Source organism: Pristis pectinata, chromosome 4 (assembly GCF_009764475.1).
Source record: "Pristis pectinata isolate sPriPec2 chromosome 4, sPriPec2.1.pri, whole genome shotgun sequence".
NCBI lineage: Eukaryota > Metazoa > Chordata > Chondrichthyes > Rhinopristiformes > Pristidae > Pristis > Pristis pectinata.
Genome location: NC_067408.1, coordinates 21,514,606 through 21,586,694, shown reverse-complemented (window position 1 = coordinate 21,586,694; position 72,089 = coordinate 21,514,606). Strand labels below are relative to the sequence as shown.

General features: G+C 38.6%; 1 protein-coding gene across 1 annotated transcript; it reads left to right on the top strand.

Annotated features, from left to right (window-relative positions):
* Positions 1-29,716: 29,716 nt before the first annotated feature.
* LOC127569344 (gamma-aminobutyric acid receptor subunit alpha-1-like) lies at positions 29,717-66,518 on the top strand. The gene is made up of 10 exons (XM_052013899.1): positions 29,717-30,038; positions 31,193-31,295; positions 34,556-34,659; positions 35,871-35,938; positions 36,570-36,790; positions 45,869-45,951; positions 50,018-50,161; positions 54,625-54,777; positions 57,733-57,935; positions 60,477-66,518. The coding sequence occupies exons 2-10, from the start codon at positions 31,216-31,218 to the stop codon at positions 60,786-60,788; spliced, it is 1,368 nt and encodes a 455-aa protein (XP_051869859.1). The 5' UTR covers positions 29,717-30,038; positions 31,193-31,215; the 3' UTR covers positions 60,789-66,518.
* The last annotated feature ends 5,571 nt before the right edge of the window (positions 66,519-72,089 follow it).

Here is a 72,089-nt window from a genome sequence, read left to right as displayed (position 1 = left end):
AGGCATGTGTTGTGAATTTATTTCAAAATCAAGCAACTATTATCAATAGTGACTTGTGCAAACATTTTAACTTTTCATTCTGTATGTTCCATCAATTTTTGCTCTTAGATAGTTTTGTTGAAATAATGATTTCTAACATAATTAGGGGAACTCACAAGAATAATTTATTGAGCTCACCAGAGTGAAGAAAGATAATTATCAGACACAGTTTAATAACATGATTACTGAAACTCCCTGTGGGGATCAGTGAGTCCATCCTGCCAATTCCCTCAAATAATGGGTGTTCTTGTACATGAGCAAATGAAAGTGCAGCAAGGAATTAGGAAGGCAAGAGGTATGTTGGTCTTTATTGCAAGAGGATTTGAACACAAGAGCAGAGATATCGGAATCAGAATCAGGTTTATTATCACTGACATATGTCGTGAAATTTGTTGTTTTGCAGCAGCAGTATAGTGCAAAGACATAAAGACATAAAAATTACCGTATGTTACAGAACTAAATAAATAGTGCGAAAGAGGAATAATGAGGTAGTGTTCATGGGTTCATGGACTGTTCAGAAATGTGATAGCAGAGAGGAAGAAGCTGTTCCTGAATTTTATGGGGGAATATTTTGCAGGTCCTGATTTTCCTACCTAAGGAAGGAAATACTTACAATAGAGGAAATGCCGCAAAGGTTCACCATTCTAATTCCTGGGATTCCTTTTTTTTGTATAAGGAGAGATTAAGTAAACTAGCCTTACACTCTCTTGAATTCAGAAGATTGCAAGCTGATCTCATTGAAGCATATAAAATTCTTACCATGTTTCCCGGGGTAACTGCAGAATTAATGTGTCTCCTGGCAGGAGTGATGGTGTCAAAATAAGGGATTGGCCAATCAGGACAGGGAGCAAAAGAAATTCTTCATCCACAGGTTTGTGAGTCTTAGAATTTTCAACCCAAGAAAACATTGGAGGTTTCAGTTGCTGAGTATATTCAAGATAAAGATCCATGGATTTTTTAGATATTCAGGGAATCAAGGGATATGAGATTAGTTCAGAAAAATGGTGCTGAGGTATCCAGTTCATCACAGGCTCATCCATCCAGTCCATCTTCACAGTGCATAACATCAGGAAGGCTAACAGTATTGTGAAGGATGCCTACCACCCTCTTCTTGGAGAAAATACAGGAGCTTTAAAGCCCAGGCAACCAGATTTAAGAACAGCTTCTTCCCCACTGCTATCAGACTTCTGAACAAATCACCTCTTTCACATCCCCTTCCTGGTGGTGCTGGCACATTCTTGAACCCTTAATTCTATCTCTTCTGTTATTATCAGTTCAGCATTTCTTTTTGCACTATCTCAGTTTGCACTACTATACTTTGTACCATTCTGTTGTGTTTGTGCTTGTTGCTTTATTATTGTTGTATTTATTACTGCCATGTATAGTTTTTACTTTTTACTCTGTAAGCTTCATGTGAGGAAGGAATTTTATTGAACCTAGTGTATATGACAATAAACTAAACTAATCTGAAAAGGCCAGCCTTGATCTTATCGATTGGTGGAGCAGGCACAAGGGTTGAATGGTTGATTGATTTTATTCTCATGTTCGTTAGTTCTCCCTTCCTTTGATTTCTCTACTCTACTTTCACTTCTTTTAATCAGAAGGAATCAAACAAGAGTATGCTTGGAGTATTACTATCCTCACCAAATCAGGCACTCGTTCTCACCACATCCCTCATTCTGCACTTTGCCTGCAATACCTGATCACCCTGAAGGATAAACTCCTTGGGCTAAATTGATGGACTCTGATAATGGGTACCAGGATCACCATGCATTATTAAACCAGACTCATTCACTGCATGTTGACAACACGCTAATTTTGAACACTTGTCTCATTATAATGATTTCAGTGCCCAGCCAGCATCAACTGAATGGTGGTATACATCAGCAGGGGTCACAATTTTCTGGTTACCACCTAAAGCTGGCCTGCATCACTTAAAGTGAAGTTAAATCATTAACCTCGAACTTTGTTCAGTTCACTACATTTCCACATTTCACCAATCAACAATCTTTAACATCAGGATTCAAACCCCACAACATGTACTTAACCTCACCTTCACCACATTAATACTGCTGTAAACTTCAACGTCGCATGTCACAGCTTGTATGCAATACCAACTATTTACTTTTGAAAGCCATATGAATGAGATAAATTGCACACTACTTACTGACCTCTCTCATGTGAGAAGGTGGCAGAAATTGAAGACAGCAATGACTACCTGTAGGAGATGTACACACTCAAATTCTAACATCCATGAAGGAATGTTTTGTGGCCAGAGGTAGGTGAAAATATTGTATCACTAAACTCAATTAATGCTCAATCCTCAGTTTCTTCTGCCTTATTAAAAAAATGGGGAAAATCACAATATCACTGTTGTGCCATTCTCCTGCTTGGATGCTCAAGAAGGAAAACCTGGCCAAGCAGTGAAGGGACTGCAAGAGGCCAGTGAGGAATCTATTAACTGTTCAGCTTAACTGAACAGGGAAATTGCTGGAATCTATACTCAAGGCTGTAATACTAGAACACCTTGAAAAGAACAATAGGATTAGGCAGAATCAACATGGATTTACGAAGGGAAAATCATGTTTGACTAATCTGCTGGAGTTCTTTGAGGATATGACAAATAGATAACTCGCAAAGGCAGAGATAATCTGAGATAGCCAGCACAAATTTGTCAAGAGCAGATCTTGTTTGATCAATCTGATTGAATTTTTTGAGTATTGTGTGGATGAAGGCAGTGTAGTAGATGTGGTTTACATGGACTTTAGGAAGGCCTTTAACAAGGTCCCTCATGCAGACAGGTCCAAAAGGTTAGGGCCTATGGGATCCAGGGCAAGTTGGCAAATTGGATCCAAAATTTGCTTGGCATAAGAGACAAAAGGTGATGGGAGACTGTTGTTTTTGTGATTAGATGCCTGTGACTATTGGTGTTCCACAAGGATCTCTGATAGGATCCTTGCTGTTTGTAAAATACAGTACATGAATAATTTACACATGGATGTATGAGGCATGATCAGTATCAGCTGGAGTTGTTGACAGTGCGTAGAGTCGACTTCAGCTACATGGTAATATTGATGTGTTGGTAAAATGGGCTGAGAAATAGCAGATGAAGTTTAATCCTGATCAATGTGAGGTGATGCATTTTGTGAGTACTAAAGAATCTGAGACATACACCGTGAAATCTAAGGTCCCAGGAAGTATTGAGGAACAGAGGCATAAAAGGCTACAGGTCAAGTGCTGGAAGATGGTCGGTGTGGATGTGGTGGACTGAATGGCCTATTTCCATGCTGTATGAGCCTGTGACTCTACGACTCTAGTATAAGAAGAAACCAGCCGATATGGTATATTTGGGAGGTATTTGATAAGGTAATATGCAGAAGTTTTGTCAATAAGGTTAGAGCACACAGAATTGGGGGGTGGGGGGGAAATAAACTGAAATGGATTGAAAATTGGTTACTACAAAATAAAATGTGGGAATAAATGGTTCATTCTTCAGTTTGACAGACTGTGGCTAATATAGTAGAGCAGGAATCACTGCTTGGGCTCCAGCCATTTATAATCTTCATCAGCAATTTGGCTTAGGTGACCAAATGTCATATTTCTAAGTTTGCTGATGATACTAAACTAATTAGGATTGTAAGTAGCGAGGAGTATGTCATCCGATTTTAAGAGGCTATGGACAAGTTGAGTCAGTGGGCGGGAACATGATAGGTGGAACATGATGTAGAAAATCTGATGTCATCCCCTTTGGTTTACAAAATAGAAGAGACTACTTTTGAAATGGTGAGAGATGAGGTAGTGTTGATATTCAAAGGGACATATATATCCTTGCCCCGGTAGTGTAGTGGTTAGCGTAACGCTTTACAGCACCAGCGACCCATGTTCAATTCCGGCCACTGTCTGTAAGGAGTTTGTACGTTTTCCCTGTGTCTGCATGGGTTTCCTCTGGGTGATCTGGTTTCCTCCCACATTCCAAAGACCTACATGTTAGGAAGTTTTGGGCATGTTATGTTGGCACTGGAAGCGTGGCAACATATGTGGGCTGCCCGCAGAACATTCTATGTAAAAAGATGCATTTCACTGTGTGTTTCAATGTAAATGTGACTAATAAAGGTATCTATCTGAAGGCTAACATGCAGATCCAGCAAGAAGTTAGGAAGGCAAACTGTATGTTAATATTAGTTAAAAACATAATTTGAGTACTTGAGTAAATAAGTTTTACTGCATTTGTATAGGGTTTGATGAAAATGTGGAAGGAAATGGACAGTCAATGTTTTAGGTCGAGACCTTTCATTTGGACTTGAGTCCATTTATTTTCCATTTATGTCCTTTCCCCTCCACAGATGCTGCGTGACCTATTGAGTTCCTCCAGTATCTTGTTTGGTTGCTCCAGATTCCAGCATCTACAGTCTCTTGTGTCTCCAGGCTGAGGAGTCTGGAACCAGTCTCAGAATAAGGGCTGGGACGTTTAGGTTGTGAAGCCTCATAGAGGGTTGTGAAGCCTCAGTTATTGAATTCACTCAACACAAAGACTGATAGATTTCTGGATATTAAATGAATCAAGGGATACATGGATAGTGCAGGAAAATGGCTCTTAGGTGAAAGATCAGCGACAATCTTGATGAATAAGGGGGCAAGTTGAGGAGCGGCATGGCCTACACTTGCTCTGATATCCTATGTTCTTATACTCCAATTCAATTCAATTTTCACTCAATTTCATGTTCACAATGAGAAACTCAGATATTGACACTGCACTTAGTTTAGAGGATAGATCAGAGTCAGGATCTGCTCTTGATTAGACACTTGGCACAAGTGGCCTGCAGCTAGGGAAGGTGGTAAAGTTAATGCTACAGAGGACACAGAGGGGGCTGACACAGTGTTAAGCCTGATGGATTGGAATGGCTGCCAGAAAACTTGTATTCAATGTAAAAGGACATGCAGAAGTCCAATGCCATTTTAACAATGGGCTTTGTGCAGGTTGGCACTGCCTGCTCCTCTATCAGTGGGCTGTGTGGAGTTGCAGAAAACATTCTTCTGCAAGAAACAAGGGAACGTGTTAGGTAGGCAGGCAGGCACAGTAGTGTAGCGGTTAGCATAATGCTATTACAGTGCCAATGACCCGGGTTCAATTCCAGCTGCTGTCTGTAAGGAGTTTGTACGTTCGCCCTGTGTCTGCGTGGCTTTCCTCCGGGTGCTCTGGTTTCCTCCCACATTCCAAAAAGCCGTATGGGTTAGGAAATTGTGGGCATGCTATGTTGGCGCTGGAAGTGTGGTGACACTTGCGGGCTGCCCCAGAACACTCCACGCAAGAAAAGATGCATGTGCACAGTAGTGTAGCGGTTAGGCATGGTAGTGTAGCAGTTAGTGTAATGCTATTACAGAGCCAGTGACCCCGGTTCAATTCCGCCTGCTGTCTGTAAGGAGTTTATACATTCTCCCCATGCCTGCATGAGTTTCCTCCAGGTGCTCCGGTTTCCTCCCACACTCCAAAGATGAATGTGTTAGGAAGTTGTGGGCATGCTATGTTGGCGCCGGAAGCGTGGTGACACTTGTGGGCTGCCCCCAGAACACTCTATGTAAAAAGATGCATTTCACTGTGTGTTTCGATGTACATGTGACCAATAAAGATATCTTAATCTTGATCTCAGTTGCAGTCTTTTAAGCCATTTTAAGGGATGTGCATGCCCTTGTACAATACTTATTATGTGACACATCAGGTGTGAAGGATAGGGAAGTGAAGGTTACAAATCTGAATATAAGGAGGAGGACGAGGTGTAGTGAAATATGATGCAGTGATTGTAGAATTACAGAAAATGAAAGAGGGAAATAATGCAAATAATGATGTTGGAAGTGGTGGAAGTGTGAGCAGAGATTAAGCATTGCTTTGGTACTGGAGAAAAGTCCTGGAACCAAAGCCCTCTGTTATTGATCTTCTTTGCAATGATTTTCCATTTTACCTGGAGGGATTGCATTTTCTGTTAGCTCTTTGCACCAGGATCACTAAGGCAACATTACTTGCTGCAGCCATTTCCATGTACAGAATTGTTTCCTGGTCATCTTTCTTTAAAGTTGATGCTAGCTGCTTTGAAGTGGCATCAGAGATACCATACGTTAACCCCCAAACAAGCATGCCAGTGAATAGTATGTGTTGGGCAGGCTGCAAGCCTGAGCTATTTTAATGGCAGAATGAATTGGCATTAAAATGCCTGGGACATCACCAATAAATGTATGCATTATTCATCTCACCCTGTATGTCAGTTTTTCAACATTATTGAATGTTTAGGTCATTATCTTCTATTCCCATTTAAATGGTTCTTGCATAAATGGAATCAAATTATTTCTTGTTTTCTATTTCAGCCTACATTGATTTTTCTTCTTAGATTATCTATAATTTGAGTATCTTTAAAGAAAAAAAGGGGTTTGTTTTTTCATTTAGTTTTATATTAACAAATTTATCAGTTAATTAGCATTTCTTCATTTTCCACAGCTGAGTTCTCCATTCTCTAATTCTCCTCGGATTTGTTACGATCAGAGGTATTGCACTTTAGCAATCTTTAATTTACCTCAAAGTAATAGCAAGTGCAAGGACTGCAGTAAACAAGACTCAAGACTCAGAACAAGATATTCAGCTGAATTTCTCCTACTGTCACATAATTATAGCTAGTAGGCACAGTGAAAGGGTCTCTGATGCTGTTGATTCTCTTAAAATCCAAAAGAAGCGGTTGTACTGAATAAATGTTTTGTTACTACAAATAAAGAACTGAAATATTTATGGCGATGTTGCATTATATGCTTGAGGGTGAAATTGGATCATAGCAACCTGTTGGCATATGCAATCTGCTCTCTGGAATGGGTCAACTGAAGGGACATACTGCATCTCACACTAATGTGTTAAGTTAATATCAGTTGCACTCAATATCACCTCAGACAACCTACTGGAGAAGCAGATTTGCATTTTGGTCCCTTACATAACTAGTAGGAACTGGCAGGGAAGAGGGTTGAGACAATCAGGAAGAGAAGCAATCATGAAGAATTGGAGAGAGGTAATTGTGAGCTCATCTACTGGTTCCAGTTTCTGGTTACTATAAGTGATAAACAAATAAAACTGCAGATGTTGGAATCTGAAACAATAACAGAAATGCTGGAAGAACACAGCCAGTCAAGCAGCATCTGTTGAAAGAGAAGCCAATTAATCTTTTGGGTCGAAGACCCTTCATCAGAACTGGGGAAGAGAGGAAGCAAGTTAGTGTAAGTAACAGAGAAAGTGGGGCAGGGCAATGGATGGAACAAAGGGAAAGTCTGTAATAGGGTGAAATGATGGACAGCCATTAAATAGATGGTTAGGTTCCTTTGCCTCTGTTATTTGTTGCTAATGTTGTGGAGTATGGGGGATGTTGTATTGTGTGGCCTACTATATTATATTACCATATTACTAAAGAGGAAATGCTGGCGATCTTAGGGCATATTAAGGTGGACAAATCCCTGGTTCCTGACCAAGTGTATCCCAGGACATGATGGGAAGCTAGGGAAGAAATTGAAGGGGCTTGGCAGAGACATTTATATTTTCCTTAGGCATGGGTGACATACCAGGAGGGTGGCTAATGCTGTGCCTTTATTCAAGAAAGGTTGCAAGGACAAGCCAGGGAACTACAGGCCAGTGAGCCTGAAATCACAGATGGGAAAGTTACTGGAGGGGATTCTAAGGAACAGGATCTACCAGCATTTGGAAAGGCAAAGACTGATTAGGGATAATTGGCATGGCTCTGTGTGTGGGAAATTGTGTCTCATGAATTTTATTGAGTTTTATGAAGAGGCGATCAAGAGGATTGATGAGGGCAGGGCAGGGCAGTAGATGTGGTCGACGTGTACTTTAATAGGGTTTTTGACAAGGTCCTGCATGGTAGGCTGGTCTGGAATGTTAGATCACATGGAATCCAGGATGGGCTAGTAGTTAGATACAAAATTGGCTTGGTGGTGGTGGAAGGTTGTTTTTCAGATTGGAGCCTGTGACCAGTGGTGTGCCATAAGCATTAGCACTGGGTCCTCTGTTGTTTGTCATCTATGAACCATAAAACCATAAGACATAGGAGCAGAATTAGGCCATTTGGCCCATCGAGCCTGCTCCACCATTCGGTCATAGCTGATTTATTATTCTCTCTCAACCCCATTCTCCTGCCTTCTCCCTGTAACCTCTGACGCCCTTACTAATCAAGAACCTATCAACCTCCACTTTAAATATATTCAATGACTTGGCCTCCACAGCTGTCTGTGGTAATGAATTCCATAGGTTCACCACCCTCTGGCTAAAGAAATTCCTCCTCATCTCTGTTCTAAATGGACATCCTTTTATTCTGAGGCTGTGCCCTCTGGTCCTAGACTCTCCCACTGCTGGAAACATCCTCTCCATGTCCACTCTATCCAGGCCTTTCAATATTCGGTAGGTTTCAATGAGATCCCGTCTCATCCGTCTAGACTCCAGCGAATACATACCCAGATCCATCAAATGCTTCTCATATGTTAACCCTTTCATCCCTGGGATCATTCTTGTAAACCTCCTCTGGACCTTCTCCAATGCTAGCACATCCTTCCATAGATGTAGGGCCCAAAACTGCTCACAGTACTCTAAATGTGGTCTGACCAATGCCTTATAAAACCTCAGCATTACATCCTTGCTTTTATATTCTAGTCCTCTCAAAATGAATGCTAACATTGCATTTGTCTTCCTTACTACCGACTCAATCTGCAAGTTAACCTTTAGGGAATCCTACACTAGGACTCCCAAGTCCCTTTGCACCTCTGATTTCTGAATTCTTTCCCCATTTAGGAAATAGTCTATGCCTTTATTCCTTCTACCAAAGTGCATGCCCATACACTTCCCTACACTGTATTCCATCTGCCACTTCTTTGCCCATTCTCCCAACCTGTCCAAGTCCTTCTGCAGACTACCTGCTTCCTCAACACTACCTGTCCCTCCACCTATCTTTGTATCATCTGCAAACCTGGCCACAAAGCCATCAATTCCGTCATCCAGATCATTAACGTAGAATTTGAAAAGTCGCGGACCCAAAAATTGCCCCTGTGGAACACCAACACTCATCGGCAGCCAACCAGAAAAGGCCCCCTTTATTCCCAGTCTGTGCCTTCTGCCTGTCAGCCAATCTTCTATTCATGAGAGTTACAGCTGCAGATAAACCAATGCCAAGGCACAGTTCTGCTAAGTTGGGGTGACGGAATTAGGAGGACTTAGGTGGTTGGAAACTCCAAGATGAGTCAAATCAATAGGAAGGTATGAACAGTTTGATTGTGTTTTGGAAGTCATCAGGGAGATGTGATAGAGTTGCTGGCACAGGGGGCTGAAAGATAAACAAGCAGTGCAATAAATCAGTGAGAGAGTGGATGGGTTAAAAAATGTGGTTGTGAGATGAAGCTAACTGTTGCCGGTGTACAAATGGAATATGTAATGTTTTAGGACAATATTCTGCGGGGAGCATGTGGAAAGGAAACAGAGCAGCTTGAAAAGATTATTGATGGATGATAGAGGTAGTGGTGTGAGAATGGAAACTGAAGGTACTGCAGGTCATTGCTTTGACATAAGAATGGAACCAGGTGAAGCTTTGGAGAATGATTGCGTGTCAACTGCATCAATGACTGCTGATAAATCCAGAAGCATGAAAGGAAATCACTTATTGTGGTCATAGACAAAATGGATGCCATTCATGAGGCTGACTAGTCAAAAACAGACAGTTGATTGAAGAGAGTCAAAGATGGATATGTGAGAAAGAAGAGCATGAATCTGGGAGGTGAAAACTCCTGCAGGAATTCAGCGTGGAGTAATTTTGCACAGATGAAGGATCAAGGGTAGAATTTTTGAAGAGAGGGGCAAGGACTGCACATTTTAAAGAGATGAGGACAATACTCGGAGAGAGTAAATCTTGAAAATTATCAGTTAATTCATAACTGTATTGTGGAGCATAATATAAACCAGCTTGGACTTGGGGCACCAAAGGAACGTCCTTATTATGGCAGCCAACTGATTAACATAGTACATATATTGTTGCTGAGTAAGCCAGTTAATCCAGCTTCTTAAGGTATTAGTAATTACACCATCCTTAAAGTAATAGTTACACATAATAACTCATGTAAACGGGCCATAAACCAATGTACATACACCACACTACTACTCCTTTAAAGGAAATGAAGGGACAAACAACCCTGTAATGAAAGATGATCCTATTCAGACCAAGAAACTGCACGTGCTAATGGTTTATCACATTTCAGTTGTGAACTTACAGTATAAATCTAACTAAAATGAAGAATTTATATGACTTTGAAGGATTTTTCTATGGTTACATGTCTCAACACGATTGGGTTCATGGACACTGATGTCTAGGCAGGATACTTGCTCTGTTGGACTGTTTTGATGAAAGCTGCACATTTAATGTATTCCTAACCCCCTATCAGGATTGTGAAATTTACCACTGTACTTTGATTTATACCAAAGTACCTCAAAATTAGATTGACCTAAGTGGCTACAGGATAAGCAGATGTTAGCAGTGATACTCCAGCCTTTTATCCTTTTGAACTGACAGACGTCTTGTTCTAGACCCTGATGCTGCTGCTGCAATGCCACTCATTCTTCTTGCGACTTATCTAATTCCACTGGTAATCGTTTGACTGCTGTTAGGATTCCATGATCAGCAACAGCCTGATGGCAGACAGGCATGTCGTTTGTAACTCCACATTCTTTGATACTGATACTTCATTCAGGTGATTATTGTGATCTTGCTTTAAGCATGCAATGTGGTAGAGTCTTCACTGCCTCCTTAGTTCATGGGCAATGAGAGATGGATAAAAAATGCCAGCATCAGGAATAAGGGTGATGAACTGAGAGCTTGGATAAGTACATGGGACTACGATATTGTGGCTATTACAGAGACATGGCTGACATCAGGAAAGGAATGGATATTGAACATTCCTGGTTTTCAGTGTTTTAAAAGGGATAGGGAGGGGGGGGAGAAGGGGAGGAGTGGTGGCGATACTGGTCAGGAACACTGTTACAGCTGCAGAAAGGGTAGATAATGTAGAAGGATCCTCTCTAGAGTCAATATGAGTGGAAGTTAGGAACAAGAAAGGAGCAGTTACCCTCCTGGGAGTATTCTATAGGCCCCCCGGTAGCAACAGGGATACCGAGGAGCAGATCGGGAGGCAGTTTTTGGAAAGATGAGAAAATAACAGGGTTATTATAATGGGAGACTTCAACTTTCCAAATATTGATTGGTACCTAGTTAGTGCCAAAGGTTTAGACGGGGCGGAGTTTGTTAAGTGTGTCCAGGATGGATTCCTGACACAGTATGTTGACAGACCGACTAGAGGGAATGCCATATTAGATCTAGTTTTAGGTAATGAACCGGGACAGGTGACAGATCTATCGGTGGGTGAACATTTGGGGGACAGTGACCATTGCTCCATAACCTTTAGAATTGTCATGGACAGGGATAGGAGCAAAGAGGACGGGAAGATATTTAATTGGGGAAAGGTGAATTATGAGGCTATAAGGTGAGAACTTGGGAGTGTAAATTGGGGTGACATTTTTGAAGGGAAATGTACTATGGAGATGTGGTCGATGTTCAGGGATCTTTTGTAGGAGGTTAGGTATAAATTTGTCCCAGTGAGGCAGAGAAGGAATGGCAGGGTGAGGGAACCATGGGTGATGAGAGAGGTGGAACAACTAGTTAGGAAGAAGAAGGCAGCATACATAAGGTGTAAGCAGCAAGGATCGGACAGGGCTCGTGAGGAATAAAGAGTAACAAGGAAGGAACTTAAGAAAGGGCTGAGGAGAGCAAGAAGGGGACATGAAAAGGCTTTGGCGAGTAGGGTTAAGGAGAATCCCAAGGCTTCTTTCTCGTACGTGAAGAGCAGAAGGATGGCTAGAGTAAAGGTAGGTCCGATTAAAGACAAAGGTGGGAGGATGTGCCTGGAAGCTGTGGAAGTGGGTGAGGTTCTCAATGAATACTTCTCTTCAGTATTCACCAAGGACAGGGGCCTTGATAATGCTGAGGACAGTGTTGGTAAGGGTAATGTTCTAGAGTATGTAGATATCAAGAGAGAGGATGTGTTGGAGCTGTTAGAAAATATTAGGACAAATAAGTCCCCGGGCCTGACGGAATATTCCCCAGGCTGCTTCGTGAGGCGAGGGAGGAGATTGTTGAACTGTTGGTTAGAATCTTTTGAGTCCTTGCTGTCCATGGGGATGGTACCGGAGGATTGGAGGGTGGCAAATGTTGTCCCCTTATTCAAAAAAGGTAGTAGGGATAGTCCAGGGAATTACAGACCAGTGAGCCTTACATCTGTGGTGGGTAAGCTGTTGGAAAGGATTCTAAGAGATAGGATCTATGAGCATTTAGAGAATCATGGTCTGATTAGGGACAGCCAGCATGGCTTTGTGAAGGGAAGATCTTGCCTCACAAGCATGATAGGGTTCTTTGAGGAGGTGACCAGGAAGATTGATGAGGGTAGTGCAGTAGATGTGGTCTACATGGATTTTTGTAAGGGATTTGACAAGGTTCCACATGGTAGGCTTCTTCAGAAGGTCAGAGGGCATTGGATCCAGGGAAGCTTGGCTGTGTGGATTCAAAATTGGCTTGCCTGTAGAAAGCAGAGGGTTGTGGTGGGGGGAGTGCATTCGGATTGGAGGGCTGTGACTAGTGGTGTCCCACAGGGATCGGTTCTGGGACCTCTACTTTTTGTGATATTAATTAATCACTTAGATGGTGGAAGGGTGGGTTAGCAAGTTTGCAGATGACACAAAGATCGGTGGTGTTGTGGATAGTATGGAGGGTTGTCGAAGTTTACAGAGGGATATTGATAGGATGCAGAAATGGGCTGACAAGTGGCAGATGGAGTTCAATCCGGAGAAGTGTGAGGGAGTACACTTTGGAAGGACAAACTCCAAGGCAGAGTACAAGGTAAATGGCAGGATTCTGGGCAGTGTGGAGGAGCAGAGGGATCTGGGGGTTCATATCCACAGATCACTGAAAGTTGCCTCACAGGTAGGTAGTGTAGTTAAGAAAGCTTATGGGATGTCAGCTTTCATAAGTCATGGGGATCGAGTTTAAGAGCTGCAAAGTAATGATGCAGCTTTACAAAATTCTGGTTAGGCCACACTTAGAGTACTGTGTCCAGTTCTGGTCGCCTCATTATAGGAAGGATGTGGAAGCGTTGGAAAGGGTGCAGGGGAGATTTACCAGGATGCTGCCTGGATTAGACAGTATGGATTATGAATAGAGACTAAAGGAGCTAGGGCTTTACTCATTGGAGAGAAGGAGTACGAGGGAAGACATGATAGAAGTATACAAGATATTAAGAGGAATAGATAGAGTGGACAGCCAGCGCCTCTTTCCCAGGGCACCAATGCTCAAAACAAGAGGACATGGCTTTAAAGTAATGGGTGGGAAGTTCAAGGGAGATGTCAGAGGGAGGTTTTTCACCCAGAGAGTGGTTGGTGCATGGAATGTGCTGCCTGGGGTGGTGGTGGAGGCTGATACGTTGGTCAAGTTCAAGAGATTGTTAGATAAGCATATGGAGGAATTTAAGATAGAGGGATATGTGGGATGAAGGGGTTAGATAGTCTTAGGTGTGGTTTGAAGGTCGGCAGAACATGGTGGGCCGAAGGGCCTGTATTGTTCTGTATTGTTCTATGGTTCTATGGTTCTGTAAGTAAAAACAGTTAGCTCTGCCATGGCTCTCGTTTTCCACGGAGCCAACAGGCCATAGTTTCATTTGTTACAGCCTCATGGAACAAGAGTAAGTCCCTTCATATTCATATCCCTACTCTCAAGTCTCTGGTTGATGTCTTAGTTTCACTGACTGGACTTCCCAGTACTTTACCGGCATTAATCTCAAGTGTTTTCTTCAAATGTCCTTTAGCTGTGAAGTATACACACTCAACTCCTATTGGACCACTTTGTGCAGCCTTCAGCTTCACCTACATCCAGATCCTCAATGACATTAGAAAACTCCAATCATTCATGGAACATCAACATTATTTTTATTGATTGATTGTCTCCTTGTAGACCTTGCAATGTGCAGTCTTGAACAAGTGACACATTCTTCTTCAAGCTGTGCAGTGTCCTGCATGATAACTGCTTTGTTTATCTCTTTAGTGTTTTTCCACTGTGCCTGTGTTGCCCTTATTCCTTCTTGGTGCTGACTTTGTGGTTTTGCTTCTGACCTACCCATGTACCTTCTCATCTCAGCTCATGTCAATGGTTTGCTTGGGTGTTTTTCTCATTCCCTGCTTCACTGTACTGAAACAAAGATGGAACAAGTGATTCTGTTGGGAAAAATGAGCTTGATTATTTCCTCCATGCCATCTTCCAATCCTACCAAGTGTGCTGTTCAAGAAGAATACAATATCTTCAAATGTCCGTATCTTGTTTCTGTCCAATGTCAGCTTTGGGCTGTGGTCAGACATAATTATCAATATTTCAATTTCTCTGTTACGATAGCCTCATCACACCTCATATTCCCTGGCATGTTCAGCATCCTTCTAGAGTATGTGCACAGGGGGACATTATCCTCAGCAGGACTTGAATAAGGTTGTGCCTTTAGCTGTCACACCCCATTACTGAGCAATCTGCTGTAGTATCTCTGTTCATTACAATATGGTGAACATTTATCTTAATGGCTGCTTTATATCCACTGCAGTGTTCTCCTTTGCCACCATATGTGGCATAAAAATCACTTAGCTGCATCCTTCCATGTCATAATTTACTTCTGTGATATTCAAGACATCCTTCTGGTTTGCTCTCTGCTTAAGTCTCCCTGCCTGTGAGGTATGCACAGATTGTAGTTTTCAATATTTGTTATATTCTGCCAGCTTTTGTAAATTTGTGCCAGACCACATTTGGCATATTTTGTACAGAATCGGTCTCCTCATTTGAGGAAGAATGTTAATATGTTGTAAGCAGCTCAGAGAAGGGTTTATGTGATTATTACCAGGAATGGGTGGGTTGTCTTATAAGTAAATGCTTGACAGGATGGATTTATATTCGCTGGAGTTTAGAAGAGTGAGAGATGACTTGGTTGAAACATCAAAGATCCTGGGAATCTTGATAGGGTTGGCTATAGAGAGGATATTTCCTCTCAAAGTAAAATGCAGCTCTTTTAAGACACTGATGCTGTCAAAGATTTTTCTCTCAGAGGTTTGTGAGTCTTTGGAGCACTCTTCCTCATAGCATGATGGAAGCATGTTCATATGACCTATTTCACTGAAGTTATAAAAATGAATCCTGATGCAGGGTCTTGACCCAAAATGCCAATAGTTCCTTTCCCCCCACAGGTGTTGCTCGACCTGCTGAGTTCCTCTAGCAGATTGTTTACTGCTTAACAATGAATTATCCTGATTATACAAATCAAGAGAATAGAAATTTCCAATGTGAAGTTCTGTCCATGATCAGAAACAGAAGGAAGTAGGATTGAATGAGAGAAGGCAGAAAATAGAGAGAGAACGATACAAGGAAGTGATTAGAGATGGTGTTATCCATGGTAGATATGTTATGTGTGGATACAAAGATTTATAACAATAGTATAAAAATTAAATAAACTATTCACAAGCTTATGATTACTGATTTATGTTGCGCAACCTGATCCAATTGCATGCTGGTTTTTAACATGAAGGTACATTAAAGTAGGCTGTTTCAAAAAAAAGGTGGCTTATTTTAAAAAAAGAAGACAAAGAGGGCTAACAAATGTTAGGATAAAAAGGAATGGTTTGTAGTAAAATGAAATGTGAGTGACTAGTCAGATCACAGAAAATTTAATCTAAAGAAATTTACGTTAGGTATAAAAGGTACAAATATCCAGAGAGTTAGGATAAGTTTAAACTGTACCCAAGGATCACTTTGGTCAATTTTATGAAGGCTAAAAAGGAAATAAAGCAAAGTGAACATGTTTGTTGTGATGGCAAAGTTTATTTTAATTATATTAGAAATATATTAGAACTCAGAATTCAATTCAATACTGCAGGGGTCTTTCAAAGATTTAACAGTGCAGGTTATGTAACCGGATCATAATATGGTAGATGACTTATATGGATAGACTTGTTTCAGTTTTTACTTCTGAAGACAATGGTACAGTCCCAATTGAACAGAATAGAAGAGTATGTTGAATTACTTTGAAATTAGTAACTGCAGGTTTAGCCAAAGGTAAGACTAAACACTTAAAACATACATAGTTATCTCAGAATGTGAAGAAAAAGAGGAAATCAGTTATTTCTGGACTGGATTCCAGGAATTAGAGGGAGATAAACATAACCCAATTAATTAAGAAGGAGAAGAGATCTGACCTTTACCCATCAACACAGTCGCTGACATTTTTCAATCAGTGGTAAAAGGACAGCACTCACTGTTGACTTTGAATAAACCTTCCAACAAAGCTTCAACAGCATTCACTTTTCCTTTCCATCCATGTGCTGCTGTTGTGGGATTTTTACAGTGGAGTTGATACGCACACTGACAATAATGTTGTAAACTTGTTTGAGCAACTAATCTGATTGAAGAATATTGATAGAACATACAAACACAGAAGATAGAGGCAAGAGTCGGATATTCGGCACTTCACACCTGCTCTACTATTCATGGCTGATCTTTCATCTCAGCACAACTTTCCTGCACAAACATTCAGCACTTCATTGAATATATTCATACCTTGAATATATTCAGGGTCTGAGCCCTCTTGGATAGAGAATTCCAAAAATTCACCATCCTTAGGTGAAGAAATTTCTTCTCATCTCCTGAATGACTGAACCCATAATTTGATATATCTCCTGAAGTCTCCCTGCACCCTTCTAAGAGACCACCCCATCTCTGAGCTCCACATGATTATCAAATTTGGATATGTTATACTTGATTCCCTTAATCAAATAACTGAATTCCTCATTCTAGATGTCCCACTCAGGGGGAGGATCAACTCTGCACATGACTGTTAGGAAAAGTTAATGTGGTTTTATGAACGGGAAATTACGTTTGACCAATTTACTGGAATTCTTTGAAGGAGTGAACATGTGCTGTAGACAAAGGAGAACCAGTGAATGTACTATACTCAGATTTCCAGTAAGTCACTTGATAAGTTGCTCAAAGATTATTATGGAAAATAAAAACTCATGCTGTAGGAAGCAATATACTTGGGTCATAAAAGATTGGCTGGCTTAGAAAGAGAGGTTAGGCATAAGTGGGTCTTTTTTTGGTTAGCAAAATGTAGTGAATAAGTGGAGCGCCACAGGGACAAGTGCTGGGGTCTCATAATTTTACACTTTATATGAATGATGCAGACACTGAAAGTATGGTTGTTAAATTTGCCTTTGATACAAAGGTAAGTAAAAAAAATAAGTTGTGAAGAGGACTTCAAGAGGTTATTAGAGATTGTTAAGGATATCAGGAGGCTACAAGTTGATTTAGATAGATAAGTGGCAACACAAGTGGATTGGGTGCTAAGGAAGGCTTACAGTGTGTTTGCCTTCATTTGTTGAGGCATTATTTATAAACATTGGCAATTCAAGTTGCAGCTGTATAAAGTTTTGGTTAGGCCACATTTGGAGTATTGTGTGCAGTTCTGCTCACCACGCTACAGGAAGGATGTGGAGGCTTTGCAGAAGAGGTTCATCAGGATGTTGACTGGATTGGCATGTATTAGCGATAAGGAGATGTTGAACAAACTTGGATTGTTTTCTCTGGAACATCGGAAGTTGAGTGGTGACCTGACAGAAGTTTTATATAATAGTAGATAGTCAGAGCTATTTTCCCAGAGTGGATGGTTCAAATACTAGAGGGCAGAGGTCTCAAGAAGCATTTAGACAGACACATGAACGGGCAGGGAATGCAGGGATATGGACCAGGTACAGTCAGATGGGGTTAGTTTAAATTGTTACCTTGGTCTGTGCTGACATCGTGTGCCGTTCCTGTTCTGTACTTTGCTATTTCATTATAAGTGAGTGGGGAAAGATCTACAAGGTCATATAAATAAATCATAAGGCGGGAAATGTGAAATTTCCGTTTAAGAGGAAAAAGTTTTAAAAAAGAACAAAGACTATTATCTAAATGATAAAAAAAATTCAGAACTCTAAGGTGTAAAATGATTTGTGTATTTTGATGCATGAATTGTAGAAGGTGTGTATGCAGGTATAACACGTAATTAGAATGTTATTGTTTCCTACAAAGGGAATTGAATATACAAAATAGGGAGATTACATTTCAGTCATATAGGGGTGTGACACCTTGTTGAAGGCTTTCTGAAAGTCCAAATACATCACATCAACTGGTTTCCCTTTTCTGTTCCATTGTTTACACGTTCAAAAAACAGATTTGTCAAAGGTGATTTGCCTTTCACAAATGCACCTTGATTCTGTCCAATCATATAATTTTTGAGGCTCAGTTTTCTCCTTTCATCAGTAAAAAAGAGTCTTTTTCCTTACCACTAGTGCCAGGCTAACTAGTTCAGAGTTCCCTGTTTTCTTGCTGTCTCTTTCACAAATAGTGGAGTTATGTTTGCTAAATTCCTATCTGTGCAAAGCATCCTGAGATCTAAGTAAGTTTGGAAGATGACAGCCAGCGCATTCATTGTTCCAAAGTCACCTCCTCCAAACTTCAGGTTGCAGCTTATCTGGTCCTGAGAATTAAAAAAAACTAACAGAATGTTATCGTTTCCTGCAAGGGGAATTGAATATACAAGTAGGGAGGTCATGTTTCTGTCACAGTCAACCAGTTGATGTGATGTATTTGGACTTTCACAAAGCCATCATTCCCCTATATAACCGAAACATAACCTCCCCTACTTGTGTATTCAATCACTTTCTCAAATACTAACATCTTACTAAAGCTAATTTCTTTGAGTTTTTCATTTATTCTGGACCTGTACTGTACCCACACATGTCCAGGTGGGTTTCTGTGTCTTCCTCCATGAGAACAGACATAAAGTATTCATTGAATTTTCCTGCCATTTTCTTATTCCCCAAGGTAATTTCTTCTGCTTCAGTATGTAAAGGACTCGTGTTAGTTAATCTTTTCATTTTGCCTATCTATAGAACTCGTGGAGTCTGTTTTTTGTTGCTTGCTAGGCTACTTTTGTACTCTACTTCCCCTTTCTTAATGAATGCCTTCATCCTTTTTGCTGAATCCTGAAATGTTCCCAATCCTCAGGCAGAAAACCAGAAAGTAATATGCTCTAATTGTTAGAAAACTTTTTAAAACATTTTATAGAGAGCAAAAAAGACTCTGATGTTTCTATTTACTTGAATTATAAGAAGATGAAACCTCATAAAAAAACAAAAATGGGGTAACTTGGATAGCACTGGAAAATGATTTTCAGGATACTTAATTACAATGAATCTGCTTGACTGAAGCAGGTCACATGGAAAGTTCAGAAATAAGTTTGATTATTTACGCGTATGCAGTGCCAGTTCTAATTGTACTGTTAGTTTGATTACTATCTCACCAGAGGCACCTAATTACAGGACTAGACATTTCCAATGTATTGAGTTTTATGTCAAGAAGTTGGAATAAATGATAGATATTTCAGCGACTTTGAAGTCCACCAAGCACACCATGTGAAGTCCACGAAAGGAGATAATTCAAGAGGTGAATATCTACAGCCATGCAGATCCAAAAAAATAGGTCAATGAACTCTTACAAGTGATCAGAATCAGTTAAAGCATATTTAAGTGCTCTACCAAAATACTACCAGCACATCTCCTGCTCCACCAGGGGCGCCACCACCCTTGAGCACTGCTATACAACCATCAAAGATGCCTTCCGAGCCACCCCTCGTCCTCACTTTGGGAAATCAGACCACCAGGCTGTGCTCCTTCTCCTTGCATACAAACAGAAACTGAAATGGGAGGATCCAGTACAGGGAGTCGTGCAGTGCTTGTCTGAGGAATCAAATGAGTTCCTATGTGACTGCTTTGAGACGGTGGACTGGTCCATGTTCAAAGCTGCCATCCTTAATAAGTATGCCACCACCACCACAGACTTTATCAGCAAGTGTGTGGAGGACTGTGTACCAAAGAAGACAATATGGATGTTACCAAACAGGAAACCATGGATGAACCAGGAGATCCACTCCCTACTGAAGTCAAGGACTGCTACACACAAATCTGGTGATCCTGATCTGTACAAGAAATCCAGATATGACCTTTGGAAAGCTATCAGGGATGCCAAGAGGCAATACCCACTCAAAATAGAGTCCCAGACCAGCCTCAGCTATGACAGGGCTTACATGTCATAACAAGCTACAAGACGAAGATGGGCTGCATAGTTAACAACAGTGCATCCCTTCCTGATGAGCTTAACGCATTCTATGTGCATTTTGAACAGAAGAGAAGTGGATTGTCACCACCCACCCTGACAGCCTCCAACGCAACTGAACCCATGGTCACCGTTGAGGCGTAAGATCAGTCTTCTGGAGAGTGAACACGAGGAAAGCATCTGGCCCAGATGGTGTCCCTGGCCATGTGCTCAGATCTTGTGCTGATCAGCTGGCAGAAGTATCTTCACATATTTAAGACATACTTAACCTCTTCCTGCTTCAACCCCACTTGTCTTAAGAAGACCACTATCATCCCAGTACTGAAGAAAAGCAAGAAAACATGCCTCAATGACTACCGACCAGTGGCTCTGACATCCACCATCGCGAAGTGTTTTGACAGGCTGGTCATGGCACGCATCAACTCCAGCCTCCCAGACAATCTTGACCCACTGCAATTTGCCTATCACCGAAACAGGTCTACAGCGGACGCCATCTCCCTGGCCCTACACTCAGCTCCGGAGCATCTGGACAGTAAAGGCACCTATGTTAGACTATTGTTTATTGACTACAGCTCCACCTTCAATACAATAATCCCAAGCAAACTTGTCACCAAACTCTGAGACCTAGGACTCAACACCTCCCTCTGTAACTGGATCCTTGACTTTCTAACCAACAGACCGCAATCAGTGAGGATAGGCAACAATACCTCTGGCATGATTATTCTCAACACTGGTGCCCCACAAGGCTGCGCCCTCAGCCCTCTACTCTACTCCCTATACACTCATGACTGTGTGGCCAGATTCTGCTCTAACTCCATCTACAAGTTTGCAGATGATACCACCGTTGTAGGCCGAATCTCAAATGGTAATGAGTCTGAGTACAGGAAGGAGATAGAGAGCTTAGTGGAATGGTGTCATGACAACAATCTTTCCCTCAGTATCAACAAAATGAAAGGGCTCGTCATTAACTTCAGGAAAGGGGGAGGTGTACATGCACCTGTCTATATCAATGGTGCTGAGGTCGAGAGGGTTGAGAGCTTCAAGTTCCTAGGAGTGAACATCACCAACAGCCTGTCCTGGTCAAATCACGTAGATGCCACAGCCAAGAAGGCTCATCAGCGCCTCTACTTCCTCAGGAGGCTAAAGAAATTCAGGTGGTCCCCTTTGATTCTCACCAACTTTTATTGATGCACCACAGAAAGCATCCTATCTGGATGTATCACGGCTTGGTATGGCAACTGCTCTGCCCAGGACGACAAGAAACTGCAGAGATTTGTGGACACAGCCCAGAGCATCACAGACACCAGCCTCCCCTCCTTGGACTCTGTCTTTACCTCTCTCTGCCTGTGTGAAGCAGCCAGCATAATCAAAGACCCCACCCACCCAGGTCATTCTCTATTCTCTCCTGTCCCATCGGATAGAAGATACAGGAGCCTGAGGGCACGTACCACAAGACAAAGATAGCTTCTACCCCACTGTGATAAGACTATTGAACGGTTCCCTTATACAATGAGATGGACTCTGACTTCACGATCTACCTTGTTGTGACCTTGCACCTTGTTGCACTGCACTTTCTTTGTAGCTGTGACACTTTAATCTGTACTGTTATTGTTTTTACCTGTACTACCTCAATGCACTCTGTACTAACCCAATGTAACTACACTATGTAATGAATTGACCTGTACGATCGGTATGCAAGACAAGCTTTTTACTGTACCTCGGTACAAGTGACAATAGTAAACCAATACCAATACCAATATATATTTGCTCACCCACCATCTACACTATCAAGTGATGCATTGGTAAATCTGCCACATCCTCATCACTTACCTATGAACAACCACTGTCAGTTTGGACCCATTGCTTGTTTCCAGTTCAATTTGCAATTCCTTAAATAAATAAACAGCATGCAACAAGGCCTGGATGGCATGTAACCTTCACTGGTGTGTGACAAGTAGCAAACACTCCACACATACGTCAGGCAACGACCAGTTCAAACAGAAGAGTATCTAACTGTTTCTACTGGGTGTTCAATGGTATAACCCTTGCTGAATTTATTATTATTAATATTCCAGTGGTCATAATTAACTAGCCACATAAATATTATGGGTACAAAACCAGGTTAGAGACTGCAGCAAGTGACTCATCTGATTTGCCAAAGCCCTTTCATTATCAATGTCAGGAGAATGATGGAATATTCTCCTCTTGCCTGGATAAGTGCAGCTGGAACTGAAAGTTTGACATCATCTAGGACAGAGCAGCCTGCTCAATTAGAACCCAGTTGATCTTCCAAAATGCCAGTCCATCCTCACACTTTGTAGCTGCAGTGTGCATGATATACAAAGTGCATGGCAAAAAATCACCAAGGTTTCTTCAACAGTACCTCATAAACCTGTGAACTCTGCTCCTAGAATCACGGCAGCAGACACATGAGAGTATAAAGACCTGTGAGTTTCCCTATGGGGAACATTTGAATAGAATACGTCTATACTCTCTGACACTGAGAAGCATGAAAGATTAAATAATTGAAACAGATACAATTTTGAGGTGGATTTACAGGTTAAATGTTTTGAGACTGTTTCCCCTGGGTATAGTTTCTGAATAAGGATTCAACTGAGCTTACAAGAACTTTTTTCTTTCTCAGCAGGTTGTGAAGATTTGGAATTCTCTATATACATACAGATTTTTGGACTATTGTGGAACTAGGTGTTCTGGGAATTGGACGAGAAAGTGGAGGCCAAAATTCAGACCATCATGATCCTCTTGGATGGCGGGGCAAGCTCAAAATGACAAATGGCCTATCCTGCTGAAAAGCACGATGACGCTGGAGGAACTCAGCAGGCCAGGCAGCATCCACAGATGAAAAACATGATGACACTGGAGGAACTCAAATGATGCTGCCTGGCCTGCTGAGTTCCTCCAGCATCATCATGTTTTTCATCGAGATTCCAGCATCTACAGTCCTTTGTTTCTCTGGCCTATTCCTGCTCCTATTTTTGATGTTCTAGCATAAGGTGTATAAATTAAATTTCTGGACATTGAATTTTTGGTAACCAGGAGCTTTGACAAGCCAATAAAAACTGGTTCAAGATCCTGGAAATCCTTACCTAATAAGACTTGTGTGACAGAGTGCAGCACTTTCAGAAGTGGGCATACCAGCACCTTCCAAAGGACCACTGGATTTAGGCAATGATGTCATTCAAAGAATAACCTAAAGCAAAACAAAAACTTTGCAGGAGTTAAGTCTGAAGTTGTCAAAAATCTTGCTAAAATCCTTTGAAGGTGAAGGCTCAGTGAGAGTAAAGTTGGAAGTATGTGATTCTTCTAAAATACAGTACATCAGGTTGAAGATTAATTAAGGTGAAAGCAGACCCTTAGTTACTCATGATCTTATTGACTGATGAAATTATTGAAGAACATGAATAAACTCAGAGAGAAGGCCATATTATTTTTGGCAGGAGCCAAATAACAAGCTTCAGTTTTCATGATGTTCATTGGAGAACGTTTGGGTACAACCCGGAGAACATTTGGGTACAACCATGAGTTGATAAAGCAGCCTGACAACAGAGCAATGACAGTGAAATCGAAGGAAAAGATAGAGTTATAAATTGGATGCAGTTCAGAAATATGTACAAGTTGACCACATGCCTGTGATAATCTCTGAGTGAAGTGAGGTTCAAGGACCAAAAATTGCATGTTAGGATTGTCTACAAGTGACCATATGAAGATGAGAAAAGAAACTTTTGCTGTAGAATTTCTGGCTTAATTGAAATGAATAAAGATTTGGAGCAGCTGGAATGAGATGTCCAAAAGAATGTCAAACATTGAGGAAATGCATGTGGAGAACAGTAGGGTGTTCAGCTTAATCGAATATACCAGAGAAAGTCAGCACAAGGAATAACACTATCAACCATGAAAAACATCAATAATTGGTAAACTGGTAGTTTGGTTGATTATTGTTACATGTACCGAGGTACAGTGAAAAACTTTATTTTACATGCCATCCAAACAGATCATTTCATTACAACAGTGCATTGAGGTAGTACAAGGGAAAACAAAAATAGAATACAGATTATGGAGAAAGTGCAGTACAGGCAGACAATAAGGTGCAAGCCCATAATGAGATAGATTGTGGGGTCAAGAATCCAGTTTATCCTACGAGGGGACCATTCAATAGTCTTATAACAATGGGATATATGCTGTCCTTGAGCCTGGTGGTATATGCTTTGAGGCTTTTGTATCTTCTGCCTGATGGGAAGAAGAGAGAATGTCCAGGGTGGGCAGGGTCTTTGGTTATATTGGCTGCTTTACTGAGGCAGCGAGAAGTATGGACAGAGTCCATGGAGGGGAGGCTGGTTATTGTGATGTGCTGACCTGTGTCCACAACTCTCTGCAGTTTCTTGCGGTCTCAGGTCGACCAGTTGCCATGCCAAGCCGTGATGCATCTGGATAGGATGCTTTCTATGGTGCATCGATAAAAAATGGTGAAGATCAAAGAGGACATGCCAAATTGCTTTAGCCCCCTGAGGAAGCAGAGGCACTGGTGCACTTTCTTGGCTGTGGCATCTATGTGGTCGGACAGAGACAAGCTATTGGTGATGTTCACTCCTCATTCTTTTGTCCAATATATTCAATGATATGGACAAGTTGATACAAAAATTAAACAGAGAAGATGTTTAATTAAGTCAGATGAACATTCAGCTGAATGATGATGGTGTGAAAAGTAACCTTGGAGAGGAAAGGAAGATAGCTTTATTGGATGGTATTGAACGGGAAGGAACATTTAAGGGTGAAAGATTTATTTTCAGTACAGCGTTAGGGGTATTGGAAGCAAATTGCCAATTTGTTAATTTCTGTGAAATAGGGCAAGAGGAAGCTTTTGTCAGTGATAATGGAAAGATTTACTGAAGCCAATGGAAGATAAATTTTCAAGAGCAAAACTTCAACCAATAACTTCAGAAACAGTTAAAAGAAAAAAACCTGTAAACCATGCAAAAGTATATTTATACCACAGTTCTGATGGTAGGTCACTGACCTGAAACCAGAATTCTGTTTTGTTTTCCCTCCACAAATGCTGCTTAACCTACAGAGTACTTCAAGCATTTTGTATGCTTATTTAACCAGCACAATTCCTTGATGGATTGAAGTCCCTTTAAAGACTTCTTGGGATCAAAATTACACTTAAAAGGATTTTTTAAATCAGGCATTTGCTGCAGTATAGTTATTGTCCAGCGGGCTCTCAGCCAATCTGACAATGCTTCTCTCCCAATCAGGTGGGGACATAGCCATTCAAACATCTCAACATGGCTGGGCCTTTACAACTGGCAAACTATAGGATTGAATTTACGGATGAGAATATTCCTACAATAGGAACGGGTTGCCAGTACATTGATATTTTCCTCTCTGTTCCTGAACTTTCTCATAGCTACATCCCCACCATCAATTTCCACCACAGCAGCTCATTTCATTTATCCCTCCTTTTCTTTACCTAATTGTGAACAGACTCCCTTCTGCTGGTCTATAATGGAACTCTGCCTCTTTTTGTAAGCTTGAGAAGCCCAACTTCAACAGTAAGCAGGTTGAAATAAACGTTTCTACTCGTGGAGAACTGTTTGAGAATACTTGTTTTAAATGGTCTCCAATACTGACCAAAGTGTAAGTAAAACCGGAAGAATAATGATAAAAAGAAATAACGTAAAGGGTCATTTCAGTGAAAATCTTACCTCATTGAGTCGAAATCCCAAATCCCTAAATAAAGTTGAAAAGCTATGTTTTGAAGTTACCCTATCTCATATTCAAAAAAATTGGAAACAGAAAGTGCACTGTCCTATTTTTATATAATTACTTTCCTCGTTGAAGGAATAATTCATTCCGTCTGGGTTTGCCGTCATATTTATGCTGCACGTGTACCATAGGAGTGGTCACGTTACAATGATCAAGAAATGCAGAGCAGTTTCTACACGATTAGTTATATTTATATCCATATAAATACAAGCACTCGGTTTCGTATTCAGGTTTGTGAAATATGAACAGATGGGCGCAACGTTTTATTTCTGTCGCATTTCAATAAATTGAATGCATGGATGGCTTTCGGTGTCCCCATAAACCCGCAGCAGCTCGGTCAGATTGCTTTCTTCGATTTATGCCTGCAGGACTGTGATTCTGGGATATTTTAGTCCATTTTCATTCCAGTTAGATTAAAATACTCTAGTAAGTCATTCAAATCTGCTAGCATTTTATCCTTTCAATTAGCTTGATTCGAAATAAAATCATATAAACGCATATGTGAAAAGACTTCAAGAATCTCCTTGGACTAACATTGGTTAAAAACAAGATTGACAGTTTCTAGGCTGCCTGGAATAGGATGGATTTGACTCGTATTGCTGGTATCGAGGCTGGTACGTGGTTGATGTGGCAACTGTACATGGGCTCAGTATTTACACTGTTACCTCACACTAGAAAGAAGTCTTGTAGACAGCATCAGTGACAGAAACAATCTTCTGAATCTCGTCGTTCGAGTAATGCAACGCCAATGATTTCCCCTCGGTCTTAATGCTCGTCTGAGCATCGTTTGAAAACTTGGCAGCGTTTTCTTAAACCATTTAATTCTAATTCCATGGACACTTAAGTCGAGTAATTAAACATTAAGATAATATTTGAGTTCTGTTGACGTCTATCCTAGTCCATTTGTTACTGGATAGAATTTACACGGTAAAAGTTCAACATGTTGCATTTTGAAGGTCTTCTGAGACAAACTAAACGTCAAAATATATATTCTCCCTCCCCAAAGCAGATACGGTAAATCTAGTCGTATATGAATTAAACAATTCCCCTCGAAAATGAGATAAGTTCCTCAACTTTAAAGGCACTTAGTGACCACACAGACTGGTGGAATTGTTTTTAAAAAAAAGAATCAACCGAGCATGTGCAAACAATAATTTATGATATTTTACACAACCACAATTGAGTCGTCTAGCGGGATCAGAAGGTCACTTGAGTTTCACTCAAGAGCTGTCAATTTAACCCCTTCACCCAATGACCTTGAAACAAGTCAATGCTCTTCCAGCTAAGCAGTGCTGTTTCTGGCTTTGCCTCCAGATCAAACACCGTGAACGTGGCTATTATCTCACACCAGAACTGTTGTAAGTGCAACCTCAGAGCTAATGCACGCTATCGAACTACGACGCACAGCAATTCCACATCATTTTCGTGGGGATAAATTAATGTCGCGATTAATCCAAAGAGATCACATGGTGATGTCAAAAATTGCCAAAACAACTTTCGACCAGATTTATGGTCTTTCCGCGTTGAATTCTTTGTTAAAGTTTTTTTTAAAAAGCAATAACATATATGTCGATGGGTATAGCATAGCCACGACGACTGATCACCCCGGCAGCTGTTTCCTTTCTTCTCTCTCCTTCATACTTCAAACACGAAACCAATAGCAACCTGTGTGCTGTGCCTGAGAATAATAGATGAGGAGGAGGGGTGGGGGACTTCAACGTTTCTCTACATGGTTCTGAGGGCTTTATCTCCACTTCGTTCGCAAGTTTAGATCAGCTCAGAGGTACGTAAAGTAACATTCGAGCTAAGGCAAAAATATTGTCATAGAATCACATCGCTTCAGCTCGGGAAGTAGATATTAACAGATTTGAAGGTACTTATTTCGAGATATAACATCATAAACTGCGCAGACTAACTCACAAGGCATGCTTTTGGGTTGTTATTTCTCACTAATTCATTAGCTGGACGGTGATTCACATACCTCGTCTCCTGCTGACGACCGTCCTTTCAACCTGCCTGATCCAGTCAGTGAACTAACCAAATGATGCTGAGATGAAGGGTCAACCATGATTTTGCCGAACGGAGGTGCCGGCGTGTGTGGCCCATTCTTTCTTTTTCTTCTGTTTATGATGTTCCGATTTTTAGAGCCTCTATTTAGCGAGATTTTGTACTGCTCTTTCCGCAGATGCTGCCTGAACTGCTGAGAGTTTCCAACATTTTCTGTTTTTATTTCAGATTTCCGGCATCTGCAGTTTTGTTTTCTGATTTTCATTAAGAAATATTATTCTCGCCAAAACTTTATTATGTTTTCAAAAGTTCAAGATAATGATTAAGTCAAATCGATTTCGTCGTGCGATAAAAGAACATCTTGCCTTAATTAAACTGAACTAAAACTGCAAAGTAAGCACACAAACTTGTGACACTTGGGAAACTGTGAAGCGTCACCAGCTTCTTGGTATGTTACCTGAATAATGCTGTATGGGAACAATTACTCGGTTTGCCGTACGTGAGTTTATCTTACAAAATGCAACAGATTAGCGACACTGGGGAAACCTTTTAAGAACTAGCAGGTTTTTCCTCAACAGCTGGGAGTCAGGACGCTTATCTTTGCACCCAGGAAATACTATGGTTCAATGGACAAGATGGAGCGGGGCTATGTGTCTCCTTGAAATTGTTCATACGCTGGTTAGTTTGCAACTTTGTCGCTGCATGTTTATTTACCTAAATAAAGGGATCATGACAATCTAATACTCTCAAGGCCCAAAACATCCTTTTAACAACTGATAAATCAGGATATATCCCGCATCTTTGGCATATCTTTGAGTTTTAATCTGTCCCTCCCTATCAATACGAGAATCGGTATAAATTGCCCTGTGCGTTTTGCCGGGCTGTAGGACCGTCTGCACGTCTGGTGGTTGAAGCAGAGCGCCTGCGTGTAGGGCGGTTGAATGGACTTGCAGCTCCCTTCGCTCCGTACAACGGGCAGTAGCTTTCAAATGGGCAGCTTCCATCATAATCCAGACAGGGTCATTATCCAGGACAAGGCCGAGTTATGAAGATTCCAAAATTATTATTGCAAAAAAAAACATTGCAATAAAGCAACAAGCCATTAATTCCTGTGATGAGTGGCTGTATTTATTCGAAGTGACATGTTGTGATTTCAAATCAACTGCAATGGATGCTTTTTTTTGTCAGTGTTCACATGAAGGGGACATTTATTTCTCGCGATTCATTTACACATACCTCATCCGACTTATGGGTCACAGATACAAGCCGAACGAATGTACATATGTGAGAGCGAGGGAGACCTAACTGCAGTTTCCTTCACTAACGCAATGAATCAATGTGTCAGAGCTTGGGGTTGCTGTAACTTAAGAAGATCTGATATTTGCCAACCTGAAATAGATGAACGTGAAACGCTGCAAGTTAAATTGTGCGGTGGAGACAGGAAATCTACGTTTGGCGGCGGATTGGTTCTCAACGTGTTTACGTTCAGTCAGGGTATCATCTCCCTCCCTCACTCAAAATCAGAAAAAAAATCTGCCTGATTTGAAGTCACGGCTTATTTCACATCCGGTTTACAGACGGGCATATTAGTATTGGCTTGGTAGAGTAAGGCTTCCTGGAACCTGCAGTCCCTCATCCTGTAGATACAGTGTAGATGAAATAATCCGCCGCTTCTCCTTCCATACAAGAAGGCAGAGAGACTGTGACGGCTCCCGCAGGGGAATGCTGATCACAGCCAGGAGAGACCGGATCGTGTGTCTGTTGCTTCTGATTCAAATGTTGGTTCCCCCCTAAAAAAGGGGGAGAGAAGGAAAAGCCATCGAGCAGTCAGACCTGGGCATTTTGAATTTCAACTCAGCAAATTAAGAACTCGGTAGAGAAGTTTATTCACTACCCCATTCTTCGAAGGTGAGAGCTCTCGGTTCAAATGATCGAAAAAAAAAGCCACATTAATTTGTCTTTTGAAATGATGCTGAGATCTGTGGTTGACGTTGCTGCGTTCGACGATTCTTTTTGTGTTTTACAGACAAATTAGTGATTTACACTTTAAACTTTCCAAGCTGATAATCGATGTTGTTGTAAGAAGGCGTATATTCCAAATCTACCTCTGTAGCTATTTAACCCATTCAGCACCGCCCGGTGTAATGCACGTTATCCTGCTTGTCCTCCAAGCCAGTTCTTCGGTTTTGTGGGAATATTTAGTCATTGTGTTGTATCTACAGTGTTCTGTTGCATTCTCCTTTGCTCTCCGTCTGCAAGATACAAGGTGTTCTGAATAGCGTTAATTTAGGAGAGGCTGATGCCGCATCTACTTTACGTTTAGAAAACTCGTATATTCAGTTGGTAATGTATGGGAAGAATTTAGATGCAATGACTGTTTAACTTCTATAATTTACACACGTTATGTATACATCGTTTCAAAGTGAGATTTTGGTGCTGCTTGACTATGCACCTGATGGACATTGATCTGTTTGCATGGAGATCAGTTGTTGTGAATTACGGATTTTGTTGGGATGCAAAAGGTCTCTAATTTGTTATGGAGCTTATGACCCTTGCATTGTTTATTTGAATACAGTAACGTTGTGGCGCAACCAGAAGCAGCTGATGGACCCTCACCTCAGCCAGGTGTTTCGTTCATTAACAGCACATGCCTTAATCAGAGGGAGGCAGTTACATTATTGGGGCTGTTTCACTCGGCTGTGTAAAGTCAGACGGCCGAATGCTACGAGGGTTAACCCGACGTTTCTTTTCAATCTTATGGATTGTCCTTGCCCTCTGCCCACAAAGTAATGACAATATGTGTAAATGCAGATTTTCAATGATTTTCTGGGCGAAGCAACACGGGGTTGCGCCATTCTCTCCGCCCTTAGCACTCGTGGTAATCTTGTGAAAACCTTGACGATACATATTTTAAAGTGTGTCTTCTGAATATTTCATTTCAAACAGAGAATAAGTGCAGCGATATCCAGTTATAGTTACCTGTGGACTCAGAATGGTAATCTTATGTGTTTGCTTGCTCTTGCTGGGTGTATGTGTTTATGCCTGTATTATTTATTTATCAGTGTGCTTGCTTTGTGGACCTGCTATGGAGCGAGTTACTGCTCTCGGTAGCTGCGTATCAGCAACATTCTGCCTTCTCCTCCTAAACGCAGCGATTCGCCCAAGGTGAGCAGCTCATCTTGTTGCTATGTGTCATGCAAACTTACCCATTGTAAATGAGTTGGAATGACTGCATTTCTTTCTATTTTTAGCGATTCATGAAAACCAGTTAAGTTTGCCAATTCATGATAGTGATGTTGCGCTGGGTCATTTGAGTTAGATCCTAGTTACAGAGATTTTGGCTAAATAGGGAGAGAGAGAGAAAGAGAGAGAGAGAGAGAGAGAGAGAGAGAGAGGAGACGATTATTTGCATAAACTCTTTAAGCCATGTTCTGTATAAGTTTCACCCCAGAAAATGACGCCATATCATTTCATTTACAAGTGATGGAGCAATAAATATATTAAACATAGATTACCACGCATGAGTTATATTTAATCAAAGTAGCGTGTAACATTTCTGCATACTGCATAGAACGTATGAACTGATAATTGTAATTTGTTAGTATTTCCCTCTCTTAAAACCAATAGACACTCCCATCAACCAAACAGAGCACGATAATATCCAGAAATCTTGGATAAGAATGAATGATTGCTTAAATAAAACCTGTCATTAAGTAATTTACTGACAACGTCGATGAGAGAACATTATAATGCCAACAATAAGTATAGAATTTCTTCAAGTAAATTTCTTTAGGGTCATATGGTATGCTTGTTACATTGGTTACCAGTTTTGTTTTGAAAGTATAAATATGCCTGTATCTACTCCGCCCCACAGCCTCCCCCCCCCCATACCCAGCCACACACACACACACACACACACGTACACACGTACACAGATTTAAAGTTCTGATGCCAGTGCGCTAAACATCAGCATTAATCTGTGTAAATATACAATTAGTTTTTGGTAACTATAATTTATACTGAGGCCTTATTTCGATGTCACTGTTCTCGTGGCCTGTAGATGGAGTTGGTGTACAGTATTCCACAAAATAAGGTCTTTCTGGAGTGTAAAAAAAATCATTACAACCTATAATCCAGATCAGATTAGATCTCCTTCTGTACTTTAATAAAAGTGCAGTAACAGCTCAGGACAGAAGAAATAACATTCAGCTGATAGGTGCTGTATGTGACATTGGTCCTGGGACTGCCGAACGTCAGCCTCTTCACTCAATGATGTGATATTAAAATATTTTCCGTGCTTCAGTGTGCCTGTTTCTGGCGTGAGGTTGTTCCTTGTATAACCCATGAAACATTAATGTATTCTAAGGTATGGCATATGCAAATAAGGCACGTGAACCATTCCCCTCGTGAAAGGTCATTTGATTTGTCAGTTTACCTTCCACCGCTTTTCTTGAAAAATAAGCGGTCTCTGTATAAATTATGCATGTATACATAAAGCACCAGCCATCACTTCTTATGACTTCTTTTATTTTTCCATTTACTTCGAATGTTGTATTCATAACTCCCTTGTTTAACCTTTTAAATGATGATCGACATAAGATATGACTTATTCAAACTTTCTCCTACGATGGAATATTCTTTGCAGACATATAATCTCATAAATAAAACAGGATATACTTTAGAATAAAGGCGCAATATATTTTGTGAGAACATATTTCATTTTTAGCTTGGTGACAACATAACCCCGAAAACTGTCAATGTTTTATTCTGTAGTTAGAATATATTTTCATTATGCTCCATTTAATACCGATCAATTCCAAATGCAAACAGATTTGATCTCAATGATATAACATTCTATGGCTATCATCGATATTATTTCACCCAATTCATACAAAATAAATAGCTCTTCGATTAGCAGCCTCCAGAGGCTGCGAATTAACTTCTCAAATTTAAGAGGAGTCGTAGACTATGTAGGGAGGATTGATCCAGCACTATCGGTGTACTTCAGTATAGTACAGAGCAGATGCTGCATTGTCAAGAGTTTCCGCTTATGGGAATTAAGCAACTCTGTCTTCGGAGATGAAGGCAAAAGATCCCTCTGCATTCAGAAGAGTAGGGGAATCATTTTCATGCCCTTGCCAACATTTACATCCCTTAACCCAATATCCCTTAACCCAATACTTACCGGATTATTTTGTTGTTCATTTCATTATTATTTATGCTTTACAAAATTATCCTACATTGCAACATCCACAACACTTCAGAAGTACTTCGTTGCCTTAGAACTCTGGGGGATCCTGAGATCACGAACAGCCTATACAAAACATTTACTTCTGCGTTAAATAAATGAAACAAATATTGGCTTAAAGGAAAATGCATTTTATTAGGAGTCCTGCTATATTAATACCATAAATTGGGGCATTGTTTCCCGTTTGTTTCACTACTTTTATTTAGTTTTGCTGAGAGATTGCGCCTGTTGACATTTTATAAAGTCGTTCTCTCTCTAGCGCCCACAATGTTCTATAAACTGGAGCAAACTATTTACACGTCCGTTCATAATATAGCAACACAAAGGATAACGAATAAAATATGTAAATCCGAGCTCGACCTCTCCATTAATGTCTGAACGCACAAATAACAGTTGTTTAAGTTTAAAGAAAATAAACCTTTGAAGACCTTAGCTTTAAAAACCAGATGACGCACTTTGCTCTTATGGTTTTTACCATATGGACTTAGTACCTAAATGAGTACTTTTCTTAAGAAAAGTCTGCAAGGACTGCTAGGAGATAAACTCGGATTAATTGGAGGGCGGAAACTGCCCCGCTATTTTAGTTCGAACACTTTGTTCGAAGAATCATGACTCGTACTCTTATTTGTTTAGCACGGACGTCCCAGAACATCCCAAATCACTTTGCAGCAAGTTACAGACGTAATATTGGGGGAAAAAAAACACTTTTTAACCCATCTTTCAGGGGTCATGAATTTGAAAAAGTTAATGCTCATTACCTTCATGCCTGCAATTAGATGCTTTCCAGTTAGATGCACTGTAATGCTCAAATTTTCTATTATTGTTTCTCAATCTTATCTCAAAAAGTACAACTTAATTCCCGAATAACCTTAACAACATTCCTTCTCAAATATTTTATCTTTTAAAGTTTTAATTTTTTTGATTCTCTGATAAAGGTACATAATAAGTATATGGTTAGTATTCCAAAACCCGATCGAACTACTTAGCATTGTTTGCTTTCCTAAACACAACCACGGGGTAACTAACAGTGATGGTTTGCTCTAGTTGGGTGGCTTCTTTCAGTGTGGTGGGTTTGAGGTCTGCGGAAGAAGGCCAGGAATCGGAAGATATGTGAATATTTAATGCAATGTATGTCTCCTGTTTTATTCCCTCCACCCCCATATCACTTCCACAACAGCCTTCAAATGTCTGACGAAGCCAAGAACAACATTACAATCTTCACTAGAATCCTCGACAGTCTTCTGGATGGATATGATAACCGTCTGAGACCAGGCTTGGGAGGTTTGTATAGCGGCATGGCTGGAAATGAAACAGATGTGCATCTGAATAGTGTTATATGTAGTGTAGGAGGACATGCAACATACGTTATTAATCATTGCCATCTACGTTGCGGTTATCTAGGCTAGTCACACAAGTGCTCTCTACTGAATGTTGAAAATGCGAATAACGGCCCGCTAGGATTGGATCCTGGAACAGTTGTTGGGTTCTACATCTTTAAGACGTGTAATAATATTTGTAGTAATATAATACTATGGGAAATGTTATTCGATGTGGTAAATATAAACTATGATCTATAATGGAAGAAAACAGTAAGGCGGTAAGAGCTGGTTAATGGATGGACTTAGAAATCTGAGAGTGAGGGTAAACTTGCCGAGCAACAATCAAACACACAGATAAACAATGTATTACATTGCGAGGTTAGAGGACCCCCATGGTCAAACTGCACAGTGCTTCCGTCAGACGCCGCCTGGAACATTAGATCCGTGTTTGATTATTGAGATACACGCGAGATGCTACAAGTAAACCCAGAAGGCTAGTCCCTTGGGTCAAAAGATCAAATTACAGGAGAAGACTAAAGATGAATGCTTCACTCTGAAGAAATGCTTTTGAAGAGGTTTAACTCGCCGCTGGGTGGGGTGGGGGTGGATGTGGGGTGTGAGGCCTCCACCCGCTCTTCTTCTAACGTTATCAACATATCCTTTCAGAATTGACTCCAACCTCCCTTTAAGTGCATCAGTGCTTTTCACCTCAGCCATTTTACGTGATAGTAGGTTCCGCGTTCAGTATATTTTTTCCTGAGTCCCTTATAAGTGACCGCCTGTAAGTGTATGTGTGTGTCCCAGTTTAATTTGCGGTAACAGTTCGTCCACAAAGACCTCTATAGGATTAACCCTCAGCCTTTTCCTCTTTAGAGACCAGGGCACCTTCGCTTTATCTAACACGTATGTCAATTTAAATGATTCCATACATTTATATTTTACAAAGTCATTGGTATGCAAATATGCCATCGCCGCTAATTTCACCTTGGGTTGCAAATGTGCAATGGTCGACACGGGTAATTTATTTCTTTAATAATCAAAATGGAGGATATTTGACGTTTTAGTGAAAAAGCTGGAATAATCTTTCAAAAGCAATGGAGTTTCCTCTTCAGGATAGCCTAGTTAGTAACTTGAAGCAGATCAAATAACTATCCCAATTTGATCATTTGTCAGAGCGCATAACACAAGTCAAGACGGATATCTACGTAACGAGTTTTGGACCCGTCTCAGACACAGACATGGTAATTGTAAATTTTTTCTCACTTTCGACAAAATTCACCACTGGCACGAATTAATAACGATGTTTAATTTATATTCTTGTTAGATAGTTCAATAGGCAACCTTCAATTAAAACGTGTTGTCATACCAACTTGCTGTCTTAATGTTTGGTAGAAAATGCAGCCTTTATCAAATTCTCTTTCTAATAAGCATTATGAGTGAGCCTGAACTGATGCAACTTGTCAGCTTTTTGGGAAGAATATGAATTTGTTCCATGTATATTTAATATGCTCCACCATTTCCAGCAAGGTTATGGGATGTAATCACTCATTTATCAGTAACACAGTCAATGGAATGCATGGAGATAATATGTTCACTCATAATGCTTAAAAGATTATTTATTAACTAATAATTGATCAAAATATTCAGTGAAGAACAGTGATGCAAATGAGAACTACACCTTCAAAATTCAGAAAGAATGACTTTGCCCTCCTCACATGGTTATTAGGGAAATTCCTGTTACTGATAGTGAATTACTTGTAAGAAGTAAAGCTGTACTGTGTTTAGATTATCAAACCACAGGAACAGTACAAGTTTTCTCTTGTACTGTTCTAAATAGAACTGTAATGATGACTGCATTGATGGTTTCTGCAGGAATACACAATAGACGTGTTCTTTCGTCAGAGCTGGGAAGACGAAAGGTTGAAATTCAAAGGGCCCATGACTATTCTACGTTTAAATAATTTAATGGCCAGTAGAATATGGACCCCGGACACTTTTTTTCACAATGGGAAAAAGTCAGTGGCACATAACATGACCATGCCCAATAAACTACTGAGGATAACTGAAGATGGAACGCTTTTGTACACAATGAGGTGAGCAAATAAATTCTTCTGACTTAACATTGGAAAACATTGACAGTCATTCTTTTGGATATGGTTGGCTAAACAAGTGAGTGGCCCTTTGTACAAAATTGAGAAAAATCTAATTTAGTAGTTTGCACTGTGCTATTATCTGGTAATGTAACAGGCAAGGTAGGAATGGTGAATAGGTCACATAAGTTAGCATTCAGATAATCATCATGGATTAATCTAAGTTATTTATGGGTAATTAACAACATTCATTTTCATTACTTAGCTAAATCTGCTCTATCATTGCTCTATTCCACAGAACATTGTTCACTTCTATAGTTTTGCAACAAATGATTTTCCCACTACTTTCATCCATAGCATTATTGAAGACTACTAGCTACTAAGTGTATTTCACCTAGAAAGGCAGTGTTGAATGTATTCAAAATGACCAATTTAGCAAGCTGAGCATGTACTCCAATCTAATAGAAAGTTGATTCTATCGAATTGTCTTACAGTCTCTTCATGTTATAAATTGATACAATTGCCAACCATTTTTAGTTGCTCTTTATCACTCTGCTGTTGAGCCATTTTGGGAGCAGATAATTTAACTCCTTGTTATACTATGCAAGTAGTACTCTTTAACTAAAACAATGAACTAACCCACGGTCTGGTCCAATAGTAAATGAGGATTAAGAATCCCTCAATGCTAATGAAAAGGACCATGATGCATCCCTGTCTTTAAAAACATTCCTCTATCGATCAACATCTTTGAAGTTAAATTAATTCATTTTGCTGCCTCTGTCCATATCACAAGTGTATTTCATGAAATGTAAAATGCTTTGCATGCTTATGAAAAATTGAAAATAAATATCATCTCAGTGAAGCTGTAGGCATAAAATGTTATCCTCAGCTACTTTATTGTCACTTGAGTAGTGTTTTGTGGAAGTGTGGTTTGATACAGCTACCTATATTCAGCCTGATCTATTTAAATGACATCATTATAACGAATGGAAAGGACTGTTTTCCTTGAAACTCAATAATGGGATAGGAAGGGATTTGGAAAAATTGCTATATTGCAGAATACAAATATTCAAGAAGGGGGCTTTTCATTTGAATTCAACTCAGTGGGAGAGATGAACTGAAATTTTACTTGGGTATAGTACTTACAAGTTTTATATATGTGAATAATCATTATTAGCATTGGGAAACACCTTCAAAGACTGATGGATTGCAGTCTTAGTCTCTTGCTTCACTGAGCTCTCAATTTTAGACATATAGTGAAGTAATTGAACAGGAAGAATACACCTTCTTGCAGGAAAGGGAAACTGGCATGTAATTTTCATACGGTTAGTCTCTCATGTTTCAAAGCCAAGTCAAAGATGAGTTTATTGTTATACGTACAAGTACATGTATGCAGAGCTGCAATGAAAAACTTACAGCAGCATCACAGGCACATGCATCAAATAAGTAGCATTCACAAGGAAAAACACAAATTAAACATAATATTATATACAATTTTTTACAAGAAAGAACACAATTAGAACAAAAACAAAACAAAGTCCATTTTAGTGCAAAGTGATCAAAGTGGTGACAGTGTGCTAAACTGTAGTGATTAGGGTTTGTGCCAGTTGGTTCAAGAACGGAATGGTTGAAGGGAAGAAGCTGTTTCTTGAACCTGGTGGTGTGGGACTTCAGGCTTCTGTACCTCCCACCTGATGGTAGCAACTGAGAAGATGGCATGGCCTGGATGGTGGGGATCTTTGATTCATAGATGTTGCCTTCTGGAGGCACTGCCTCTTGTAGATACTACTGATGGTGGGGTGGGATGTGCCCTTGATGTATTGGGCATAATCCACTACTCTCTGCAGTTTATTATTCCTGCACATTCAAATTGCTGTACCAGACCATAATGCAACCAGTCAGGATACTTTCAATAGTACATCTGTAGATGTTTGTTAGAGTGTTTGGTGATAAGCCAAACTTCCTTAATCTCCCCCAATCTGTGATGAAGAGAAATAGTTTGGTGAAATTGTATGTGGAATTTGGATGATGGTTGCCACAGTTTGTTACCATTAAATTGAATTCAAGGACAAGAACATACTTTAGAATTACATTCACACGTCTACTGCATTTATGATATTAATTTGGGGATGTCTTGAATTTTAACTATCATTTAATGGTCTATGGTGGTAGTTGGCTAAGTGCTTGCAATAAGCAGTTCTTGTTAAATTGATGCTTAACTGAGAACCAATAGAGGTAAACAACTGATGAGATGAATGGAATGATTCATGTTAGGAGACGGGTTACAGAGCTTCTTGGGAAATATATGGCCAATAACCTCTATGAGTTAGAGTCAGACAGCCTGGAAACAGGCCCTTCAATCTCTGAGTCCATGTAAGACTATCAAGCAACCATTTACAGTATTCCTACACTAATCCCTTTAAAAATATTTTATGAGATCATTTGGTCTTTCTCTAAAACTGTACTAATTATAGGCAAGTTTTACTCAATCTCTCTTAGAAAGCTGTGCATCAGGACTGGTGAGGATCAGGACAGTCCTGATGAAGGGTCTCGACTTGAAACGTCGACCTGTTTATTTCTCTCCACAGATGTTGCCTGACTTGCTGAGTTCCTCCAGCAATTTGTGTGTAAGGGCATTCAAGGTCTACTCTGAAGACTAGCATACAAAAAATTAACAGGCTGCTATTTCTGTACGGTATGGAAGGAATGCTCATTATTGGTGGTGCCATCTTTTGGATGAAATGGTAAACTGAGGCCAAGCCTGCATTGTTCTTCCAGCATTAAACATTGTTAATAATATAAGAACCAGTGGGCTGATGGAGAAGTATATAGAGCCTGTTCTTTTGGAGTAAAGAGCATGAATGGCTCCCTAATTCAACAAACTGTGATTTACAACTGCAGTCTCGAATGATTTTAGAGTTAGGAAGCTGAGAGTTAGTATGAGCTTGACTTCCACAATAAATGTAGTTCAAGCATGTGTGAGGTTATTCTTGAGGTGGTTGTCATGAGATCACAGATATAATTTGATGACCATCTTGTATAAGCATAGCCTTTGTAGACATTGAGTAGCAGTGTGGCTCCTCATGAAATCTGGGTGGATATGGTGCAGTACCTATGGGGGAATGCTTTGGAGTTGTTTTTTTTGCGCACCTTTGTCATCCATGAAGAGGAATGTTAGGTCTAGATGAATGGGCATTGGAACGCAGTTTATGTTGCTGTAAAGGGTGTGAAGAATAAGCAAGGGTCAGTGTTCATTGTGAGCAGTGTAGTGTGGTGTGCAGCACTCTGGCTATCAAAGCCGGTTTTATGTGATTGGCCCTTGAAATTATATTATTTCTGAGCCTTCAAGGTTAGTTCCTCTGTGAGTGAGCAACAACTGTTGTTTTTCAGACCAATTTGTTTAAAATCTTGCTACTGATATTCTTTTGGGTGTTGCACTAATGTTGACACCTATGGGCAAGTTTGATTCCCAAATAACAGAGCTAGCAAACATGAAAATCTCACCCAAAAATGAGCAAATGATCTGATCATTATAACACTGCTGTTTGTGGGTGTTGCTATGCATGAGTTGCACAATATCTGACATTAAAGCAGTGACTACATCAAAAGAACCTCACTAACTCAAAAGCATTTTGGGATATTATGAGGCTACATGAGATGCTACATTGATGCATTTTCTTTTTTATGATTGTTGGAAGGATTTGGGTCAAGAACTTTTCAATGTGGGATGCTTTATGAAAGTGGAGTGCCAAGATGTTAAATGGTAATAGTGGGACTCAGCTTTGGGCTTGTAGCCTGGATTACTGATGTAACTATGCCATTTTTTCTAAAAGCTAATTAAGTAACCTTCTTACAGAGAGATCCACAGCACGGCTCCAACTATTTTATTTCTGGGATTGGGAATCTTGCTTCCCATTCCAATGGTTGAGACAGAATACCATTCTGACGCACACATTGGTGAAAAGGAATTATCTTCTGTCTATGAAAAATTTGCTAGGTTCAACACAATTTTCCTTACTCGGCATGATGCTGGTATAAATATGTCAAACACAACCAAAAACAAATTAAAGAGGAATTTGGATGAGTTATTGCTGTCTCCAAAGAGAATTTTTTTAGTATATGACTGCTGTGTACCTGTATTTGAACAGAGGATGGATCAAGAAAAGAAATGGTTTAAAGTGAAGCTTAATTAACTTTGGTATTAAAAGTAACAAATTACCAGATATTTATGGTTGCGAACATTTCTTGTGCTGGTGATAGAAGAATTAATAGATGGAAAAACTGGTCATGATAAGGTGTTCCCTGTACTTACTTATAATTAGTTTGAGAATGAAACTATGAAAATGGCCTAAAATTTAAAAAATATAGAAAGATGGGTAGTGTTTGATTACCCCAGCTGAGCATAACAAGAACGTGAATAAAACTAGAAAGGTTACAACAGGATATTGATCAACTGGAAATGTGGGCAAAGGAATGGCAGATGGAATTTAACTCAGACTAATGTGAAGCGATGCATTTTGGGAAGTTAAACCAGGTTAGGACATACATAGTGAATGGTAGGGGTCTGGGGAGTGTTATTGAACAGAGGGACCTGGGGTACAAGAATAGTTCCCTGAAAGGGGCAACACAAGTTGACAGAGTGGTGAAGAAGGCAAATGGCATGCTCGCCTTCATTGGCTGTGGCATTGAATACAGGAGTTGGGATGTTATGTTACAGTCGTATAAAACATTGGTTAGACTGCACATGGAGTATTGTGTGCAGTTCTGGTCACCACACTATGGAAGGATATGATTAAGCCAGAGAGGGAGAAAGAAAAGATTCACAAGGATGTTGTCTGGACTGGAGGTCTTGGGTTATAAGGAGAGGCTGGACAGGCTGGGACTGTTTTCCCTGGAGCGAAGGAGACTAAGGGCTGACCTGATAGAGGTTTATAAAATTAGCATGGATATCGAAAGGGTAGATAGTCGCAGTCTTTTTCCCAGGGTAGGGGAGTCCAAAACCAGAGGACACAGGTTTAAGGTGAGAGGGGAAAAATTTACAGGGCATCACAGAGGGTGGTGGTTAAATGGAACAAGCTGCTAGAGGAAGTGGTAGAGGCAGAGACAATTACAATGTTTAAAAAAAAACATGGATAAGAAATGTTTGGAGGGATAATGGCCAAATACAAGCAATTGGGATTAACTTAGATCGGCACCTTTGCCGGCATGGATGAATAGAGCCGAAGGGCCTGTTTCTGTGCTGTAAACTTTATGAATCTCTATGAATCTAAAATAGTCACAAAAATACAGTGATACAGTAAATTTAGAGGACATCTTCCTCTGTAGCCAGCATACAGTTCTGAATATTCCCCTGGGGAATGCAGCAATGGCCAAAACTACAGTAAGGTGGGTGGCCCACTATTTTTAACTACTGTTCTGTGTCCTGTCCTCCCATCTTGTGAGATGTCTTGGGATGTCTTGCAATTTATACATTATTCTTTACAGCGTTCTTCAGCACCATTTATTCTGCTCGTAGAATGAACACTAATGTAAGGCTTAAACTAGTTCTGTAGCTTTAGTACTTCTGAGTCAGAAGGTTGTGGGTTCACATCCTGCTGTGGAAACTCAAATGTACCAAACTGTGGTGATTTCCCACTAATGGAGGTCAAATGTACCCCATTTCTAATTATAGTAAAATCACAGCATACCAAGTAGACGCAAAATTTCTACATGCCATCTAGCAGAGCAGTTATTCCATCTGTCTTGTTCCATATTTATTCCCCATAACATCACTAAAACATTATCTTATCATAAACACCATTTGTAGGAACGTGCTTGTGTGCAAATGGCTGCTGTGTTCCCTATATTACAACAAGGAATACATTTCAGAACGTTAATTGGCTGAAAATTGCTTTGGGTTTCCTGAGGTTTTGAATAGTGCTTTATAAATGGCAGTCTTTTTATTTCTTTCATTGGCTCTTAAATTAGTACATATCATGAATAAAATTTCAGAAAGAAAATGAAAAAGTTGCTTTAATTGCTGTATAATTTTGACCTTAAACCTAATATTTGAAAAAGAAATGCATCTATATTTTAATGCTGCAAGATAAGTATTAATTACTATAAAGCATACTTTCAGGTAATTTGGGTTACCAGATATGTAAATTCTTCAGTGGAGTGCATAAACAGCTGCAAGGAGCTATATCAAAGTGTTGTGCAGTGTGCTTTCGGTGTCAGTGTTCCGATCCTGGGTCTCATGGCATCATGCAGAAACTGACATATTCTCAGCTAGAAACTGCATCTTGCTTAATTAGAAATTCAGCATCTAATCTGCTGTATTTGTTAAGTGAACGACAGCTGAAAAGACAAAATGCCTTTAGGTATTATGACATCATTTAAAAAGGAGACTGACTGATCTTAATGAAATTATTCCCCAATAAGCTGGTGCATTCATGTGAATAAAACTTATTGCCCTAATATTTGTAAGCTTCCATTTTTTGGTGCTTTACCCACACAGGGTTTATAACCCATACATAAAATGATAGATCTGAAGACTTCGAGACTTGAACCTTGTCACAATGTAAATGGCACCACAGGAGCCTGCACTGCTCCAATGTCCTGCAGAGAGATTAGTGTGAATCATTGGGGTGTGAAGGAGGAATGGATGAGTCTGAAAGTCAGAAATCAGGGTTTGAAAGGTAATTGGTAGGAAAATCACATAACTAGGTTAAAATGTTGAGAGGTTGAGCAGAAATATCATTGACATTGGATGTATTTTTGCGGATTCAGGCTGACAGGTCACAAACCTTGACAATAGCCCAAGGGTTGTGAGTGCTGTCATTGAGGATCTATGAGGTTCAACTGGAATCTGGGCAAAATTGGGGAGCATGGAAGTCAGGGATTTTGCAAGCTGCCATTGGATTGATTATGGTAAGTACCAACATTGTTTTTACTTCAATGAAGTTGAGAACTATTTTTCCGTAGAGAATCAGTGCCAAAGCTAGCTGGCGCAGGGCAAACCAAAGTTGCAGAAGTGTGTATTAGGCCCTTTTGTGGCATACACAAGATGGGCAAGCCTGCTTTAGATGAGTGATGTGTCTTTCTTGGTTGAATAGCTGGCATTGTGTGAATGGTGTGAGATGTGGGTGTGAGTAGTGGTGATTATATGATGAACTGTTGAGCATTTGAGTGCTAATTCTTGCTCTAATTCTGCCTGGGGGTTGGTGACCAGAGATGTTCTGCTGGGATCTGTTCTTGGACCCCTGCTCTTTGTGATTTTTCTAAATGACTTGGATGAGGATGTGGAAGGGTGGGTTAGTAAGTTTGCTGATGATACAAAGATTGGTGGTGTTGTGGATAGTATAGAAGGTTGCTATAGATTACAACAGGACATTGATAGAATGCAGAGCTGGGCTGAGAAGTGGCAGATGGAGTTCAACCTGTAAAAGTGTGAAGTGATACACTTTGGAAGATCGAATTTGAAGGCAGAATACAAGGTTAATGGAAGGACTCTTAGCAGTGTAGAGGAACAGAGGGATCTTGGGGTTCATGTCCATAGATCCCTTGAGGTTGCCACGCAGGTTGATAGGGTTGTTAAGAAGGCATATGGTGTGTTGTCCTTCATTAGTCGGGGTATTGCGTTCAAGAACTGTGAGGGAATGTTGGAGCTCTACAGAACTCTGGTTGGACCACTCTTGGAATATTGTGTTCAATTCTGGTTACTTCATTATAGGAAGGATATGGAAGCTTTAGAGAGGGTGCAGAGGAGATTTACCAGGATGCTACCTGGATTGGAGAGCATGTCTTTTGAAGATAGGTTGAGTGAGCTAGGGCTTTTCTCTTTGAAGAGAAAGAGGATGAGAGGTGACTTGATAGAGGTGTACAAGATGATAAGAGGCATAGATCGAGTGGACAGTCAGAGACTTTTTCCCAGGGTGAAAATGGCTAACACGAGGGGGCATAATTTTAAGATGATTGGAGGAAGGTATAAGGGAGATGTCAGGGGTAAGTTTTTTTTACACAGAGTGGTGAGTGCATGGAATGCACTGCCGGCAGAGGTTGTGGGGGCAGATACATTAGGGACATTTAAGAGACTCTTAGATAGACACATGGATGATAGAAAAATGGAGGGCTATGTAGGAGGGAAGGGTTAGTTAGAACTTAGAGCAGGATAAAATGTCGGCACAACATCATGCTGTAATTTTCTATGTTCTATGTTCAATGACCCGATTGCTGCCTCCTCCCACAGCCATTGACCATGTGCTGAAGTCTTCCCTGCTCTCTGTGGTAGAAGAACTCTCCTTTACCTCAGCATCAAGATTTCTGGAATCACATCAGAAACTTGGGGTGTCTGCTCTTATGTGAGGACTCCAACTCCTTCAAGCTTCAATTATTGTTGGAGATTCCAAAGATATAATATTTTTGATTTAAATATTTTTTTTTCTCTCTCAATCAATCCATTTTCTTGTTTTGTTTCTTTTTCTGTATCTGAAATGGTATTAAATTCACCGCCTCTAATATATATTTCTTTCTAAGTCATTGTGCTGTTGTACTTTAATTCTGGACTCCCCAGGAAGATACCCTATTGGTCCCTGTTTTCTTTTCGGTTTCTTCTTGCTCCGTTTTCAGTAAATCTGAAAGAACATAGCATGCAAAGCGTCAAAACTTAAATAGGAAAATGCAAGCCTCACCAATGGCAATCAATGTTAGATACTTGCCACAACAAATGTTGGCCAATGTACAACTTGTATATATTATCATAGCCTTTACACAGTACAACCAGAGAATTTCAACTGACTTTGGAGACAATGGAACCATGTTTAATAAAATATTAAATATTGAAAATGTGCTGAAAATATGAATGAAAATAATCATTCATAATGCATACTATAATCCAAGATAACATCGGCAAGGCATTAGACTTTGTTTCTATTCTTAACATATAATGTATATCATTTGTCTGCCGCTTTTACCCTCTGGTATAAACATCATTATTGTGCTGGCTGCATCTTTTATTACAGTACATCATTGATATTCAATTATACTTTGTTTAAGGACCTTTATGATCTTTAATATCAATTTACAACCTTTATTTTTTTCCAGGTTGACTGTGCGTGCTGAGTGTCCTATGCATTTGGAAGATTTCCCAATGGATGCTCATGCATGCCCTTTAAAATTTGGCAGTTGTAAGTACAAGGAAGTTTAACAATTTTAGATATTCACTTTGGATGCTATTTTAGATCTAGTACAGTTTCTCAACCAAAATGATGTCAGAAATAAAGACAATGGCACATGCAAAGTATGGGGCAATCACTTGGTGTTTAAAGATTTAGCATCAATGAATTTAATGTCATAATTTTAAATGGTTTAAAAAAGTTCTTCCTTCAGTGGTCTTTTTAAAGGAGGTGTGGTCATTATCAAGAATGTTCTTTAAATAAAGAAGCAATCTTGTTACTGTGATTTCTTTTAAAGAAAATTCAGGTAATTATAATTCTATTTAACATTCTATTGCCTTGATGCTTAACAAAATTGTTTTCAGTAGGAAAATACATTATGTTTGAAGGAATCTTGAACAGTTTTCCATCAGTGAATGCATGACTTTATTACTGAGCTCTCTGCATTATTATACATTATCCAGTTTTAAATTAGGGCAGAAGGTAATAATTACTTGAATTTTTTACCTGTACCAGGTTAAGGTCAGACATGAACATGATAGAAAAATGATTTTGCTTTTTTATATTGTATGTTTATGTTATTTCAATCTTCTAACTTAATCCCAATTTATATTACAATGTTTATTTTGTTTTCTGCAAAATTGTTAAAACGTTAATTATTATCTGTGGTTGTTAATTACTGGTTTGATATCTGCGAGAATTCTTTATTCTGACTTGCTATTCAGTCTGCTTGATGATTTCCCTGTTCTTGGATGCCAGCAAACCTAACAGATAGGAAAGGGGAAATCAACATTATAGAATCTATTAAACATTTGTAGGTGAAATTCTTACAAGTTTAGCAATAATGCTATTCCCCCACCCCCGATGCAAACTGCAAAAGATGAGGCTTTTTTTTTGTAAGTGTTGTTTAATTCCTATGCCTACAACTGCTTACTGTGCTTGCAGCAAATAAATTTGTTATATTGGTGCTTTGGAACATCAACATGCAGTGCATACATTGTCCAAAATTAATGATTCAATTTGTTCCTTCTTATTACCAGATCTTGTTCTTTCATCTCCAGTCCTTCAGAATCATGTTGAAAATCCAATTCTATCTTAGATGAAGGAATCAAAGTTTCTAAAAAAGTAGAAAATGAAATTTCAAATGAGCAAAGACTTCCCAAGATCCAAGAAGACAAGGATATTGGGGTTCAGGTTGCACACTGTAAAATCAGTCAGTGAGTATATTACCAGCAAGAAAAGGGGAACTATTGGCAGTTAGTTGATAGGTATAGGTTCACTAATATGTACAAAACAAAGAGTACATTAAAGAAGAACTTTCATTAGGTTATTTAACATTCTAGGTCACTGTTCCATATAGCGATATCAAGGATCTAAATTTTAGAATATTATCTTACACTGCAAAATTTGATCAGGCACTGTTTGTGAAACAACTTGTCCCTATAATTGATCCACATTCTGTACTGGTCAGAAGCCAAAGAATATTCTCCTCAAAGCTTTAGATTTTGCCATTTAATGTTCCCTTGAGTCTTCTAAAACCACAAATAACGGAGGTTATCCAGACTTGAATTCTTCTGTGGCAATTAGACCCACATGAATTATTTTCTGTGGTACGTGGCCATCAATTGGGATTACTATCCTGAGGACACTAATTTACTTGTAAGTTTTTATTTGGTTTAGCACCCACACCAATGCAAATACATACATGGAATAGAGGTATCTAATTTTGAAACATAATGAACATTATTGTAACTTATAAAATGAAATTATTTTATGGATATTTTGAAAGAAAAAACACTGAATGTTGAGTTCAGTGTAAGTGCATTATTTTACATTATAACTTTTGACAAGATAAAAAACACATTTGTATGTGGGAATGAAATTCATCTTTGTCAGCAGCACAAGGTAAACAAAATAGCAATCAATCTTATTCTCAACCCATCTTTTTTCCCCAACACTGTGGTTTGAAAAATCAGAAATATTTTTGTATACCTGCAAAGTTTTGTGGTTTCTCAATTAAACTGATTTTTCAAAATTGTTTGTGTTGCATTGTCTTAACTAGGACAGTTCTCAGTTTGCGAATCAAAGAAAACTGTTCAGAATATATACCTTGTTTACCTTTTCTCCCTCCTCTGTTGCCATTTTCAATTTATTTTCATCTTCACACTTTCCTGCAAATCAATGACATTGACTTGGGTTACTGACCCAGAAAGTAGCCATGTTCCTTCCAGAGGACTTCCTTAAAGCTTTTATACATGTAGAATTCAGGCAGAGTATGCCAGCAGATTCACTGAGTCAATCAAGCCTGGTTCTTTCCTTGTTGGACACTCATTACACATGTTTGTACAGCATGGGTTACCTGACCCATCAGGAGTGCTGGACAGCACAGAACTTCCTTCTCCCAGCACAGAACTGAGGCATTTTGTCGAACCTTATTGTGAGCCCATTTATATGAATAAACTTAACATAGATTGGGGATCAAATCTAAATTTGTGCTTTTTTTCTTATTCTGGTGGTAATAATTTACACAGTTTAAATCCATATTGTAATAACATTAGCACCACTCAAAGCACTGTTGTATTTCAGATGGAAATATCTCTCATGCTTCTTAAAGGCAATATTCAAGACTCTATCAAAGGACTGGGGAATTAATGAGCACTAACAATATATGCAAATTTTAGTAAGTTTAAAATCAAGGACACTTCATTATTACCAATATTAGTTTTATTTTTCAGTCTGCTATTTCCAAACACCTGCAGCATTTTTATATAAAAACTTGGCTCTGTTCAGTGAAGAAATGGGGAACGGTGACATAATAGTTATAAAACTGCTAGCGATTGAAAAACCTGGATTTGAAAAATCTCGCTATAGCAGCTGCTCAATTTAAATTCAGGAAAACCTTGTATTGGTAATGGTGACCACAAAGCTGCAAAATTATTTTATTGTTTTAAGGAAGTAAGTCTCTCGTCCTTACCTGGTCTGGCTTATGCGTGCCTCCAGATCTACAGCAATGTGGCTGACAGTTAGCAGCCCTCTAAAATGGCTCAGCGAGCCATTCAGCTGTACAATATTGCCACACCTAGTTCAAGAAAGTTGGAGGCTACTGTCTTTACAAGGATGGACAATAAATGTTGGTTTTACCAGTGATGTCCACATTCCATGGGAGAACAGAAAAAAAGATGGAAATGAATTGTTTCAGGGATTAATCATTTTTACTTCAACAAGTCCATTAAAGTAGATATTCTTTGTATTTTTGTAAATAGCTGAAGTAACAATTATATAAATCACTAATGTAGAAAATTAGTTTAGCAGGGAAGCACACTTATTTTTCCCCAGACTGAAAAGGGTTGTCAAACATTTTACCATGATGATGTCTCCACTTTAAAATATCAGTGTAATTTTCAACAAATAATACTTTAATTAAAATATTATTTCAGGAATGATAATTTGTTCTTTACATGGCTTGATTTATATTTGTTTCTATTAGTTTTTTGAGAAGTAGTATTTAAAATTTCATACAGTACTATTGTTTCTTCCCATTTTGCAATATATTTTTCTTTAACTTTTATACACAAGCCAATTTATCATTTTCTGATGAAGTATATGAAGTTTTGCTGTTGCATAATCAAATTTCATAAGACATATAGGGATGCATGTATCTTATTTTAAGGTGTATCAGGGTATACTTAGGGTGTAAAATAAAGTGAATGCATCCTACAACAGTGGTATCAGTGTGAAACATTTTTGTTTCCAACCAACATGATTCCGAAATCCATAATCAACTCAGGGCTTAATTTCAGACGAAAAATTTTACTTTAGTTTCAGTTAAAATGAAAACTACTTATATCAATGTTCCTGTTGTTATATCAGTATATATATTGCCTGTGTTTAACTGGATATTACCTCAATATACTTCAGTTATTTCCTTAACTTCCTGATAAAGATCAATGTGTACAACTTTAGAGGTTATGTGAATGCCCAGTAAACTGAGTTTGCACAATCTTCTATTATGCAAATCTATTTTCAAATTTCAATGAGGGTTTATAATTAACCAGTTCCACCATCTGTCTTCAAACAGATGCATACACAATATCGGAGGTTGTGTACACATGGACACATGGAGCATCCCAGTCAGTAGTTGTGGCTGAAGATGGTTCTCGACTAAATCAATATGACTTAATGGGACAAAGTGTGGGAAAAGTCATTATTAAATCCAGTACAGGTTTGTGTTTTTTTTTAATGTAGGTGGAATATGTGAGATTTACTGTCATTTCACCACATATTCTATGTAATATTGGCATAGAGAAACATTAATAGGATATCTATTAACTTTGCTATTTGGACAACCAAGCAGTGATCAGATGTGTGGTATTTTATAGAACATAGGACATAGAACAGTACAGTGCTAGACAAGCCATTCGGCCCACAATGTTGTGCTGATCTTGATGCCAATTTAAATATTTTTATAATAGAGCAATCATAAATTCATTCAGTAACATCATATGAACTATCAAAGTCCTCACAATAATATTAAATCATGAGCTGTAATATTACACACTGTTTAGGAGTCTACTTGCTTAGATTCAGAATCTTCTCCGTAACCATCTCAATTCAATTTACTGAATATCTGAAACAATGCAGATTACTTGCACCTGTTCAGCTTACCCCACCTTCCAGTTGTTGTATTCTTTCTTCCCATTGAACCTCTAGGTCCTACTAGGTCATGAATCAGGAAACCTGTTGCCAGACCATTGACAATGGACATAGATATTACAGATTTATTTAGTATTTATAATAATGGGCTTGGTTTTCATACAAAACCACAAATTTAGATTTCCATTATCCACCAGCAGTGATAATATTTTATAGATTTGATTGGACCAAATAACAAAACAACTCAACGATATGGAAGCAGAATCAAACAATTTATTAAAATTGAAAATGAAAATCAAATATTATACCACTGCTTCTATAACAGCTTTTGCAAGCCTTAGCTGAATATAGTGCTTAAGTTGTCATGCCTTAGCAGCATGAGACATTTTTAGCAGAAGGTCAGGTTTAAAAATTCAAAATACTCAAAGAGCAAATACAAAATTCAATCTGCTTTATTCTTGAGGACAACCTATTCTATATATAAACTTAATAAATAAAAGATGGTCCAAAAATTAACATCCTTCAGTGGTCAGATTGGCTATAAATCCTAATGTATTAGAACATTTGGAGAAGGTTGGCTAAAATGAAGAAAATACACAAATGTATCAAATGGATGATTTGAACTTGTAATAGAAATCAAATATCTCTGTTTTATGTAATATTTTTGGGAGTATAAGGTATCTAAATGCTGCTGAAATTGGATCATGCAGTCCCATATTTTGTGTGCTACATAATTTGGTTCTAACGAAAATTTCAAGGAAAATCAGGGGCTTATTGTCTGGTCTATTGGTCTGTGATTTTCCCTGTTGGACCACCTCATTGGCTAGTGAATGAACTAGCCTGCATATGCTTGTTGCATTTTTATTTCAGCATGGCCTGCAGATGATTTTATGGCCTGCTTCAGCATGACTTAAAGAAAAATTGAGGAAGCCCAGATCATGAAAACTGGCCGGGGAACCCTAATCATTAGCCTAACATGAACTGCTAGAGCAACAGAATACTGAAGCAAACTATGACACAGCTCAATACAACTGCAGTGCAATTTTGTTTTTCAATTTTCAGTGCTTTTGAAGAGTTGTCACTGTCGTAAGATAGGAAGTGCAGCAACCAGTTTGCTCACAGCAAGGTCCCATGAATAATGTACCACTTGGTAGGAACAGGGAAAATGCTACTTTTAGAAATATAGAAAATAATAGTAGGGCCTCCTCTGTCATTCAATACAATCACCATTAATCCTCAACCTCGGTATCATTTTCCTGCTCTCTCCCCATGCCTAGCATGATGGTTTACAGCATTATCTATTACAAGTTCAAATCATCTATTTAATAAGTTTGTGTTTTTGTACATGGGATTGTACATGGGATTGGGGGTAATATACTGGCATGGATTGAAAATCAGTTGTCAGACAGGAAACAACAGGAATAAATTAGGGTGGCAGGCAGTGACCAGTGGGGTACCACATGGATCAGTGCTTGGTCCCCACATATCCATGATTTGAATGAGGTAACCAAACATAGTATTTCTAAGTTTGCTGCTGTCATAAAACTGGGTGGGATTGTGAGTTGTGCGGAGGATGCAAAGTAACCTCTAGGGTATTTACACAAGTTGAGTGAGTGGGAAAAAATAGGCAATATAACATGGATAATTGTCAAATTATCCATTGTTTTAGGAAAATCAGAAAGATGTATTATTTAAGTGATGAGAGGATGAGAAATGTTGATGTGCAAAAGGAAACCAAGTGTCCTTGTACAATGTTCTGACAGGGCTAGATAGGCTGGATGCAAGAAGGATGTTTTCCCCTGGTCGAGGAGATCTAGAATGGAAGATCACAATCTCAGGATATGGGGTGAGACAGCTAAGACTAAGATTTCTTCCCCAGAGGGTGATGAACCTTTGAACTTCTCTACACAGAAAACAGTGGAGAAGTCACTGAATTTATTTAAGAAAGAGATCGATAGATTTCTGGATAAAAAAGGCAGCTAGGGGAAGCTGCTAGGGCAGGTAGTATGGGAAAGTTTGGGAATATGGTATTGAGATGGAAGTTCAGCCAAAAGGTGGAGCAGGCTTGAAGGGTCAAACAACCTACTCTTCTCCCAGTCTCCGTTTCTAATTTGTTTTAGTGATAAACATTAAATATGACATGAGGAGAACTCCTCCGTACTTTTGAAAAAAGTCATATGAAATTTTAGGCAACCACATGAGGGTGCAGACAGAACCTCATTTTAACACCTCTTCCAAAAGGTGGGACATTTGATAGAGGAGTAGTCATTCAGTGCTCTATTGAATTGTCAGCCAAATGTTCATGCTCAAATCTCTTATTGTATGAATTAAATCACAACCTTCAGAATCAAAAGCGAGAGTGCCTCTACTGAGACACAGCTGACATTTGGGAGGTACATGAGAGAATATATTATGTCAAATTTAACTATTTAATTTAAAATAATTAAATTTAACTATTTAATCATAATGCTTCCCACAGTGAGTTTTCTTGTATTTTATTGGGAAAATATCTGCAGAAGTTTCTGTATATCTATAGGGCAAATGTTTATGCTGTTTGAATCAGTGGCATGGAATAGAATATTTATTCTTTCTTCATCAGGTAATCACACTGAGTTCAGTAGGTCCAGAGTAAACATCTTAATATTATTTAACAGAGAAAAGTTTCTGTTGCAGTATTTTAACATCTCTAATTCTTAAAATTGTAATCTCATTGATTGACACTTCTGTTGTAATGAGACAGGACATTTATTTGAAACAATTCATTGTTTTCCTTTGATAATCTTTGTACATTTTCACTTCCTCCAGGCATTTGTTGTCTTGCACTTTGATCCCTCTTGTCACTTAATGTCTCTTGCCTTCTGCCCTATCGCAGACTTGGCCTTTGTTCTCTCCTCTCCTTTATCTTTTAGAGTAGAAGTAGGTTATTCTTAAAACTGTTGAACTCTAGTTATTCCCAACTCTGATCTGAAATGTTGGACTGAGTCATGTTGACTGATTACTGGTGGTTCGAAAAGGAATTGCTGGCTGTCATCCATTTGTGACCATAGTGGTCTGAGGCTTCCACCTGTGTGGGGTGAAGTTCAAAAATCTCCAGCAAGCTGAAGGTCAGACACCTTCTTCTCTGGCAGTCCCTTGAGGTCAATTTTGAGTTGCTTCCACTCAAATCTGTAGGGTCTGAGGCAAGTGGTGGATCTGGCTGTCTGCTTGGTTGTTGAACTCGCTATTGAGTAATAGGATAGGTATTGGTTGAAGAAAAGTCTGGATCTACTGTACATCCAGCCCTCAGTTTTAATGGTGGGAAGACTGATGTGGGAATAACCAACCCATTCATTTGAATGGGTATTCCGATCCTGTGGAAAATGGTAAGTGCAACTGAATGCTTTACTTCCTTTATTTTAATGTTTTTAATTATTTGTGTTTTGACATGTGTTTAATTACATTTATTTATTTATGATTTTGGTTATTTTCATAATTTAAATCTCAATGAATATTTTTTAAGTGTCTCAGGCTGAGATACATGTAAAAATTGGTGAAAGGTCTTTGACTGCTGGCACATTGAAGGACTTTTGGGGTGTTTAACATCGCCTGAGCCCTGCTCATCACCTGGACCCCTTTCCACCACATCAGTCACATGTCAGCTGTGGATATGTAAACTCATAAGGCTGTCCACATCTGGAACAACTATGGGTACTGCAGAAGCAACCCTGACTGTAGGCAAAGTCCGGGATGCCTAGCTTGTTAATTTTTTCTCTCTCTGCTGTTGATGCCTGACCTGCTAAGCATTTCCATCATTTCTGTTTTTATTCCATTTCACAGCATTCACTGTTTGCTTTTGTTTTTTTTTCATTTCTTTCAGCCTTAATTTTGTTAATGTTTTGAATTTATTTCATTTAAATATGACATACCCCTTTTGCTGTATTCACAGTGTATATGAATGAATAGTCTAAGGTTGCAAATTCTGAATTGTAGAGTCTATATCTGAGCTGATAGTTTGTGAGTTGTTTTGTTCGAATACTCTTTTTTAATTTCCAGGTGAATATGTGGTTATGACTGCTCACTTTCACTTGAAGAGAAAAATCGGTTACTTCGTAATTCAGACTTACTTACCATGTATTATGACAGTCATTCTCTCACAAGTGTCATTCTGGTTAAATAGGGAATCTGTCCCTGCAAGAACAGTCTTTGGTGAGTGGTTTGGAAAAACCTGTTTGCAGACTAATTTGAATATTGTCCAGATTTTTTAAAAATTGTGTCAAAATAAATGTAACTGTTTTACATTTTGGTATGTCCTAATCCTCAGAAAATGAGTCATTTTGCGTACAATGTCAATTTTAGGCAGTTCCTTGCCGATCATTACACGGTTCAGTTACCAAATAAACTCCTTTTATGCAGTTCTAACAACATGGTATAACCTTACCTTATGAAGAGCATTTTCATTTCTAATGTTAATGTTCTTCTTGAGATTGATGTTCACTGTCAATTATTGCTAAGTTGTGCTAATTTATTGTTCTGGACTATGGCAATTCATAACTAGACTGAGATATCCTCAGACACAGTTTTTGCCCAATACTTCAACCACAATCCAGCATCAATTTATTGAATTAGTTTCTCACTGTTTTCTCTAAGTTTAGATGATCTCAATTCAATGGAGGTACAAAACATCTTTAATGTGACACGTTAATATGAACTCTCGCTATCAAAGGAGACTCATTGGTAGTTCTATAAATGTTATATTGGAGAGATAGGAACTGTGAATGTATTACTGGTATAAAAGTGATTCCTTTTTGAGGTGCAAAAGCAATTTATTGGGAATGCTGAGTAAATTTTATTTGGCATTTAACCTTTAATGGGTTTTCCATTGGAGCTAACAGAAGAAAGTCAGGAATACTTGACCAGTGGTTATGCATAAAGCAAAATTGTGAATGTGATTTCCTTGATTTATTGCTTTTTAAAATGAGTAGGCAGAAAATAAAGGACAGTGCATCTGCACTTCCTATCGCACATAGTTAATGTACAAGCTTTCTGATCATTAATGAAAACCCAGAAAAGGAATACTTGGTACAAAAGCTTGGCAAAATATGCTCTCCCTTAGAATAATTACTCTTGTCTTTATTAGTACCAATTAACTGTCTAAAGTCCGACATTCATATCTGGGTAAAGTATTTTAATGAAAAGCTTGCCTTTATGATTACATCTCATTTAACTTTCATATATGAATTAATGGGTGAGAAAGATTCTTGTGATAAAGGAACTCTGACTTAAAAAAAAGTACTGCAAGAGGTTCAGTTCCAGTTTAATGTGTATTTAGGTAAGCTAAACGGATGATTAACCTAGAGTTTCTTAGAAATAAATCATGAAGTGAAACTATTAAGCAAGGGCCACTTATTAAAAAGTGAGATATTCTAATCCTTTTAAAGCATCAGGATTAAGGAATGACATTTCAATGGAAAACAAATAAAACTGCAGATGCTGGAATCTGAAACAATAACAGAAATGCTGGAAGAACTTAGCCAGTCAAGCAACAACTATGGAAAGAGAAACTAGTGAATGTCTGAGGTCAGCACCCTTCCTCAGAACTGTTGCTGACTCGACACATTGACTGGTTTCTCTTTCCACAGATGCTGCTTGACTGGCTGAGTTATTCCAGCAATTCTGTTTTTGAATTAAGTTTCAAGGTTGACAATATTACTGGAGGGCTACTATAGGTATATCATTATTTATAAGTATCATTATATAAAAATTGAGGGATCAATGTTATGAAGAATAACTATTGTATATAAGTAAAAGATTTAAATAAAGGAATTTTCTTCATTACCATTTCGTGGAGTAAATCTGAATCATTCAATAGGGAATAGAATCAATTCTCACTTCAGAAAAGAGTAGACTTATAAAATAAGGAAAATAAGCTAAAATGATAGAATTCTGAAATTGGATCCGAATGTACCAGCAAGTCTTTCCTTATATCCTGATGAAGGGTCTCAGCACGAAATGTGGACTGTTTATTTCCCTCCATGGATGCTGCCTGACCTGCTGAGTTCCTCCAGCACTTTTTGTGTATTGATCCAGATTCCAGCATCTGTGGAACTTTTTGTGTCTCCTTATATCCTTGTAGCTGTGTCATCGGAAATAATGGAACTTCTTATTTCAGCTTGGCCAGGATTAAAAGGAATTTTCATTCTTTATTTAAAACTCATCGGAGATAATTCAGAGTACTGAAAATGAGCACTACATTAATACACTGAGTTGTATGGTGGAATTAACCCAAAAATAATTTTTGGCTAATGTGAACATATTGGGCCACATGGCCTCCTTTGTCATGCCGTAAATGACTTAATGATTCTGCAAGTCTCTGACAGACAAATCTACTCTTGGAGTTACTCTGTGCAACAATGTTTTGACCTGACTTGACCATTCAAGACAAACTGAAGTAAAGAGATTTTGAGAGTTGTCAAAACTGTTCTGTTTTTGTGTGATTTCTAGTAAGTTGGTTATAGAGCAGCATGACAAGAGGTTATGTTTGCCTAATCCATTACGAATTAGGTAAAAACAAGATGCAAAAAATGACCAGCAATTGCTAAAGAACAAAACTTTTATTCCTGGGGGCCAAGAGATATATCACATTTCATCTGAATCTCAATTCAAACCATTGCAGATACTGTCATCTAATATATACTTAAATTTAATATCAAAATATATCTAAAATCAGTCTTAGTTGCTTTAATAAAAGGATAATAAATAGAAGGAAATTCTGCATGTCTGTTAAATGTTTAGGGAAAAGCATAGCAATTGTTTGCTGGAATTCAAATGTGCATTATAAATTGGTAGCAGATAATATTGACTGCATTATATATCGGTAGCATATAATATTGAGTTACCAGATACCATTAGATATAATGCTGGCTAGAAATACTCTTTTATGCATCTTAAAGCGTAATGATCTTTTGCACAAAAATTGGTAGCAAATGTGAATGGTAAGTTCCCAATAGTCTTTTTTTGGCTATGTTACATGATTCATTTTGGAGTGCTTTAGTATTAGATTATAAAACTTCTATTTTGTTCATTTTTTAATCAAAAGAAACAAATTAACATGTATTACATCAAATTATTCCAGTAACCTGTTTCTTATTATACTTTATTCAGGAGTCACAACAGTATTGACAATGACAACTTTAAGTATCAGTGCCAGGAACTCACTCCCAAAAGTTGCATATGCAACCGCTATGGATTGGTTCATTGCCGTTTGTTATGCTTTTGTGTTTTCTGCACTTATTGAATTTGCCACAGTGAATTACTTCACAAAGAGGAGCTGGGCATGGGATGGAAAAAGCTTAGTTCCCGAAAAGGTAAATAGTACATATGTACTTTTGTTCAATTAGTATCAACAAAGTTTTACTGATTCTGTTTATAAAATGAGTCATGGTTGAATAGTGGAAAGCATGTAGAAATCTTGTTTGAGTATGTTTAATTTAGTGTATTATCTGTACTCTGCTGTTTGTCATTACAGAAATAGGAACATTGTAGGAGAAGAGAATTAGTGCCATTTGCAACTGATCTGATTTTGTGTTCTTGTTACACAGTCTATAAGACCACAGTTATAAGAACACAGTCATGACCTCATGAATGTTGATTATTGGTGATTGTTGATAATAACACCATTGATTATCAAGGGGAAGTAGATAGTTGCTCCCTGATTGGTGAAACTTACATGTCATGAATGTTATTTGCTACTTATCATCACAAGCTTGGATAATAGCTGGGGCCTTGTTAGATGTGGGCAATGGCAATTTTATTATCAGAGGAATTGTGAATGTGCAGTCATTACCAATTCTCTCCACTTCTGACCTTATTGTGAAGAGAAGGTAATTGATAAAGCTGTTGAAAATGGCTATGCTGAATACACTGCTCTGATGAACTCATGTATTGATGTCATGAGGCTGAAACTATTTGCTTATAACAACTTCAATCATCTTGTGCAAAATATGACTCCAGCCAATAGCCAGATTTCCCCTGACCCCCACAGTTTTTCAGGGCTCCCAGATGCTATGCTCAGTTCAATTCCACCTTAGAACATAAAACATAAAACATAGAAAATAGAACAGTACAGCACAGGAACAGGCCCTTCAGCCCAAGATATCTGTGCTAAGCATGGAGCCAATCCAAACTAATCCCATCTGCCTGCACATGGTCTATACCCTCCATTCCCTGCCTGTTCATGTGCCTGTCTAAATGCCCCTTAAATGTTGCTTTTGTAATTGCTTACACAATTTTGCCTGACAGTGCGTTCCGGGGATCTACCACTCTTTGTGTAAAAAAACTTGCCTCATAAATCTCCTTTAAATTTTTCCCCTTTCACCTTAAAGCTGTGCCCTTTAGTATTTGAAATTGGGAAAAAGACTGTGATTGTCTACCCTATCTATGCTTCTCATAATTTTATAAACCTCTATCAGATCTCCCCTCATCCTCTGATGCTCCAGAGAAAACAATCCAAGTTTGCTCAACCTCTCCTTATAGCTAATCCTCTAATCCAGACAATATCCTGGTGAACCTCTTCTGCACCTTCTCCAAAGCCTCCACATCCTTCCTGTAACGTGGCAAACAGAATTGCACACAAAACTCCAAATGTGGCCTCACCCAATTTTTATACAGCTGCAACTTGAGTTCCTAACTTTTATACTCAACACCCCCGTCTACTTGTGTTGCCACTTTCAGGGAGCTATGGATTTGCACTCAAGATCTCTCTGTACATCAATGTTCTGAAGGATCCTGCCATTTACTGTGTACTTTCCTCTAATTTTTGACCTCCCAAAGTGCAAAAATTCAAGAAGTCCAAACTTGTCTGGATTAAACTCCATCTTCCATTTCTCAGCCCACATTTCCACCTGATCTATATCCTGCAGAATCCTTTGACAACCTTCCTCAACTCCACCAATTGTTGTGTCATCTGCAAACTTACTAATCAACCCACCTACATTCTTACCCAAGTCATTTATATACATCACAGACAACAGAGGTCCCAGCACTGATTCTTGTGGAACACCACTTGTCACAGACCTCCAGTCAGAATAACACCCTTCCACCGCTACCCCCTGTCTAATATGACCAAGGCAATTTTGAATCCAATCTACCAAGTCTCCATTGACCCCATGTGCCTGAGCTAAGCAATGAAGAGTACATCAATGGGGAATAAATGCTGCTTGACAGTAGAATCAACGATGTAATTGAATAAGTTCAATATGGCAGATAGATTAGAAATATGAAAGCCCATGGGATCCTGTGCAAAGTGACATTTTGCATTCAAAATTGGTTGAATGGCAGAAAGGATGGTGCAATGGTTGACAGGAAGCAAAGTGAGTAGAGAATGATATGCATGGGTTTCCACACAGTGAATTCTAGGCCCCTTGTTATCTATGGTGCATGTCAATACTTTGGATTTATATGTGGATTGATTGGAGATGACATCATCATTGAAGATGACACCAAAGTTACCTTTCTGGTCAATAGGGAGAAAGGAAAATGTAGACTGCAGAAAGATGTCAGTGACTGGTCAAACAAGTGGGCATTGGTAATCTATTCTGGAGGAGTGTAAATAAACTTTGAGAGGACAAAGGAGGCAAGTGTATGTACAATTGCTCAGGTGCTCAATCAAGTAGCTGTGTTTTATTCAGTGCTACCCTAATGAAAATCAGTAACGCGGTAAATGTATAAGAGAAATTTTGCAATCAATGGAAAAAGGTTATTCATGAAATGTGGTTTATATCAGAATTTAAATGAAACAGATGCAAAAGAGTGCAATTTTAGGTGTGATTCTTCATTTAATAATGACCATGAGATAATTCTCTTTTAAGATGTTATTTCAATAAGGGGTTCTTAATTTTGATTCCCAGAAAAAGGAGAGAGAAAGAGAGGCTCTTCTGAAGAAAAACAATACCTACACAGCAACATCAGCGAACTTTGCCCCAAATATTGCAAAGGACGCAGGTCTGGCGACTATTGCAAAGAGTGCTGGTGCAGAATCCAAAGAGCCCAAACCAGAACAAAAGCCTCCAGAGCCTAAGAAGACCTTCAACAGTGTCAGTAAAATTGATAGACTAGCCAGAATAGCATTTCCATTAATGTTTGGGATTTTCAATCTGGTTTATTGGGCTACTTACTTGAATAGAGAGCCAGTTATCAAAGGTGATGATGAACATAACTAGAAAATGTTAAAAGAACAGTTCCTCAATAGTAATAGTATTTTATTTACTGGGTAATTCTGTGGAAGTTCTAACAGATTCGATATCCCTATTCAATTTGATGCATACACTGTTTTCCATTTGCCTCTTTCTTAAACAAAATCCTCATATTTTTCTGATAACATCAGAAAGAAGGAAACACTCAAACTCTCTCTATGAATATATAAAACATTATTATATTGACAGTAAGACAGGTCTAGTTCTGTGTCACAGCTGACATACTGAATTATTATTGATTTGCTTTTCTCATTTTATAAGGATTTTCTTTTGATAGCATGTCCATGAACAGAAGAAACCTCATTTTAAACATTCTCACAACAGGGTCAATGTGAAATTTAAAATGGTCTTAAAAATTTCTGGGACATGACCAGGAATGTTTTGTTTCTAAATTTAGGTAAGATTGTGTTTGGCATTTCTGGATGCTGCAGACTTCGTGGACTATTTTGTTTACTTTCATTCTCATTCTAAATTATATTTAGAAGAAAGAAATTTCACATATTGAATATATAATACAAAGACTGGATATGTTTTTCCAATATTTTCTTTCAAGTTATATGGAAAAGCTGTCTGTAATTATGAGCAAAACATGATTTTAAGTTCAATTAGTTGACATGCACTAAGAGTGGACAAGTTTTGCTCTAGGATGACAATAGCCCAATAGGGCCAATGGCCCAAATAACTAATTACTGAATGGCAAGTAAGGGGTGTGGTGTCAGCTAGTATATAGTTATTTCTTGCCTGCATAAGTGAAGTGCACTTTTCAAAAAGGTTTATAAAGTACCCCAGTTCCACTTGTTGTAATAAATCAAAAGTAAACATTGTAATATTTTCTAGGCTTAAATGAAAAGATAATTTAAACTATAATATTTACAAATCTTATATAGTTAAGTGATATCTGTATGTGATACCCCAAGCAGGTACCTGTAATTTCAAGTTTCAGAAATACCAATAAAGTAGGTTATTCCATTTATTTGAACTGAGGAAAGTTAGCAGTGAAGATCATTGTACTTAGGTTCTATCATTAAGCATGTACTGGAAAGGGTGAAATATATATGCTGGACTTCTTTTGGAAAAACTCAAGAGTTCACAAGATAAACATATTTTGACTGCAGTTTAATGACTGTGACAATGTTATTTTCATATCTTGATTTTCTCCCTCATTTATTTACTAAGCTACAGGACAGTTTAATGGAAACACTATTGCACTCCAAGTGCTCTTCCTACTCAGGCTATACAATGTTTGCCTGCACAAGCCCAATCTTGTTGGCATTTAAATGAAATGATTTCTAATATCAAGGTGACAGTGTGCTTCTTTTGTTCATGTTCCTTTCTAAGAAGAGGATCATGCCATTTTACCCATTGGAACTATTTACAATAGATGACATATAATGCACAGCTCTTTGTAATGACCTTAATCATAGTGAAACTGTAGCAATGCTTAGCATCAGGGCACACTAAATCCTCTGTCAGATATTTTAAGAGTTGCTGCTTGGAACATACAGCTGTTACAGTTATACAGCAGTGTGTACTGGACTCCCACTAAAGTTTTGTTTCAACTGCTGTGGGTGAGCCAAATGGTGCAGAACAGGTGCAACTTTCACTCAATTACAGAAGAGTGCAAATCATATTCTGGACAATGGGATCTGTTAAACATTGCGAGGAAGACCATCAAATTTAAGAAACACCAAATAGTCATACCTTCTAAGTAATAGCAGTCTGCCCATGCTTGATCGAGAAGAAGCATTAAAATTAAACCTTGATATATTGAAAATATGTATATATATTCTTTCTGGACTCAGCGGATTGAATGACAATATGAGGTGATATTATTCTTTCTAGAATTAGACTTTTACTGAGATTGAACTTTGTACAAATTATAACCTTCTTCTCTTGCGCAAATGGAAGAGAAAATTGCGATCAAATAAAACCATTATATTTAAGTTAGTATTTGATCACTGGGGAAGGAAAAGGGTTGTCAGCATTGTGTGCCAAGAATAAGGAACAAGTTTTGGGTGGGATCTTGCCCCGTTGTATCTCTATTCCCATTGGGCAGATCTTCTAAAGGTCTGCTGACAACTACTGCTGGTACTTTCAGCCATCTCTAATCTGAGGTTTTTTATATGGGAAGTCATCTGCTATGTGACAATCTTCTAACTCAACACTGCACTGTTCACTTGGGAATCTTGCTGGCAGTGGAACTTCCCTTAGAGCTCAGTTGGCCAGCAATATCTCCAGTCTTTGCATTAGCAGATGACCCTTACAGCTGGTGACCTAGGAAGCACTGACAATGAGAGACAGCACCTGGACTGCTGCATGGCAGAAGACAAATCTATTCTTTTGTGTTGCTACCAATGTTGTAGCTTCTTCAACTAACTGGATCTCAAGATTCTCCCCGGCATACCTGGTCTCCAGTTTTTCCCCAGGCTTTTCTCCTGGGTTCCACATTGGCTAGGGCTATGCTTTGATCAATCAGCAGGCAGGCATGACATTGGGTAAGCTCTGCTGCCCAAGATGATGATCTGGCCCTAATATCAGGAAGGGACTGAGAATAAAGTAAAGCAAGTTGATAACTGAAGCATGAACAGGAGAACATGAATAATTACAGGTATATGTTGGCAATTAAGGTTTGCATCCCAGGTTGATAAGGCTGCAGTAATAATAATAATAATAAAGGAGCTTAAGTCCTTCTCCTCTGGCCTGTCACCAGAACTTCGATTCACACAAATAATCCTGGTAATGGCATGGTGCAGGGCTTCTACTTGTTTACATCACTGGGTGGTCCTTTTAAGATGTTTGGGTTGGCCTGAGAGTTCCTGGCTCCATTCCCCAGCCTCTTTGTTGGCTATTGGGGAAAATTGGTATTGTGAACCAAAATCATATAGGACAGTCTAGTTTCCTGTTTGTTAAGGGAAATCCTGTACAATACAGGATTGTTGGTAGCTCTATAAAGGAAGATGTTTGCAGTTAAGTTACAGTAGAGCATTGCGTTGATCAGTTATTAAATTATGTTTTTACCATTAACCACAATAGCTGTATGACAGCACAATCTTATTTGTTAAATTGCTGGTGAGGATTGAGGAAAGTTGTTATTGGTTAGGACATAGTTATTCAGATTTAAAAAGAAACTGCAGAAAATTTGCTTCTTTATCTCTGCAGCCAGTTTCTGCTTTTTGATCCATTTTTATGACTTATTTGTTTAACCTGTGAATCTCACATTGGAAATCCTGTTAAATTACAAATGTGTTTGTCAGAAATAAGTTTTAAAATCATCCATATTGGATCCCCATTCACCAACTAGTACTAAAAGAATTCAGTACATTTAAAAATATCTATATATTTTAATTTGGCTTGATAAATTTATCCCTGTTTTAGCATCTAAACAAGAGAATATAATTAATTTCCAATTCCAGTAACTAGATTGATTCATTTTAGAGAAATCATTCAACCAAAAACATTGGTCTTGTGCAGTTTGAGAAAAGAGAGCTTTTTTTTTGTAAAGACCAAATAATAAAAGCTATCAATAAGTAAAAGGCACAAATAACAGCTATTATGTACTGTATGCATTGATATTATAGTGACTTTTATTAATCAGACTATAAGCTAACTCTGATTTCACCCTGTCAGGTTAAAGTGAATAAAGAAGAAATATGTTCCACTAAATTGCCTCAACATTTCTAAATGATCCAAAGAAACTTTTTATACTTATTGGTATTCCTGACCTTTTGACACTGCTGCTCAGAGAAAGCCTAGGAAAACACAATTTTGTGCAAACCTCACCTTGTGGTAACCTTCAGTGGAAGCATAAGGCAATGGCAAACAGTCCAACAAAATGATGGGAAAAAAGCAGAGGTTTACAGTTCTATTTTGGAGAGATCTGCATAAAATGCCAGTCTTCCAGGCTATCTTTAACCAGTAATAATAAAGCTGAAAAGCACCAATGGATCTAAAGGCATTTCTTTTTATGTCATTTAAATAAATTAGTGCAATTTGGTAAAATATTTGTTCCCTTTAATTAATTCCAGTATTTTATCCAAGTATTGATTTACAAACAGTGTATCAATGTAGTTAAAAAGCAGTGTTGAAGGAGGACTTAGAAGTATAACAGTGTTATCTTAACAAAATCAAGCTGACAAAATCCCTCATCTTCATAACTGCCTTGTATTTTAGCAATATTGCTGTAAGAAAAATATACTTCAAATGTAAGGGCTTCTAGTATCTGTGGAAATATAACTTTAAATAACTTGTGTAGATAAAAACTGTATAGAGTTTTATTTTTGGGGGGCTCCCCCATCTTCATAAAAGCTTCTTTGCTGTCTATCTTTCAAGCTTTTATTTATAGACAGTCTTATCTGAAAAGAATTCTATTGTTTTTGATCCACTGCTTACATAAATGTTACTGCCCTATGTCTTCATGCGTTTTTTGCACATTGTTGTGATAACTAATGAAATTAGTCAGCTTTTTTTGCTATGCAATAACTGCTTTGTATCACTTCTTGGTTCTCAATTTATAGATGTAAATGTGAATTGATAAATAATGTATAGAGTAAAATACACTTTACCAAATTGAAGTATCCTAACTGAGCTTTTTATAAAGAGCTTTGCTAAGTCAGTTATTAAGGGGTTTTGTCAAATTATAAACAAAATCCAACCTTTAAAGTTGAATTTAACATAGATTGTCAGGAGAGGGAGGAGCTGACAGAGTTAAAGGTTTTGGAACCATGCACTTAATTTATATTTAATGTAGTAAACACTGGCTTTTGTCTGCTTTAAATTGCAGTTTGTCTCATTATAGATCATTTATCAGATTTCTAAAAGAATGTCTTTGGGTGGTAGGCAAGGGGCAAAGGAGACATTGTAAATTCAAGTTTGTTAAAGATTGGATTTTTTTCCAATAAAATAATTGGACAGAACCCCCCCATTTTCTGAAATCAGTTTGTCTTCCTTGTTGGTTACAATACACATTATTGGAAGGCTGCTAATTACTGTGGGAGTGATAGCAAGTACTAAGCTAAGGTGTCAAATGATATTTGCACATTTGTCTAATGATGAGAGATTATAATGTACCCAGATGCAATAAATCAAATTAAAGATGTGGTATTCCTCTAGGACCTACTTAGGCTTCATTTAGGATTACTATGACCTGTTCTTGTTTTTAAATAAATCTTTTTCTCTAACTATATAAATTTACTTGAAATTTGCTGTACCTGAACATACTACTCTCACAGCTACTGTAACTATTTGTCTATAATTTATACCAAAAATATCTTTTAAAAGGTTTTGAAAGAAGATGTGATATATAAACATACAAAAAAAGACAGAAAAAGAACAACTAGTCCATCAAGTCTGTCACATGCAAACTGGAAGGACGTACCAGTGACTGCATGCTATTTATTACAGTTTTATAGTTGCCTTGTTTGGTCTGAAGGAGAATACTGCAACTTTAAATTTCGGGAAAGATTGTATTGGGGTTTGATGAGAAGATATTTTATTGGATTATAGAGTTTATCACGAGTTCTTGAATATATTTCAGTCTCTTATAGTTGCTACTGAACTAGTTGATGATAATAAACCTAAATTATTGGTCAATTTGTGTGTCATTCTGTCTGCAGCATCACTTTTGAGACACTCTGAGTGGAATTTGTTACTATGTTTTCTTTAGTCATTGAGGGTTCATGAGAATCAAATTGATAACCATTTCTGAAATAAACTTGAAGCAACAATGTCAAAATTGTTTTCCTGTAGTGATATTGCCCATAAATTACATGATACACACTGGCTGATTACAGATACCCACTACTGGCATAAAAACAGAGCAAGATTTTAACAATTGGTGCAATTGTTACTCCCCTCACAACCTGTCCCCCACTGCCCCTTTTCCAATAGCAGACACCACCTTGTGTTGGATGACGTTTGAAGACAGAGCCATAGGATGAACATATGAATTAGGGGCAGGAGTAGGCCACTCGGCTCCTCGATCCTACTCTTCTATTGGGTTGATAAGGTCATGGGTGATCTGATTCTAACCTCACTTGCCATTCCTCCCTATGCTTGGTAACTTTTCACTTGTCAAGAATCCATCTGTCTTAAAAATATCCAAAAACTCTGCTTCCACCACCGTCTCACATGAGGAAACTTCATCTCCACATCCACACAGTGAAGACCCCTCAGAAGACATGAAGAAACAGTCATAGTATTTCAATGGCTTAATTCCACTAAAATGATAGAAAATCCAACTAGTAAATTATCTCAAAATAACAAAAATAAAAGTTTTTAAGTAACGCTCTTCTAAATGTCACTGGGACTGTTTGCAAAACCTATAAGATATCATCTTTCAGCCTGCTATTGATTAAGAACAAGGATTCTAAATTTCTAAAGCCTCTTATTCTAAAAAGAGTCCAGAGCAAATAAAGTAATTCCAGTTTAAAAAGCTAGATTGAAAGCTAGAAATGAAGCTTTGCAAAAATAAACCTGGTTTCGTGATGCAAAAGAAGACTGTGGGCAATTGCGATGTAGATGTGATTGTCAAATAATGTAAGAGGGAATATTTGCTTGGTTTTGCCCTTGGGTACACTGGGTCAGCTAGGACCAGCAGTTATCTGGGAGTTGACAGATTCCTTTGAAGAGCTGGCTGGTTTTCTGTAATACTCTGTAACTCACAATCTAACAGAACTGGACATAGAGCCAAGAAAACGCAAAGTTCTATGCTTGATAGCCTTTACACAATCTTCAATATGAATGTATAGATTACCAGTTAAACTCCCCTCTATTTTTAAAGGTACTAAATTCAGTCAATGTGCTAAAGAGTGAGTTGAAAATTATGAAAGCAATACATGGAAGTGTTTTCATTACTAACCCATAGAAATATGAAGATTACCAAGAGTTTAATACCAACTGTGTTAGATAGTGGTTGGGGTGTTATAAATACCCTCATGGAGGGGAATTACTATACTTTTGCTTCTTAGCAATGATTATTTAACAAAACCTATTAAAAATTCCCAGTGATTGCTAAGCCTAGATAATAAGCTCTCAACATCTCCTGGCCTAGGTTCAATAACAACGAGAGCACTTGCTGTACCTACGTATACCAACCTCTCAAAGACTGTGTATGGGCTAAAGAGCCACTACCTATGTCCAAAGGAGCAAAGGAGCAGCACTGTATGCAAAAGCTCTGTCCAAGGAAGTAGTTAATGACAAGCTACCTTTGAACAATGAGCTACACTTACATTCTTCAATGAGCACTACACTCTTTCAGGGTAATGATAGTATTCATTTTCCAACACTGGTAAATTCCAGGCCCCATTAGAAGATCTCACAAGTGAGCTGCTATTTGATCTACTGAACTATTAATCAAGTGACTGATGTACGATTTAACTGTGCCGAACGAAACATCAACTTTGGTACAGATCACCTCCATCATTTTCTAAAGCAGCAGGGTTTCCTCTGATGTGCACAATTCTTTGAGATTAATGGAATAAATTCCGTTGTGCCATTGGAATATTATTTAGCAACTTGAAAGCAAAAACCTTTCTGTCCTTTAATGCACAGAAGGGATGCCATTCCCACATTTAGGATTATTTACATCGTTTGCTTTCCACAAAGTTCAGATGAATCACATAGCCTACATTAACTCAATGTTTTTGTGGTTTAACAAAGAAGTGAAATTTTCAAACTGGTATTAGGTATCAGCTGCATGTTGCTGCCATGACCAATGGCACCTCTGTGTAACAATCTCTAATAGAATGGAGGCCATATCAAGACCAGAATGCAGATTAAGCAAGTCTTTATCAACTCAAGTATTACATTAAAGCCCATTAACCCATCAATGCCTCCAAAATGTGCCAGCATTTGCTGTATTTGCACCACATTGCCATTAATAGGGAAGAGTAGCACAACAGAAGCAAAGAAATTTACCCTGGAAGAGAAGGACCTTCAGAATCATGAGAACAATAACTGTTGATTGAGGATATTTGTATTATAATATCCATATTATGGATTTGGTTACTGTTGCTAAGCATCTTATCAGCAATACAATCTGCAGGCCTTGATGTTTGATCGTTTTAAGAAATGATATAAAGAGTGCTACATTTTAATTAGGGGCAGTATTTATTACATTATATTACAATATGATGCACAGATTTGCAGAAGTCCCATTAGTCATTGTAGCAACATGTGGTTGATAACAGTTGATAGAAGATTTTATTTTTTTACAAAAGAATCAGTAAGTTTGGGTTGATAGACACTACATGAAATGTAAGTACTCTCTGGAAAAGAGATATTGAGCTGGATCTTCTGACTGGTGTAAGGTGCTCAGCTTTGCTTGGAACATGTCGCTACTTGCAGTGCTCCCCAGGTGCAATCTCAAAGGGAAGTTGACTCTTGGCAGAGATTAGCAAGGCCTCATGCAATATATGGCCTTTCTGACAATGTGAATCTACTCCTGAAAAGACTTAAAAGCTGGCAATTCCCCACCCCCAGGCTCAACAACATTCCTGCTCTTTTCGTTTTCAAATCAAGATGAATAAATTAGGTATCTTTTAGGGCAGCATGAAGGTAGCTTACCTCAATGGAGATGAACCAGGGGGACAATTGAGTACTGTCACAAATCATAAGGTATAGAATACTTGGTAATGCACATACGATTATCTTATGCTCCTAGGGGTCAGGTGAAACTGATTGTAGCTGAGGTTTTCACAAATGGAATGTAATGACTTCAAATTTCTTTGCAAGGATATACATTAATTTGAATTGTACTCAGCTGCTCAAAATGGTTAGTGTTTGTTAAGCCACAGATTCATCCAAAGGGCACACAGATTTGTGAGGAGTACAGGTTTTCTGATAGATTCTAAAATGACAGTTTGCATCATATGATGCAGTGGGATTTGCACATCAACTCAAGACCTCTATATGAATCATAAGGCTATCAGATCCAGAACAAAGAGCTCCTCAGCAATCATGAAATGAAAATCCACGTGATAGGTGCAATGTTTTTGAGGAGTTTGCATGACACCTTCAATCAGTTTGAAAGGTGCACACTGTTGGTTAAAGCTTCTGTTTGTTTAACACGTGCAATGCAATGTGAGTAACATCCTTACCAAATTTAATCTGCTGATGGAGTTAAAACAGAAAGGCCGGAAACACCCAGCAGGTCAGGCAGCATCAGTGGAAAAACAGAGTTAACATTTCCGGTCAATCTGACAAAGGATTTATGACCTGAAACATTAACTCTGTTCCTCTGTCTACAGATGCTGTCTGGCCTGCTGAGTGTTTCTAGCATTTTCTGTTTTTATTTCATCTGCAGTTTTTTTGGTTTTTATTGACTGCTGATTGGGCAATTTGATTCCCAGTCAGAAGACTACATTTCAAGGTGGTCGCTCGTCTGAGTGTTGACCAGAACCTAAGACTGCCTGGGTAGTTACAGTATGATGGGGAATGCTGATATATTATTTCACAACAAGTCTTTAATGTGCAGTCATAGAGAAAATACAGGTACTAAATGTTTTAGCCATGTACACAGCCTTAAGTGAGGAGCAAAACAGGTAGGGCTCCTCACACAATGCCACTTAAGTTCATTTACTTAGAGCAGAAAGTTTCTCATGCAACAACTCTTCCTTTGTTGCCAATATACAACATTATTGCATTTTAACACTTGTTCTGTATATGCTCTTATTTATGGAGTTTTAACTTTGCAGCAAAAAATGAGCAGGAAAATACCAATGAGAAATGTGGAAAATGGAAGTCAATCCAGAGAAATGTGAGGCAATGTACTTGGAGAGGTCCATCAGACAAGAGAATTTGCAATAAATGAGTGGATATTGAGTGGTGTATATTTGTAAAGGGTGGCAGAGCAAGTCAATAAAATGGCTAAATATGAATATGAGTTGCTTTCCTTTAATAGCTGAGGCATAGTATGAGAAAGCAGGAAGGCTTTGCTCAAACTGTATACAGCCCTAGTTAGACAAGAGCTTTAATACAGCATTAGCCTTCACATTACAGGAAAGAACTCATTGCACGAGCAAGGATGCAGAAGGGATTTGCTAGGACTGGAAAACTGTAGCAACGGAGAAAGTTTGGATAAGTGTCATTGAGTCATAGAGTCATGGAGCTCAAAAAACAGGCCCTTCAGCCTACCATGTCCATGCTGACCATCAAAATCCCTATCTATGCTTATCCCATTTACCAGCACTTCGTCCAAAGCCTACTATGCCTTGTTGATTCAATTGCTTGGCCAGGTACTTCTTAAACTTTGTGGGAGTACCTGCCTCTGTCACCTCTGGTCACGTATTCCAGATTGCAGCCACCCTATGGTTGAAAATGTTTTTTTTCGCAGATCCCTTTTAAACTTCTAACTTCTCGCCTTAAGCTTACGTCCTCTGGTGTTAGACGAATCTGCCCTGGGGAAAGAATTCTTACTATCAGCCCTGTCTATGCATCTCATAATTTTGCGTACATCTATCAGGTTCCCTATCAGACTCTTCTGGTCCAAGGAAAGCAATCTCTCCTCATAAGTGAATCATTCCATCCCAGACAACAACCTGGTGAATCTCCCCTGCACCCTTTCCAGACCAGTTACAACTTTCCCGTAATGTGACCACCAGACTGTACATAACATTCCAGCTGCTACCCAACGAATGTTTTATAAAGTTGTACCAAGCGCTCCCTACACTTATCTTCTATGTCCTGGCTAATGAAGGCAAGCATCCCATATGTTTTCTTCAGCTCCCCTTCTACTGGTGCTGCCACCTTCAGGGATCTTTGGACTTTTTAAATATTGTGAGAGTGCCGACCTCCACCACCTCCTCAGAAGGTGAAGCTTTCTTTGATCACATCATTGATCATTCACCTGACCTATCTACATCCCTTTGCAGTTCCCTTATGTCCTCCTCACAACTTACTTCCCTACCTATCTTCATGTCATAGCGAATTTGGCAATTAGTAATAACATCCAGTCAAAGGACTTTCAACTGATTATTCATCTCTCTCTAATAAAGTTTATAATAGCACTTCTATGTTATGTTAAAAATCTCCCTATGATTTTAAACCTTCTCAAATTCATAAGCTATATTGTTTTATTATTCTAAATTCTTTTGTAATTTTTACTTATGCTGGCATAGAAGATAGTTAATTCTTGTGTTGAAAGCACATTTCTTCATCACTGACTGCTATAGCCGGCTGCTCACATTGTTGAAAAGAAACTGGCAAAAGCTGAAAGTGTGCCTGTGTGATATCTTAGCCCACATCTATTCAATGACATAGGAAAAACTTGGA

Excerpts from the sequence above, each read along its gene's own strand:
- LOC127569344 (XM_052013899.1), top strand. The coding sequence starts at position 31,216 with ATGGAGCGAGTTACTGCTCTCGGTAGCTGCGTATCAGCAACATTCTGC. Across the intron at positions 31,296-34,555 it reads AACGCAGCGATTCGCCCAAG|CCTTCAAATGTCTGACGAAG; the intron begins GTGAGCAGCTCA and ends CTTCCACAACAG. Across the intron at positions 45,952-50,017 it reads CCCTTTAAAATTTGGCAGTT|ATGCATACACAATATCGGAG; the intron begins GTAAGTACAAGG and ends GTCTTCAAACAG.